The 70,390-nt window shown below is 50.6% G+C and overlaps 3 protein-coding genes across 4 annotated transcripts; 1 reads left to right on the top strand and 2 right to left on the bottom strand.

Moving 5' to 3' along the window:
• Positions 1–6,230: 6,230 nt before the first annotated feature.
• LOC131562405 (olfactory receptor 14J1-like) lies at positions 6,231–7,163 on the bottom strand. Its single transcript, XM_058812097.1, has one exon. It carries the CDS (start codon positions 7,161–7,163, stop codon positions 6,231–6,233), a length of 933 nt encoding a protein of 310 aa, XP_058668080.1.
• Positions 7,164–24,189: 17,026 nt separating this feature from the next.
• On the top strand, positions 24,190–25,051 carry LOC131562638 (zinc finger protein 391-like). The gene is made up of 3 exons (XM_058812466.1): positions 24,190–24,219; positions 24,348–24,695; positions 25,019–25,051. The coding sequence occupies exons 1-3, from the start codon at positions 24,190–24,192 to the stop codon at positions 25,049–25,051; spliced, it is 411 nt and encodes a 136-aa protein (XP_058668449.1).
• Positions 25,052–36,644: 11,593 nt separating this feature from the next.
• LOC131562400 (HAUS augmin-like complex subunit 5) lies at positions 36,645–53,151 on the bottom strand. Of its 2 annotated transcripts, XM_058812091.1 has the most exons (18): positions 53,054–53,151; positions 52,108–52,170; positions 51,595–51,627; positions 51,404–51,428; positions 49,970–50,090; positions 48,252–48,390; positions 47,344–47,407; positions 47,185–47,246; positions 47,057–47,114; positions 46,906–46,976; positions 45,179–45,242; positions 44,423–44,547; positions 44,239–44,325; positions 42,296–42,674; positions 39,080–39,160; positions 37,927–38,103; positions 36,997–37,223; positions 36,645–36,894 (listed from the first exon to the last, which is right to left on the bottom strand). In XM_058812091.1, exons 1-18 carry the CDS (start codon positions 53,137–53,139, stop codon positions 36,720–36,722), a joined length of 2,037 nt encoding a protein of 678 aa, XP_058668074.1. In that variant the 5' UTR covers positions 53,140–53,151; the 3' UTR covers positions 36,645–36,719. The 2 variants fall into 2 exon arrangements, with proteins under 2 accessions (XP_058668074.1, XP_058668075.1); XM_058812092.1 differs by lacking the exon at positions 44,239–44,325.
• Positions 53,152–70,390: the final 17,239 nt, after the last annotated feature.

The raw sequence follows: 70,390 nt of genomic DNA, 5'->3' as shown, positions 1-70,390 counted from the left end.
CTGCCTGGGCACTGTCCAGCCACACCGCCCCCAGCCTATAGCTCTGCAGGGGGTTATTGTGGCCAAAATGCAGGACTTGACACTTGGACTGATTAAACTTCATCTTATTGACTCTGCCTTTCCCGCCAACCGTTCCAGGCCTTTCTGCAGAGCCCTCCTATCTTCCAGCAGATGGACACACGGTCTCAGCTTAGTGTCATCTGCAGATTTACTAATGAAAGGCTCAATCCCCTCATCCATGTCATCAATAAAAATATTGAAGAGAGCTGGCCCCAGTACAGGGCCCTGAGGGACACCCCTGGCGCCTCGCTGCCAGCTGGATGCAGCACCGTTCACCACCACTCTCTGGGCCCATCCAGCCAGTTCTGAGCCCAGCACAGAGTGCTCCTGTCCCAGCCCTGGGCTGCAGCTTTTTCAGGAGTGTGCTGTGTGACAGAGTGCCAATGCCTTTGCTGGAGTCCAGGCACACAACATCCACAGCCTTTCCTGCATCCACCAGGAGGGTCACCTGGTCATAAAAGGAGACCAGGTTGATCAAACACGACCTTCCCCTCCTAAACCCCTGCTGGCTGGCTCTGATACCCTCGGCCATCCTGTAAGTGCTGTGTGATAGCCCTCAGTATAAACTGTTCAATTTCCTCGCTGGGTATTGATGTTAGACTGACTGGCCTATAATTACCAGGATCCTCCTTCCCACTCCTGTTGTGAATGGGTGTCACATTGGGCAGCTTCCAGTCATCTGGAACCTCACCAGTGAGCCAGGAATGCTGGTAAATGATGGAGAGCAACTTGGCAAGCTCATCTGCCAGCTCCCTCATCATTCTGGGGTGGATCACATCTGGTCACATGGATTTATGAACATCCAAGCGGCTCAGCAGTTCTCTGCCTCCTGCATAACAGGGGGCCCATTCTGCTCCTGACCCCATCTACCAGCCCAAGAGGACAGCTGTCCTGAGGACAAGCTGTCTTCTCACTAAAGACTGAGGCAAAGAAGGTGCTAAGCACCTCTGCCTTCTCCTCATTTGCAATTACTAAGTTTTCTCCCTCATTCAATAGAGAACAAAGTTTGATCTTACTCTTCTTTTTGCTCTTAATATATTTATAAAAACATTTTTTATTATCCTTTACAGAAGTTGCCAAATTAAGTTTGAACTGAGTTTTGGTATCCCTAATTTTTTTCTTATGCGCCCTAGCAACCCCCTTAAATATTTTCTGAGACCTCACCCTCCTTCCAACAATGATACATCCTCTTTTAATTCCTAAGTCTCTTCAAAACCTCCTTGCCCATCCTGGCTGGATGTTTGCCTTGTTGACTCATCTTTTGACACACAGGGTTGGTTGGACAGTTGGTTCCTGTGCCCTCAAGATCTCTGTTTTGAAGCACATCCAGCTTTCCTGGACTCCTTTCTTTTTAAAGACTATTTTCCAAGGAACTCTCTGAATAAGTCTCCTAAACAGGCCAAAGTCTTCCCTCAGGAAGCACAATGTGAAAGTCTTATTGATGCTTATCCTGATTTCACCAAATACTGAGAATTCTATAATTTCATGATCACTGTTCCCCAAGCGGCCTCCAACCACCTCATCTCCGCCCAGCCCATCTCTATTCTCAAAGAACAGGTCGAACATGGTCCCTCTCCTTCTGGGCTCATTTCTAGCTGTGACAAAAAGTTGTCCTCCACACACTCTAAAAGCTTAGAGGCTGCTGTTGAGTTTTACTGCTCCAGAGGCTTGTTCAGCCTTCAGCTCTTCAGTTCAGGAATTCAGTGTCCCAGGGCTCATTAACATCCTGAGCACCTTAACAAGCTAAGCCTCTAGGAATAATTTGATTTCAGTTTCCAAATAATCTGTGGTTAATTTGACAGATTCCGGAAGTGTATTCAAACTGAATGTATTCTATTTAAAAAGAGTGAGAAAATATTTTTTACGTCCTGTTTAGATTTCTTTTACCTGTTAATTCAATTATATATGCAATCTCCAATTGACACTGAATCCAAGTACCTCCTCATGCAGTTTGAATAGATGTGGAAATCAAGACCCTTCATGGCTGACAATCAATCAGACTCTGTCCCTACCCCACCCCACCATTTCCCCCACCCAAGCCCTGGCACTCAGAGCAGCCTTGTGCAAATCTGAGCTCCCTCCAGCCCAGGCTGCACCTGCAGCTTTCAGCTCCTTGGCTCCAACTCCCACTTGCTTTCCTTGGAGAAGGAGCTGCCCGAGACACAGAGGGATGTTCATTTCTTGTCAGCCAACAAAGCCAAGGGAAGGCACAGCTCCATCAAATGCAAAAGTCATTCTCCCTGGCTGTGCCCTGCCCCTGATCCCAAGAGCCTCTCCTGTTTCCTTCATCCCGGCATTGCCAGGGACTTTCTAGGACAAGGGAGCTCTGCTCTGGATGTGGAGGGAGATGCAAGTGCCACCACTACATTGGGAACAACAACTCACCAGGTTTGTCCTTTGGGGGTCAGGAACTGGTGAGACTCGGAGGCACAGAAAGTTTCTCTTCATGGCCAACAGACCACAGTTGAACAGGACACAATTTAATAACAATCACGCTCTTCCCTGAGCTATGTGCTATGTCTCAGCAGTGTCTGATGAGTCCACCATACACAAGTGATTTCCGTACTAAAATTACTTTCACACAAACATAGTTCTCTGATAGATACAAACACAATTAAGTTCTTGTATCAGGATTCTTGTCCTGGAGTGGGGGCAAAACAGCTCCAACAAATCCTGATTTGCAAAGCTGTCTGTGGTGGATGGAGAAGGGAGGTAAGGCTGCTCTTGGTGTTGAGGAAATGCTGAAACCCGCCTGAATCATTTCTTTACCTCCTGTCCTGGCTGATCTCCCCTCTTTCCCCTTCCACCCATTGGCTTTTGTCTCCCCCCAGCCCCTTGTGAAGAGCCTAGCTGTGTGTTCTCCATCCCCTCCTCGCTGGCACTGCCAGGCTGGCATGAGGAGCCCCTCAGCCTTCCCTGCTCTGGGCTAGACAAGCCCAGCTCCCTCAGCCTCTTCTCACAGCCCAAGGGCTCCAGCCCCACCTTGGAGGCCCTTCCCAGACCCTGCCCCAGCTGCCAGACATCTTTCCTGCCCTGGGCAACCCAAACCATGCCACAGTGACCTGGATAATCCCCGTCCTTGATGTCCTGGTCACACAGCCCTGGCCCCTTGTCCCCGTGTCAGGCTCTGGGGTGGATCCTGTGGAACATCCTTTGGTGGAGGCTGTGGCTCCAGGTGGGCTGAGGGGGATCCCAGGGGACAGGGATCCTGCTGGGCATGAACAGCATTGGACTTGTTGGGAGAAACTGTGAGGGTGAGCTAGGGCGGAATGACCAACCCAATGGCCTGACACAGCCCTGCTGGGATGTCACACAGCCCCTCTGGGATGTCACAGCCTGCTCTGTGAGGTCACAGCCCATTCTCCAATGTCACCGAGTTGGTCTCTGATGTCACAGCCAACTCTGTGATATCATAGTCTGCTCTGGGATGTCAGACCTCTTCCCTGTGATGTCACAGCTGGCTCTGTTATGTCACAGAGGCAGTCTATCTTGTCATAGCTCCTCAATGACTCCACATAACCCACTCTGTGATATCACACAGCCCACAGCCATCCTCATGTTACCAGATGATAAATTGTCTACACCAGCTGAGCTGACACAAGGACATTATTCTCCAAAACCCCAGGCCTATGGAAAGCACACAATGCCCATTGTGTGAGAAGGGGAACTGGAAGTTCAGTAGCCTCAGTGTCCTGCCAGCTCAGCCAGGCCCACGGGAACATTGGGGTCCACGAGCACCAGGGACCACCAGAGAGACCGCCAGGACAGAAGAACGCATGGGTAAAGGGGGGGGGGGGGGGGAATATGTTAATGATTTTGGGGAAATGATTATCATATGTATGTTTAGTCCAGGACAGTCAATGAATTTGTGAGCAAAATACAGAAAATAAACAGAAACTTTCCTGTACTCAGTACACACAGCTTTGGGAGGAGCTATCCCCTGTGCATCCCCCTGAATAAAGAATGCTGCTTCTTTATGCTACATTGGTGTTAAGGAGTTTTCTGTTTTACTGAATTTTTGGTAACACTCCCACTGCCAAGGAAAGCTCTGTCTCCCACTGTTCACAAACAGAGAAGGGCTGGTGGCAGATGTGGGGGTCATAGGCTGCCTGGGGTGCAGTGACCATGAAATAATAAAGTTTTCCATGTTCTGTGAGAGAAGGAGGGACAGCAACAAAATTTCTGCACTTTAATTAGGAAGGGCAGGTTTGGCCTATTAAGGATGCAGATTTGAGGAATACCAAATAAGGTACAGATTTTTTTTAAAAAAAGAAACAGCCCTTAAAAACAAAGGGGTACAGGAAGGATGGACACATTTCAAGGAAGTAATCTTAAGGGGGAAGGAGCAGCCTGTCCCAGTGTGGCAAAAGATGAGCTAGTGAGGAAAATGACTGGCCTGGCTGTCCATGGATCTTTGGTATGAACTTAAGGGAAAAAAAGAGGATGCATCATTTTGAAAAGACAGGCAACTAAAAAGTATTTAAGGATGTTGTTAGGTTATGCAGAAAGAAAAGGAAAGAGGTGAAAGCTCAAGTAGAGCTTAATCTGGCCACTTCTGTGGAAAATAATAGGAAATATTTCTATAAATAAATTAGTAGCAAAACACCAGATAAAGATAACCTCTACTCTTTATTTGGATGCAGTGGAGAATTAGTAACTAAAGAAAAGGCTGAACTGTTTAAAATCTTGTCTGTCTCAATGTTCAATATTAGAACAGGTTGTCCTCAGGACAAGTGTTCTCCTGAGCTGGTAGATGGGCACAGGGAACAGAACAGCCCCCTGGAATCCAGGAGGAAGCAGTTGGTGACCTGCTGAGCCACTCAGATGCCCACAGTTGTATGGGATCAGATGGGATCCATCCCAGGGGGATGAGGGAGCTGGTGGATGAGCTCCCCAAGCTGCTCTCCATCATTTACCATCAGTCCTGGCTCAGCAGGGAGGTCCCAGAGGACTGGAGGTGCCAGTGTGAGCCCATCCCCAAGAAGGTCTGGAAGGAGGAGATTGGGAACTCCAGGCCTGTCAGCCTGACCTGGGTGCCCAGCAAGGTTATGGAACAGATTACCTTGAATGCCATCACAAGGCACCCACAGGATGGCTGAGGGATCAGAGACGGCCAGCATGGATTTAGGGTAGGCAGGTCCTGCCTGACCAACCTGGTCTCCTTTTATTACCAGGTGACCCACCTGTGGGTGTGGGAAAGGCTGTGGATGTTGTGTACCTGGATTTCAGCAAATCCTTTGACACTGTCTCTGACAGCATTCCCCAGAAAAGCTGCAGCCCACAGCTTGGGCAGGTTCCCTCCTTGCTGGGAGATTTAAGAGCTGCCTGGAGGCTGGGCCCAGAGAGTGGTGGGGATGGTGCTGCACTCACCTGGTGTCCAGGCACTGGTGGTGTCCCCCAGGGATCTGTGTTGGGCCCAATCCTGTCTAATATCTTCACTGATGATCTGGGTGAGGGGATCGAGTCCACCATTCACAAATTGCAGATGGCACCAAGCTGGGTGTGAGTGTGGATTCTGTGGGAGCATAGGAGGGCTTTGCACAGTGACCTGGACAGGTGGATCCAGGGGATGAATCCAATACAATCAGGTTTAACAAGACCAAGTGCCGGGTCCTGCACTTTGGCCACAACAACCCCTGCAGTGCTACAGGCTGGGGACAGAGTGGCTGGACAGCAGCCAGGCAGAAAGGGACCTGCAGGGACTGATGGACAGCAGGTTGGACATGAGTCTGCCCAGGTGGCCAAGAAGGTCAATGGCTCCTGGCCTGGATCAGGGATGGTGTGGCAAGCAGGAGCAGAGTTGCTGTGCCAACACTGATCTGCCCCCCCAGCTCTGCACACAGACATTGCTGCTGCAACTCCAGAGTAGGGAACACAAGGGTATCTCTGGAAAAAACTTGGCTGGGAGATCCTTTAGTTCCTTTAAAGCCACCAAGAGTGCAGCCCCTCATTGACACAGTCTCTGGCCACAGGGTGGAGAGACACTCTCTCACTCTCCACTCTCTCAAGGTGGAGAGACACAAAATGAGAAATGGCAAAAACAATGACATTTCTTTGTGGACAATATGAAAAACTAATACAAAGGAAAAAAGAACAAACCACAACCAAAGCAACAAGAAGTATGAAAGATGTCTTTTAGTACAAGTGATTGGCAGAAATTGGCCAGCAGTTTAATGTCTCTGAAACCATCCAGTCATCAGTCTCCACACTGCAGCCTTGAGCTCCTGGTTCCTCAGGCTGTAGATGAGGGGGTTCAGGACTGGAGGCACCACCGAGTACAGAGCTGACAGGGCCAGATCCAGGGATGGGGAGGACATGGAGGGGGGCTTCAGGTAGGCAAACACTGCCGTGCTGACGAACAGAGAGACCACAGTCAGGTGAGGGAGGCAGGTGGAAAAGGCTTTGTGCCGTCCCTGCTCAGAGGGGATCCTCAGCACAGCCCTGAAGATCTGCACATAAGAGAAAACAATGAACACAAAACAACCAAATTCCAAACAGATTGAAAACCCAAGGAGCCCAAATTCCCTGAGGTTTGAGTGTGAACAGGTGAGCTTGAGGATCTGGGGTACCTCACAGAAGAATTGGCCCAGGGCATTGCCATGGCACAGGGGCAGGGAAAATATAGTGGCTGTGTGCATGACAGCAGTGAGAAAGGCACTGGCCCAGGCAGCTGCTGCCATGTGGGCACAAGCTCTGCTGCCCAGGAGGGTCTCGTAGTGCAGGGGTTTGCAGATGGATACGTAGCGGTCGTAGCACATAAAGGTCAGGAGGTAATATTCTGATCCAAGAAAGAAGAAAACCAGAAAGACCTGAGCAGCACATCCAGTGTAGGAGATGTTCCTGGTGTCCCAGAGGGAATTGTGCATGGCTTTGGGGACAGTGGTGCAGATGGAGCCCAGGTCACTGAGGGCCAGGTTGAGCAGGAAGAAGAACATGGGCATGTGCAAATGGTGGCCACAGGCTATGGCGCTGATGATGAGGCCGTTGCCCAGGAGGGCAGCCAGGGAGATGCCCAGCAAGAGGCAGAAGTGCAGGAGCTGCAGCTGCGGTGTGTCTGCCAATGCCAGCAGGAGGAAGTGGCTGATGGAGCTGCTGTTGGACATTTCCTGTGCCTTGGCTTGGGGATCTGTAAAAAAAGTATTCATGGAATAATTGGTTTGGAGAGGACTTTAAATATCCCAGCACAGCCTGGGAGCACTTTCCCCCCACTGCCTGTCCGGGGCTCTGCTGCCTGGAGCTGTCCCTGCCAGCCGCTGCTTCCCTGTTCCCAGGGCTGGGCCCTGCCAGTGCTGCCAGAGCCCAGCCCAGCCCTGGGGGCTCAGCTCTGCCCTGCAGACCTCTGCCAGATCAGGCACTGCCCAGGGGCAGCTCTGGCACTGCAGGCTCTGATGGCAACATCAGAGCAACCCTGAGGACACTGGATAAATGAGACTGATGCAGCTTCTAAGGGGCCCTGTGCTGATTTCTGTCACTGCCTCATTTAGCAACATCTGAGAAAAAATTTTTTTCTCATCCTGGACTGCCAGATGAATATCTACTTGCAATTTCCCATCAAGGCAACCCAGACCAGTAGTTTAAAAAAGCAGGATTTTCCCTTTAATGCAGCTCCTGCCTTGCTCCGCTCCCTGTATAATCTACTTGGAAATGTTCTGCAGTTCAATGCCATGCTGGGAGCAGTCCTGAACAATGCAGCATCCTCACCACACCATGACAGCCCTCCCAAGCCTTAGCAGCTGTCTCTGTTCCCGCAGATCTTGTCCCCCAGTGCTGGGAGCAGCTGCCAGGGCTGGCTGACAGATGTCCCTGGCAGGCAGCAGAGTCCCTGCCCCAGCACAGCGCCCTGGGCTGCAGGACCCTGCTCTGCAGGACAGCCCTGGGCACCCCTGGCTGCTCTGCACAAGAGACAATCAGAGAATGTACTCACAGGGTCTGTAGGCATTGGGATGGTCCAGCTTCAGGAGATCACTCCAGGAGCTGCAGCTGCATTGTCCTGCAGCCAGCGGTTCCTGTGCCAAGGGCTGGCAGTGATTCTGCCCCAGACACTTCTCAGCACCTTCCCAGCCCCTACTGTATGAAGCTCTCTGTGCTGTGCCCGGGGTGGCTGCAGGCAATGCCCCAGCCCTGCTGGGCTGGCAGAAGAGCTGCTCATCAAGAGAAATGTGCTTTTGAAGCTCTTCTTGGTTACCAGGACCTGCCTCTGTGCCAGGAGCCCAGCCCAGCTCAGCAGCACAGACACAGCACCATGACTTTAATGAGCCTCTGGGGCTTTGTGGTCAGGCTTTGAATGTCAGTCCCTGAGAGGGAGCTGAAGAAACCTCTCCAGAACTCCAAGGCAGAATCCAACTCCAAAGTTTCTTGGACTTTTAATGGGTCCCACTGAGGAACACAACTGAGAAAATGTCCCCAGGCCCCAGGCAGAGCAGAGAACTGGAGGCAGTGATGACAGGTGGGGACAAAGAGAAGCCAAGCCTTGGTGCCCTGGGGCACAGCAGCATGGTCTGTGCCACCAAGGGCTGGGAGAAGAAACCTTGTCCTGAGGCACTGGGGCCTCCTGGCACAGCCCCAGCCAGGCTGGGCACTGTCAGCCCCTTGTCCTGCCCTCAGCATCCCCCGTTAGCCCACATCCCAGTGGCCTTAAAGATCTGCTGGAAGGATTCCCTGGGGAGCCTGGCTCACGAATGGCCCTGTGGGGACTCCTTAATGCTCCCTGCAGGGACTGCAGTTTTTCAAAGGACTTTGTGTTTGGCTTTTGCCTTGGAGTCTCTGAGAGGTCTGTGCAACCATGGCCTCCAATTATCTGCTTTAATTAGTCCCTGGAGAGGATTTGTGAGTAGCAACACTCAGTGGGGCTCATTAATGCTTCAAGGTACTTCAGTTATTTCAAGGTACTTGGTATTTCCCTTCTGATACAGCCTCTGTGAGAGGTTTGTGCAGTCATGGCCCCAGTTATCTGCTTTAACGTGTCCCTTGAGAGCTTTGTACTTACACTCGGTGAGGCTCATTAATGCCTTGAGATACTGAAGGTTTTTAAGGTACTTTATGGATTTAAGAAGAGTTTTAAGTACTTTTAAGAATTTTCCTTCCCACATCGAGTCTCTGAGAAGTTTTTGTGCCATCCTGGCCTCCAATTCTCTCTTTCAAGAAGTCCATGAGGAGCCTGTGTTGGGTATCTTCCCCCTTTCTCTTTTACAACAAAGATGGAACTGAAAGAATTTTGTAAGACTTTCTGAAAGCATCCAAACAAACATGGGACAATTAACAATACAACAACAACCACTAAGAGAATTAATAATCCTGTTTTAGCTAGACATCATCCAACCCTTCAGTTCCTTGTATTGGAAGAGTTTTTTGAACTAGTCTTTGTTTTCCACTTGAAGCTTCTTGAACTCTTCATTCAGTACTTGAATGCTCTTGTGGATTGACTCACTGTGGCTGCAGAGGTTCATGCAACACACGCCCTCAGAGTCTACTCGGCCATGCCCATGTGCCCAGAGTAAAAACTCTATCACTGTTCTGCAAGGTGGCATGTCTGATGGTCTCTATGTCTGAGAGCACGCCACTCAATGTGTGAGAGGTAGCATTGTTTTGCTTACTTAACAGGCACCCAAGATGGTCTAATTGTCCTAAAGCTTTAGCTGCAGCCACCCAAGGTAGTCCAAATTGAGGGTGCTATCATCTGATACCTGGATTGCAGCTTTCAAAGCCATCTCTTTGATATCATCCAATACTTCTCTGGGGATGCCTGCTGCCTGATCATCTGGTAGGCTGTGTTGTCTTTCTCCAGCTATATGGTTGATTGTCAATTCCACCCTTGCATCATTATTAGCATAGTCTGCTATTAATTCATTAAGTAAACACTTCCATCCCCCTTCCCACAGGGTGTATTCTGTAGGTGATAACAAAATGGTCATAATATATTTTAAATCAGGGAGTTAGGGCATGTGCTGTAAACATGGCTGTCATTAGCCCATTAAAACAAAGTAAGTCCTTCCTATGCTCTTTAGCTGCCTTTTAAGATCCTTGATTTCCCCATAAACCAGTGGCTGAGACCTGGGATTCTGCCCCCTTCCTTCATAACATATGGGTGCAACAAGGAGTTTCCTAACTGTTTCCCAGTCTCCTTCCATAATTAGATGGTGGACTTCTAGGGTGGAGTTCTGGAGGCATGGCCCAGGGTGAAGGTGGAATAATTGGCAGTGGGGGCATGACCCACAGTCAAGGCGGTAGAGTCTGGAGGTTCGTTCTGGGTGGAAGAGAATGTTGTGATAGCAGGAAGTGGAGGAGCCAAGATGGCAGGAGGATGGTCAGGCCACATTCAGGCTCCTTCCATCTCGAGTCTCCAGGTCACAGTGCTCCAAGAGGGTGTGTTCATCACCATCTTGGAGCATCGTGGAAGGTCCAAGAAATGCAGGTTTGAGAGGAGGTCCTGAGTTAGGAGTTACCAATCGATTGAGTTTTCGACACACTGCTTGCTGGTGAAGGGTCTCAAGAATGGTGTGGGAGATGGGGAGTATGTGGGGTACAATGGGGTCCCTTTAGATTGAAAGGTTGTATAATTTAACTCCCACTGAGTCCCAAAATTTGGTAGTATAGATTTTTTCAGCAGGGGCATCTGGAAAAATTTTAATGATCCACCTCACAATTGATTTTAATTTGCTCTTTGTAAATATTTTGGCATGATCAGTGAGAATTAACAAAGCATCCATATATGCTCCTTTCTACTTTGGACATCTGGCTGCCCATTTTTCTTTTTATCCACCTTAGGGGGAACAGCCACTGAACACTCCAATTTAATAATGGGATGTGAGCTCATACGATAAAAACACAGCAGCAAAATGGGCAATGAATGTCTTGCATTTTCCCAAACCCACCTGCAATCCTTCACCGGTGAAACCATCATTGTCCCTGCAGATCCTGGCCAAGGTCCCTCGAAGCAATGATGAATCTGCCAGGCTGGCACAATCCAAAATCACAGGGGACACTGGCCTATCCACCAGTTCACCCCAGCTGACATGATTCAACGTCAGGGTCCCTGTTTGGGCGCCAAAAGTCACAATGAGGGTGACTGTGACAAACCTTTCTAGTTCCTCAACTTCAGGGCAATGGTGGTGAAAATGAAAAGGACCAGATGCTGGGGAAGATGAAACAGGAAAGCCTTATAAATATGATCGCCTGGCAAAAGATTTTGAGAATATGGAAACTATAAGTGAGATTGAAATGAAAGCAAGCTTTGAGACACCAAGCCTTAGTTACTGAACAAATGGAAAACAATGGTATGGCTGGCTGAAAGTAATCTTCTTTTGATGAAACAATACCCTCTGCTTGCAGACAGGTCCAAGGGTCAGAGCAGACCCTACTAGCTTGGCAGAAGGGGTCCAAAGAGTAGTTTTTAGGATTTAAAATGTAACACAGTATGGTAATGTAATGATTCTTATAGGCTGTATGTAAATGCTTAAAGATTTGTATCTTGTACTAGATTGGTTAGTGAAAATTAGAATATGCAGCACAAAAGAAGATTTATTGTATTGTAATGGGAACTCCCCTCCTCTTTTGGGTATCCATTTTGGGCACCTCTTTCAAGCCCCTCTTATGGGCCTGCTCCGAGCTGTGGCTGGCAGCTCCAAACAAGGCCCCTGCACTCACACCCATTGCAATAAACCACAAGTTCCAAGACCTGACTTCAGAGATCTCTCGCCTCTGTCCGTCCCAACTGTCCTACCCCCTGATGCTTCTACAAGCAGGATCAATGGAGTTGCCAAAAAAAACCTTTAATAACAGGGTGAAAAACAATAAACATGGAGAAGTCAAGCACAGTACAAGGGGTGGGATCCAAAGATCTGAGATAAAGGCGAAGTAACAATATATACACTTGGGGGTAGAACACTCTAGAACAAAAATCATAGAGGGAAAACAAGTAACCAGTAGGGGAGGAGAACTTGGACAACTTAGCATAACAACACTAAAGGCATATGAGGGAACACTCAAACTCACCTTAAGTTAAACGAATGATTCCCAGGGCTTGAAACTTGCGCCCAGGTCTTCTGGGGTATAATCTGTCTGACTCTGAGTTACAGCTGGGCTAACTCCCACACCGCTGCTTTGCTCTGGCCCCTTGGCACCATGTGGCCCAACAGAGCCACAGTGATGTCCTTGGTTCCACGAGGCCCCACAGTGTCACAATGGTCCCTTGGATCCATGGTGCTCTGCAGTGTCACAATGGCCCCTTCATTTCACAAGGCTTACAAATGTCACATTGGTCTCCATAGGAAGGATACCATGGAGCTCTCATGTTTCAGGAGCTGATGAACAGCAACCACCAGAGATCAAGGCAAGCCTGATCTGTCTGTCCTGGCAGGTGTGCTTGGAGCAACCCTTGGATATTCGGAATTATGAAAGTGGAGCTTTAATTTCAGACATTTGTGGCAGGAGAAGGATGATTTTTTCTATATAAAGCAAAACACAGAATCTTTTCCAATTGATAGTGGAGTCCTGGAAAAAGTTAAAGATAGAATCTAAAATGTTAAGCTTTGTGTTTTCCCAGATCAACTGCACCTGTGTAAGCAGTATGATAAATTACATCATTGTTAGATGGGATGATTGTTTTGTAATTAAATATAAATATTATATAACCATAAGAAGAATAATGAGAAACTATGTTGGAAATTCAGAAGGGGGCTGAGCTTAGCTGAAATCTATGTATACAATAGAACAATATAAGTTTAACAATTAACATGAAAGTTATATAATGATAGAGTATAACACATGATCATTTTGGATGTATGGTCGGAATCAGATTTGGGTAATACCCCAATTCCCAGAGCTCTTAAATAAAAAGCACCGCATATAATCCCTACGTGATTATGTGTTTTTGAATGCTAACACAGGGCTTGGTGCATAGGTGAGTTCTGGCACTCAGGAGTTAAAGAACAGCCAGACCTGTCTGTCCTGGCAGCTTTTGTCCGGCAGCAATCCTTGGATACACAGAAATTTGGAAGTGGAATCCAAATTTTGGCCATGGATACCTGGAAAAAATGGACAGTCCTTTCCCATACAAAGGAAAGCCCAGAGCCTCAGTGTTTCAGGGGCAGATGGGAGTGGCCTTCCACATTCCAAGGTCAGCCAGACCGTTCAGGTGACCCCTGGGAGACCAAGGCAGCCACATCTGTTTCATGTTCCCTTGCTTCCGCAGGGCCCTGCAGTGTAACAATGGCTCTTTGTTTCCATGAGGCCTTGCAGTTCCACAATGGTTCTCTGCTTCCATGATGCTCTCAGGTGTCATAACGGCCCCTTGATTACAAAAATCCTTAAACATCTTAATGGTCTCCAGGTTTCCACAAGGCCCCACAGTGCCACAAGTTTCCATAGTGTTACAACGGCCCCGTTCAGGTGACCCCTGGGAGACCAAGGCAGCCACACCTGTTTCATGTTCCCTTGCTTCCGCAGGGCCCTGCAGTGTAACAATGGCTTGGTTCCACAAGTTTCCATAGTGTTACAACGGCCCCTTCCTTCCATGAGGCCCTGCAGGGTCACAATGTTCCTTTGGTTCCATGGGGCCCCACAGTGTCACAATGGTCTCTGTGATTCTATGGGGCCTTGCAATATCACAGTGCTCTCCATGGATCCACAGTGCCCTGCAGGATCACAATGGCCCTTTGGCTCCACGAGACCCTGAAATGCAGCAATGGCCTCTTGGTTCCACAAAGCCCCGCTGCTTCACACTGGCCCGTTGGGACCGTGTGGCCCAACTGGGCCACACGTTCTTGGTTCCAAGAGAACAGAAAGATGTTCTTGGTTCCACCAGGCCCCACAGTGTTACCTTGGATCCAAGGTATCCTGCATGCTCTCACTGTTCCCCTTGGTTCCACAAGTTCCTACAGTGGAACAGGTTCCACAAGAGCCTGCAGTGTCACCATGGCCTATTGGTTCCACAATGCTCCGCATTTTCACAATGGTCTCCATAGGAAGGAAACAAGTGAGCCCCAGTGGTGCAGGATCAGATGAGAGGCAGTCACCAGAGGTCAAGTCTAGCCAGACTTGACTGTATGGGCAGATTTTGTCTGGGAGTAACCCTTGGATATAGAGAATTTTAGACACAGAATCCCAATTTTGGCCATGGGCATCTAGACAAGAAAGACAGTTCTTTTCCATAGGAATAAAAGCACAGAGCCCCAGTGCTTCACGGTCAGATGGGAAGTAACCCTTGACATGTCAAATTCAGTGGGACCTGTCAGACAGATACCAGGAGTCCAAACCAGGCAGACTTGCTCCATGTTCCATTGACTTCATTGGTGCCCACACTGTCACAGTGTAATCCTTGATTCCATGAGGTCTTGCAATGTCACAATGGCTTCTTGGTTTCATGAGACCCAACAGAGTCACAGGGGTCCCTGGGCTCCAAGTGGCCTTGCTGTGTCACAATGGCTCCTTGTTTCTATGGGCCCCACTTTTGATCATTGACCCCTGCTTCTATAGAGGCCCATGATTTGCACAATGGTCTCCTTGATTCCAGGAGGTTCCGTAGTCTCACCATCGTTTCCATGGATCTCCATGGTCACAACTGACCCATGGTTCCATGAGGTTCCGTAGCGTCACCATGGTCGCTGTCAGAGGCTGGATGAGATCAATATCCCGAGACACCTTGGGATGCTCGGAATGCCTGTGTGGAGCCAGGGCTGGGTCAGGCCTTGGTTTGTGGTGGATCAGAGCCCCGCCCCCAGCAGGGGCCTGGCAGAGCTGTCAATCACATAGCAAACGCTGTGCTAACCCTGCTCTGATTGGCTGAGCTGTCAATCAATCACACACTAGCAGCTGGTGCTACCCTGGGTCTGACTGGACAAGCAACTGGCAGTCCCACCCCAGGGGTGGGCCCATGAAGGTCCAGGGAGTTAAAAGCCAGAGCATGAGGCCAGGCCATGGCCTGGATCCTGTCTTCTCTTGGGGTTTCTGTGTTCGAGATGCTGGAACCCAAGTAGCTGGTACGTATGTGTGTGTTGTTCTATAGACTTCTGTCTTTCTGTTGTTCTCTATTTTTTCTCCTTCTAATCCTACTTACCTGGAACATTTTTGGTAACTTCATGTTAAGGGTTAAAGGTTTTTAGGTTAAATGTATGGGAATCCAGGGCACAGGGAATATTTCTCTGTCTGCTCTGAGGCATCCTGACCCCCAGAGAAACACTGCCTTTAACCTTCCCCCATGGAGAGCACTTCCAGGACTTTGAGACAGATTAGAATTTACCAAAGTCTGAAATAGATTAGAGGGTAGTATAGTATGTCACTTGGGTGAGAAATTTAGGTTTTGGGATTTTTAATATGATGTAGATAGGAAGCAAGATGGAGGGATTTGGATGTAGTCCCTGTCTTCTTCTTCATCATCTATTCCATTTTCTTCAGTGTAGGTGGCACAGGGTGATTGATCAAGGAAAGCACAGTGTAGAGGTTATGTGGACAGTCAAGGGATTAATTATGTGTAGATAAGTAGAAATAATGTATGTTTTAAGAGTTAATTGGTTGAGAAAACTTTAAAAGACCTTGAAACCGTACATTTTTGAGCCATTTTGAGGTATTTGTCCTGTGTGCTGAGCCTGGTGTGCACAGCATGCAAAACTTTAGAGAAGTTAACATTAAACAAGAAGCTGAAGACCAAAAAAGTCTGTTGCATCTCCTTTTACCTGGCACAGAACTGCTACAGGAGGGTTTCCCACATCCAGAGAGCCCCCAGAAAGGCCCAGGATAAAACAAATATCAATAAATGGCACCTTGACAATATTTATAATAGAATGTTTTTTTCCATAAAATTGTTTAATGAAGAGTGTTGTCTTATTAATAGCCAATCATGTGAAATGTGTTGATTAAATGAACAATGAAGTCCACCTCTAGCAAACTAAGGTATAAAAGAAGAGGATTGAAAAAAGGGTGGCTTTTAGACCTTAGACTTGTGATCTGAGTCTGTGTCATCTCTGATTGAATGGTGATATTTTGGGATCTGTGGGGTCTGTTGGGGCTCCCTTCTGAAGCTCGAGACCCATCAGGAGCTTATCTAATAAATTTTGCCTGAAGCTCCCACTGTGTCCATGACAGGAAGCCCTGTGAGTGTCTGGGACATCCCAGCTCTTTGGCAGCCTCGGGACTCCTGGGATGTCACCGTGGAGCCTCCGTGAGTGCCTGTGACAGATTGGTGCCTTTGCAGGCCAAGGTCCCCTGGGATGACACCATGGAATGGCTGTGACTGCCTCTGACCACAGGGCTCTTTACCATCCCCAGAAAGCCCTGGGAGGTGTCCATGGAGCCCCTGTCTCTGCCTCTGATATTCCAGCTCTGGAACAGCCTGGAGACTCTTGGAAAGTCCCCATGGAACCCCTCTGAGGGCCTGTGACAAATCTGATCCTTAGCAGGCAACCATCACCAGGCCCCTATTGCTATGGTCAGTTTCCATGGCAACGATCACCAGCCCCTGTTGCTATGGTCAGTCCCTGTGCAGCTCCATGGAGAACCCATGCCAGGGGAGGTTGCCATGGACACCAGCTCAGGCCTGCAGCCAGAGCCCGTTGCCATGGCAACCATTGGCAGCCCCATCCCCCGGCTCATGGGATCCCAGAACCACAGAATTGGCTGAGCTGGGAGGGACCCATCAGGATCCTCAAGTCCAACTGCTGGCCCTGCACAGGACACCCCAACAATGCCAGCCTGGGCCTGGCAGTGCTGTCCAAACGCTGCTGGAGCTCAGAGAGCCCTGGAGCTGGGACCCTTCCCTGGGGAGCCTGGGCAGGGCCCCAGCAGCCTCTGGGCAAAAACCTTTTCCTGACATCCAACCTGAGCCTGCCCCGACTCAGCTGCAGCCGTTCCCTCCACTCCTGTCCCTGGGCACCAGAGGGAAGAGGTTCCCACAGCCCCAGCCAGGGACCTGCTCCCAAGGCTGTTGCCATGGCCACCAGGGCTGGGACCAGCTGGGATGCTCGGTTTCCATGGGCCGGGGTTCAGGAATGGGATTCCCCAATTTCCTCCTCCCGCTTAAACTGCGCTGCCCTCACTGCCCTCCCACCTCCCATGGAAAGCACAAAAGGCAAAGATCCCAGGCTGGGATAAGAACGATTTATTGGGAACAGCAATGAGATCAGGAACAAATGGAACAGAAACAATATTGATAACAGAAGGGATAAATAAAACTGTTTACAGGAAAAATGAAAACAGAACTCACTGGGTCTTCCTGGCCACAATTTCCCCTTCCTGGAAAGGACACCCTTCTTCTCAGGGAGAGAGAGAGTCCCTTTCCTGCCCCTGGCAGTGACCTGAGGTGGGAGTGAATGTAATGACATGGCCATGGCCAGACCCTCATGTTTTTCATTGCCACATCATGTCACTGGGAGGGGCAGGACAAGGGACAGGTGTCTTCCCCACATAGATCACAGGGAAAGTGGATCACCAGGGGTCTTCACAACATGGATCCTCTAATGATGGATGAAGTTGGGGCAGTGCACAAAAATCCTCCTGCACTTGGCACACCAGCAGGCCTTCCCTTACCGGTGCCTCCATTGGTGACTGGTCAAGGCAGAGTTCTGGGTAACACTCTTCATACACTGGGGACACTCCTAGGGCCTCTCCCCAGTGTGGATGTGCCGGTGGGTGACGAGGTTGGAGTTGTGCTTGAAGCCCTTCCCGCATTCAGGGCAGTGGAAGGGCCTCTCCCCAGTGTGAATCTGCTGGGGGCAGAGATCGGAGCTGATCCGAAACCTCTTCTGACACTCAAGACACTCATAAGGCTTCTCCCCAGTGTGTATACGTTGGTGGGTGAGGAGGTGGGACCTGCAGCTGAAGCCCTTCCCACATTCCCCACACTTGTAGGGCCATTCCCCAGTGTGGCTCATCTAGTGGTTGATCAGGGTGCTTCTCTGCCTGAAGCTCTTCCCACACTCCAAGCACTTGTAGGACTTCTCCCCATGACGAAGCTGCTCATGGAGCACCAGCTCTGAGCTCTGGCTGAAGCTCTGTCCACCTTCCTGGCACAGGGTGGGTCTTTCCTCCTCAGAGTAACCTGGGCTGGGTTTGCAGCCCCTCCTCCTTCAGTATCTTTGGAGATTTTCCTCCCCAGTGGGGAGGAATTCTGCACTGTGGAGTCACTCAAAATGGCCTCTTCCACAAGGTTTTTCCATGGAGATTTTTCCTCCCTTGTCTCCATCATCAGCTCCTTGTCTGGGGGAGGAAGGACAAGGACACGATGGGATTTGCCTCCGTGCCAGAGGGAAGGTGAAGAAGATTCCCCCAGTGCATCCCTGGCAGGATGGGGTTGGCAGCAGGGCTGTCCTGCAGCCAGGGGCTGTGCTGGGCTGGGAGATGGAGCAGGAGAGAGGGGGAAAGGGGCACTGAATTCCTCCTCACTGCCTGGGTGTCCTGAGGCATCTTCCTTTTCCTCGCAGCGTCTTCCATCTGATCAAGATTTGGGAATGGAAAATCCTGTTTTGGGAGAAAAACAAGGGATGAGAACATTGATTTTTATACTGGTTTGAAGGCAAACCTGGGGGAGAGTCTAAACCAGAATTACAATTTAAAAAGAAAATAAAGATCAAGGCAATGATACAGAAACACTGCCTTAAACTGACAGAGTCAGAATATAACCTGACACCCTCTTGGTCGGGGTGGTGGCAGCAGTCCCATTCAATGGTGGCTGCAGTCCTGTTGGAGTGATGAACATGATTCTGTCAGAGCAGTGATCCTGTAGAAGGGTCTGGTCTTCCTCTGAAGGTCCAGTGCTGGTTATGAACCTCTTGTCCTCTGGCAATCCAGTAGGCAAGCTGCTCCTGGTGTTGAAAGCCTCAGCTTATATCCAGGTAGGAATGCTTGGATCCTCCCCCTGGGCGGAGAATCCCACAATGGGATGATGGAATTTTATCAGTCCTGCAGTGACACACAATGGCCTATTCACAGAAGATATCTCCCCTGGAGGGCGTTATCAGGGGTGAATCATGGAAGGGATAAAGAACACTGCCTTGCCTGTTCATAGCAGTTGATGAAGATGGGGATTGAAAACATGCATTTGGTTACATCTTACATTGCAACCTGAAACAGTGGGGTAATCCCTGCTCAGGGGGTGAACACCACCCCCCTTACCCAAACTGGATCAGATGTTAAAACCCCCACCCTGGGAAGGCCACACACACAGAGGACAATGTCACACTTGCCCTGCTCCAGGGGACATCTCTGTCCCTGTCTCTCCCTTGCCCGCCCCTCTTTTCTCTTTCACAGACTGGGGGGCTTTGCCAAATGTCAGAATAATTTGTCTCTTTGTCCCTGTCACCTTTGTAAACACCTACATAGAGCTTTACCTTCCTTTTCATTATCTGAATTCGGCCAAATTTCCACATTTCTTTTATCAGAATGTGCCAGCAGCTGAGCTGGAGCTGTGCAGGACTAATGGAACTTGGAATTGCCACATATTTGCTTCATTTGTCAGTTTATTAAAGTTTGGGGTTTTTTTGCATTTCCAGAAAAAGTGTCCTGTGGTAAAAGCAAATTCAAGGCGTTTTTTTAGGGTTAAATTTGATTTCTGACCAGAAACAACTTTAAATTGTCCAGTGCCCAGAGGATGCTCAAGGGGTCTCTGAGCCTCTCACACAGGGAGAGGCTTGGGAGGGGCGGGAGGGAGTTTTCCCTGTCCCTGTCACCCCAGGCCATTCCCCAGGCATTTGTCCCTGTCCCTGCCACCCCAGGCCATTCCCCAGGAGATCTCTGTCATTCTCACCCCAGGGAATGCCTAGGGGGTCTCCCTCCCTCTCACCCCTGTGCCAGGGGGTGCTCAGGGCAGTCTCTGTCCCTCTCAGCCCAGGGGATGCTCAGGGGTCCCTGTCCCCTCACCCTGGGGGATGCTCAGGGGGTCTCCATCCCTCTGGCCTCAGGCAATGCCTGTGCAGGGCTGGGGACCAGGGGTTCTGTGTCCCTCTCACTGCTGTGGGTGCTCAGGGCTGGGGGGGCTCTCCAACCTTCTCACACCTGTGGAGGCCAGGGGGGTCTCTGTCCCTCTCAGCCCTGCTGTGACCCCACCCAAATATCATCGGGGTCAGAGGGAAAGAGACACCCCTAAACCCCCAGAGGGGCTGAACCTGGGATTTGGTTTGGGGCTGAGGATTTAGGAAGGGGCTGGAACTGAGGCTGTGTTGAAGTTGGGGCTGAGATTTGGATTAGAGCTGGGATTGGGGTTAAGGCTAGACATGGGATTGGCTTTAGGGCTCAGATTGGGATTGTGTCTGGGGCTAGACGAGTCTGGGACGGGGCTGAGAATAAATACAGAACTGTGAGTGTGTCTAAACATGGAGTGAGATTGAGACCAGGATCAGGGTCAGGTTTGGGACTGAGCTCACCCACAGTGGGACAGGGGGGATGTCACGGTGGAATGGTTTGGGGAAAATTCTGGTTTGGGGGAAAAAATGGTGTGAATGCCTTGTGTTGGGGATTCCTCTTGCCCAAATCCATTTCTAAAAGTCACCTGATGCCCAAAAATCAAGAATGAATTAAAAAAAGACACCAGGAGTTTCCCATTTCCAGTCTCATCCCTCTCAGGTTCTGGTGGTCCCCCATCTCAGGGCTCGTGGGGATCCCATGGGTCCTGGGTAATGAGCCTTAATTGGTTTTATCCTAGGCAAGCTATTACAGCTCCAGAGCTCAGCTCCAAGGGGACCGAGTGCCAGAGGCCAGCTTGCTCAGACCAAGGCCATGGGTCAGCCCCTAGCAAGCAGGGGGATATTCAGCTCTTATAGTGATTAGCCAGCTCTTATGATTTCAGCTTTGCTTGCTAGTTAGCTTGCCCTTGGCTTGAGGCTCCAGCAGACGGCAGAGAGAGGAGAAGGAGAAGACGCCGGATGTTCCACGAGTATGGCTTTATTGGAGGGGTTCGTGAAGGGTCTCAGCTCTTCTTCTTCCGAGTTAGTAGAGGTACAGTATGCTACTTTTATACCCTTGGCCCGGTTCCAATCTTGACCAAAGGCAAAAGGTTAGAGGGACCATAAGTGACCAATAGTAGGGTTAATAAGATATTGCCTTACATGGTTATAGGGATAGGTTATAGAGCGGATGTCCCTGGAGTCAGGAAGCTTCTGTACTGCTGTATCAGCATTTCTATTATTCAGATTCTCCACGGGGCCCTGGCTAAACTTGTAGGCTTCACTACACTGGGGATCCTCCCTCTCCAGGGTACTGCTTATGGATTCTGGGAGGTTTTGGCATCCCAGGGTTCCCCTCTCCAGCCTTCCCTCAATCCAGCCAGTTGGGGTTCCCCCTTCTTTCCACTACTCTGTACTGGTTTAGGGCAAATTGGTTGAAAACCTCCACAAGGAGTTACCTCTAGAAAGCAGATTCCAGTAGTCCAACCCCCAGCCAGTTTGGGAAAATATTTCCTTGGGGAAAAGTTCAAAAACCCTGTTTATTTTACAGGCAAAACATTCACCAGCAAAGCAAATGAACAATATTAAGCAATAAGATCTCGTGCCACTCCAAAAGAGATGAAAAACCCAGCAAGTCCTTCTGTGGGCGGTAGCTCAGCTCACTCAGACTCTTACCAGTCTCTTATCAGTCCCTCCAGCACTGGAAATGCCGTGGCCCAGGCTTGGCCATGTGGGCCACAGGTGCGAGGTGCCAGTGGTGTTCTGGGTGTTCAGTCCAGAGCAGATTTAAACAGCTCCAAAGAAAAAGAAAAATCACAGTCCAGGGAACTTCTCTGCCTCAGCAAGTTAAAAACTAACTAAAAGCAAAGGAGAGCTCCATCCCGCTGTCTGTCCATCCTGTCCGTCCAGGAGCCGAAATGTGGAGGAGTGAGTGCAGTGTATGAAAACAAACTGCAGATTCTTCCTCCTCCCCTTTGCTTTCAGAACCAGCCTTAAAGGTGCAGAACTCATTGCTGGGCTAAACAGGCCGATGGAGGTATGACCATCATAAAGTCGCCCCAGGACATGCCCCTGCCAGGGTCAGGGGGTCCCGTCCCCGCCTCATCTCCGGGCTGCCGGGGGTCCCCCAGCTGAGGTATTGCCCCTTCTGCTCTCCCTGCCCCAAGGGTACCCCCGTTCCACAGTCCTGGCTCTCACGGGGATCCCCAAAACCAATGTCCTGCCCCATCAGTACCGGGCCATCCCCACGTGGACTCCTGTGGACCCTCTGAGGGGCGACTGCGGCTCCTCTCCCCCCAAAATAGCTCCTCTTAGGGAGCCTGGAGATATCTGGGGCTCGAGTCCGGGATCTGCCGGCTCTGAACACTCCAAAAAATCCTTCCGGAGACCCCTGACTGGAGTTATTTGGGAATGTAGCTACTTGAGCTGAGCTTCTTGCAGGACGTACAGGAGCCTTGTGTTCCTCACCATGGGGTGAATGAACTTTGTCAGTCTCGCTGGTAACATTTGCTTCCTTTCCTCCAGTGATTTTAACAAACTTTTCAAGGAAGGAAAACAAGATATTTTCTCTATACTCTGGACCCACAACAGCAATTTTCCTCATCAGTTCTCCCATAAGTTCCCCAGGAGGAAGGAGGGACTGTATCAAAGTTTCCAAGAATTCTTCCAGAAAGAAACACAAACTTCTCAGTGGAGGGAACCATGAAGCAATCAAAGGCACTTGGAGTTGGAGAACAGTGCCCTGAACTCATTGTGCCAAAAAAATGTTGCAATATGGTTAAGAAAATTGTTAGAAAGATGCCTCTGCCCCAATTAAGGTGCAAACGAGACCAAATCCAAAGTGGATTTTATTGAACAATAAATGTGAGGTAGAGAGAAAGATGGAAAGAAAGAGAAAAGGGGGGACAGCAAGGGAGAGACAGGGACAGAGATGTCCCCTGGAGCAGGGCAAGTGTGACATTGTCCTCTGTGTGTGTGGCCTTCCCAGGGTGGGGGTTTTAACATCTGATCCAGTTTGGGTAAGGGGGGTGGTGTTCACCCCCTGAGCAGGGATTACCCCACTGTTTCAGGTTGCAATGTAAGATGTAACCAAATGCATGTTTTCAATCCCCATCTTCATCAACTGCTATGAACAGGCAAGGCAGTGTTCTTTATCCCTTCCATGATTCACCCCTGATAACGCCCTCCAGGGGAGATATCTTCTGTGAATAGGCCATTGTGTGTCACTGCAGGACTGATAAAATTCCATCATCCCATTGTGGGATTCTCCGCCCAGGGGGAGGATCCAAGCATTCCTACCTGGATATAAGCTGAGGCTTTCAACACCAGGAGCAGCTTGCCTACTGGATTGCCAGAGGACAAGAGGTTCATAACCAGCACTGGACCTTCAGAGGAAGACCAGACCCTTCTACAGGATCACTGCTCTGACAGTGCAGTGATCCCAACAGGACTGCAGCCACCATTGAATGGGACTGCTGCCACCACCCCGACCAAGAGGGTGTCAGGTTATGTCCTGACTCTGCCGTTTAAGGCAGTGTTTCTGTATCATTGCCTTGATCTTTATTTTCTTTTTAAATTGTAATTCTGGTTTAGACTCTCCCCCAGGTTTGCCTTCAAACCAGTACAAAAGACAATGTACTCACCGCTTGTCTTCTTCCCAAACCAGTATTTCCCATACCCAAGTCTTGATTGGATGGAGGAGGAGGCTGTGAAGAAGAGAAAGGAGCCCTGGGATACCCGAGCAGGTGAGGAGGAAGTCAGTGCCCCTTTTCCTTTCTCTCCTGCTCCACCTCCTAGCCCAGCATGGCCTTTGGCTGCAGGACAGCCCTGCTGGCAACGTTGTCCTGCCGGAGATGTACTGGGGGGATCTCCTTCCTCTTCCCTCTGGCATGGAGGCAAATCCCATCGTGTCCTTGTCCTTCCTTCCCCAGAAAAGAAGCTGATGATGGAGACAAGGGAGGAAAAATCTCCATGGCAGAATGCCGTGGAAGAGGCCGTTTTGAGCAACTCTAGTGCACAGGAATCCAATGGGGAGGAAAGGTCCCAGAGATCCCACAGGAGGAGGGCTGGCTCTAAACCCAGCGCAGATTGCTCTGAGGAAGAAAGACCCACTCTGAGCCAGGAAAGTGGACAGAGCTTCAGCCAGAGTACGGAACAGGTGGTGCATGAGCAGCTTCATGATGGGGAGAAGCCCTACAAGTGCTTGGAGTGCGGGAAGAGCTAAGACGGAGCACCACCCTGATCAGCCACCAGATGATACACAATGGGAAATGGTGCTACAAGTGTGGGGAGTGTGGGAAGGGCTTCAGCTTTAACTCCCAGCTCATCACCCACCAACACATCGACTTTGGGGAGAGGCCCTACGAGTGTCCCAAGTGTCAGAAGAGGTTTCAGACCAGCTCAAATTACCTCTGCCACCAGCATATTCACACCGAGGAGAGGCCCTTCTGCTGCCCTGAGTATGGGAAGGGCTTTAACTGCAACTCCCACCTCATCATCCACCAATGCATCCACACCGGGGAGAAGCCCTATGAGTGCCCCACCCGTGGGAAGAGGTTCCAGACCAGCACAAATCTCCACCTGCATGAGCAGAGTCACATCCAGGAGAGGCCCTTCTGCTGCCCTGACTGCTGGAAGGGCTTCAAGAAAAAATCCACCGTCATTACCCACTGGCATATCCACACTAGGGAGAGGCCCTACGAGTTCTCCACATCATGGGAAGAGCTTCTCCATGAGCTTGGACTTGACCAGACACCAGTGGAGTCAGCAGTAAGGGAAGTTCTGCGAGTGCCCCAACTGCAGGAAGAGCTTCATGCCCAGCCCCAGCTTCTTTCGCCATTGGAGGTTCCACGTCAGGAAGAGCCCTGGGGATCCATTTTCCCTGTGATCCATGCTGGGAAGATAGCTGTCCCTTTTCCTGCCCCTCCCAATGACATGTGGCATAGAAAAACATGAGGGTCTGGCCATGGACGTGTCATTACATTCACTCCCACCTCAGGTCACTGCCAGGGGCAGGAAAGGGACTCTCTCTCTCTCTCTCTCTCTCTCTCTCTCTCTCTCTCTCTCCCTGAGGAGAAGGTTGTCCTTTCCAGGAAGTGGAAATTGTGGCCAGGAAGACCCAGTGAGTTGTGTTTTAGTTTTCCCTGTAAACAGTTTTATTTATCCCTTCTGTTATCAATATTGTTTCTGTTCTTGTTTGTTCCTGATCTCATTGCTGTTCCCAATAAATCGTTCTTATCCCAGCCTGGGATCTTTGCCTTTTGTGCTTTCCATGGGAGGTGGGAGGGCAGTGAGGGCAGCGCAGTTTAAGCGGGAGGAGGAAATTGGGGACTCTCATTCCTGAACCCCGGCCCATGGAAACCGAGCATCCCAGCTGGTCCCAGCCCTGGTGGCCATGGCAACAGCCTTGGGAGCAGGTTCCTGGCTGGGGCTGTGGGAACCTCTTCCCTCTGGTGCCCAGGGACAGGAGTGGAGGGAACGGCTGCAGCTGAGTCGGGGCAGGCTCAGGTTGGATGTCAGGAAAAGGTTTTTGCCCAGAGGCTGCTGGGGCCCTGCCCAGGCTCCCCAGGGAAGGGTCCCAGCTCCAGGGCTCTCTGAGCTCCAGCAGCGTTTGGACAGTGCTGCCAGGCCCAGGCTGGCATTGTTGGGGTGTCCTGTGCAGGGCCAGCAGTTGGACTTGAGGATCCTGATGGGTCCCTCCCAGCTCAGCCAATTCTGTGGTTCTGGGATCCCATGAGCCGGGGGATGGGGCTGCCAATGGTTGCCATGGCAACGGGCTCTGGCTGCAGGCCTGAGCTGGTGTCCATGGCAACCTCCCCTGGCATGGGGTCTCCATGGAGCTGCACAGGGACTGAGCATAGCAATAGGGAGCTGGTGATAGTTGCCCTGGAAACTGACCATAGTGACAGGGGCCTGGTGATGGTTGCCTGCTAAGGATCAGATTTGTCACAGGCCCTCAGAGGGGTTCCATGGGGACTTTCCAAGATTCTTCAGGCTGTTCCAGAGCTGGAATATCAGAGGCAGAGACAGGGGCTCCATGGACACCTCCCAGGGCTTTCTGGGGATGGTAAAGAGCCCTGTGGTCAGAGACAGTCACAGCCATGGTGACATCCCAGGGGACCTTAGGCTGCAAAGGCACTGATCTGTCACAGGCACTCACGGAGGCTCCACGGTGACATCCCAGGAGTCCCGAGGCTGCCAAAGAGCCGGGATGTCCCAGACACTCACAGGGCTTCCTGTCATGGACACAGTGGGAGCTTCAGGCAAAATTTATTAGAGAAGGTCCTGTTGGGTCTCGAGGTGCAGAAAGGATCCCCAATAGCCCCCACAGATGCCCAAACGTCACCGTTGAATAAGAGATGACACAGACTCAGATCAGAAGGCTAAGGGCTGAAAGCCACCTGTTTTTTTAATCCTATTGTTATACCTTGCTTTTCTATGGGTGGACCTCACTGGTCCTTTGATCAACACATTTCACATGATTGGCAATTAAGACAACACCCTTCAGTAAACAATTTTATGGAAAAAAGCTAACTTATAACAAACATAGTCAGCCAAGTGTTTCCTCAAAAATCCACTCCAATAACATCAGTTATTGATGTTTGGTTTATGTTGCGCCCTTCTGGGGGCTCCCTGGATGGGGAAAACCCTCCACTAGCAGTTCTGTGCCAGGTAAAAGGAGAAGCACAGGACCTTTTCATTCTTCAGATTCTTGTTTATTGTTATCTTATCTAAAGTTTGGATGGTGTGCATACCAGGCTTAGCACGCTGGACAGACAACTCAAGATGGCCCCAAAATGTACAGTTTCAAGCTCTTTTAACATTGTCTCATCCAATTAACTCTTAAAACCTATGTTATTTCTACTTATCGACCAATAATTCATCCCTTGACTGTCCACATAACATCTGCACTGTGCTTTCCTTGACCAATCACCCTCTGCTATCAACAGTGTAGAAAATGGAGTAGATGAAGAAGACAGGGACTACACCCCAATTCCTCCCTCTTGCTTCCTATCTACAACATACTAAAAATCCCAAAACCTAAATTTCTCACCCAAGTGACATACTATACTAACCTCTAATCTATTTCACACTTTGGTAAATTCTAATCTGTCTCAAAGTCTTGAGAGTCCTCTCCATGGGTGAAGGTGAAAGGCAGTGTTTCTCTGGGGGCCGGGATCCTTCACAGCAGACAGAGAAATATACCCTGTACCCTGGATTCCCACACATTTAACCTAAAAACCTTTAACTTAAAATCTTTAAAGTTACCCAGAAATGTTCCAGGTAAATAGGATTAGAAGGAGAAGAAATAGAGAACAACAGAAAGACAGAAGATCCATAGAAAGATACACTCAGGGGTACCAACTGCTCAGGTTCCAGCATCGCTAACAGAGGAACTCCAGAAGACGGCAGGATGCAGACCGTGGGCTGGCCTCATGCTCTGACTTTTAACCACCTGGGCCTTCATGGGCTGCCCCTGGTGTGGGACTGCCCGTTGCTTGTCCAATCAGACCCAGGGTAGCACCAGCTGCTACTCTGTCGACAGCTGGGCCCATCAGAGCTGGGATAGTACTGCCTGGGTTGTGATTTCTTGACAGCTGGGCAATCAGAGCTATGTTACCACCCCTGCTCTGTGATTGATAACTGTCCAAGACCAGGGCTGGGGCAGGGCTCTGTCCCACCACAAACCAAGGCCTGACCCACCCTGGCCCCACACAGGCATTCCAAGCATCCCAAGGTGTCTCGGGACAACGATATCATCCAGCCTCTGACAGCGACCGCAGTGACACTGTGGAACCTCATGGAACCATGGGTCATTTCTGACAATGGAGATCCAAGTAAACTATGGTGAGACTGTGGAATCCAGGAATCATGGAATCAAGGAATCAAGGAGACCATTGTGCAAATCATGGGCCCTATAGAAGCAAGGGTCAATGATCAAAAGTGGGGCCCATAGAAACAAGGAGCCATTGTGGCACAGCAGGGCCACATGGAGCCAAGGGACCACTGTGATGTTTTTGGGCCTCATGAAACCAAGAAGCCATTGTGACGTTGCAAGACCTCATGGAATCAAGGAGATCATTGTGACAGTATGGGACTCCATGAAATCAGGGGAACATGGAACAGGTCTGCCTAGTTTGCCTCCTGGGGGCTGTCGGACAGGTCCCACTGAATTTGGTATGTCAACAGCCACTTCCCATCTGACCATGAAGGACTGGAACTCTGTGCTTTTCTTCCTGTGGGAAAGAACTATCTTTCTTGTCTAGGCTCACATGGCTGAAATGAGGATTCTACCTCTAAATGTGCCTATATCCAAGGGTTACTCCCACATAAAATCTGCTAATACAGTCAAATCTAGCTAGATATGGCCTCTGGAGACTGCCTCCCATCTGCCCCTGCACCACTGGGGCTCGCTTGTTTCCTTACTATGGAGGCCCTTGTGAAACTGCAGAGCATTGTGGAACCAATGGGCCATGGTGACACTGCAGGCCCTTGTGGAACCTATTACACTGTAGGAACTTGTGGAACCAAGGGGGTCATTGTGCCATTGTGGGTACCAAGGATCCATAGGGCCACTGTGGCACCGTGGGGCCTCATAGACCCAAGGACATCTTCGTGGCTCTGTTGGACCACATGGTCCCAAGGAGCCAGTGTGAAGCAGCGGGGCTTTGTTGAACCAAGAGGCCATTGCTGCATTTCAGGGCCTTGTAGAGCCAAAGGGCCATTGTGATCCTGCAGGGCACCGTGGATCCGTGGAGAGCACTGTGACATTGCAAGGCCCCATGGAATCACAGAGAGTATTGTGACACTGTGGCGCCCCACAGAAACAAGGGGCCACTGTGACCCTGCAGGGTCTCATGGAAGGAAGGGGCCATTGTGACACTGTGGGAAGTTGTGGAAACAAGGGGATCATTGTTGCATTACTGGGCCCCAATGGAACCAAGGAACCATGATGACACAGAGGGGGTTCATGGAACAAATAGAGCATTATGACGCTGTGAAGCCTTGTGGAACCATGGAGACCACTAAGATCCTTAAGGACTTGTCTAACCAAGGGGCCATTATGACACCTGAGGACATCATGGAAGCAAGAGAACCATTGTGGCACTGCAGGGCCCTGTGGAAGGAAGGGAACATGAAATAGGTGTGGCTGTCTTGGCCTTCTAGGGGTCATCTGGCAAGTCTGGTTGACCTTGGAATGTGGAAGGCCACTCCCATCTGCCCCTGAAACATCAGGGCTCTGGGCTTTCCTTTGTATGGAAAAGAACTGTCCATCTTTTCCAGGTATCCTTGGCCAAAATTACCATTCCACCTCCAAATTTCTGTGTATCGAAGGATCACTGCCAGAAAAAAGCTGCCAGGACAGACAAGTCTGGCTGGTCTTTGACTCCTGAGGGGCAGCACTCACCTGTTTTCCAAACACTGGAAAGGGCTCTCTGCTTTTATTTTTATGGAAGAAAAATAACCCTCTTCTCCAGGCACAAATGTCTGAAATTAAGACTCCACATTCATAATTTCAAATATCCAAGGGTTGCTCCAAGCAAACCTGCCAGGACAGACAGGTGAGGCTTGCCTTGGCCTCTGGTTGTTGCTGTTCATCAGCTCCTGAAACATGGGGCCTCCATAGTTTCCTTCCTATGGAGACCAATGTGACATTGGGAGCCTTGTGAAATGAAGGGGCCATTGTGACACTGCAGAGCACCATGGATCCAAGGGACCAATGTGACACTGTGGGGCCTCATGGAAGCAAGGATATCATTGTGGCTCTGTTGCACCACATGGTGCCAAGGGGCCCAGTGCAAATCAGCAATGTGAGAGTAAGCCCAGCTGTAACTCAGAGTCAGCCAGATTTTACCCCGGAAGAACTGGGTGTGAGTTTTAAGTCATAGAAATCATTCATTTAACTTAGGGTGAGCTTGAGAGTTCCCCCATAAGCCTTTAGTGTTGTTATGCTAAGTTGTCCAAGTTCTACTCCCCTATTGGTTTATTGGTTACTTGTTTCTTATTGTTCTAGTTTCTAGCCCCAAGTGTCTATGTTGTTGCTTCCCCTTTGTCTCAGGTTTTAGGATCCTGCCCCTCATACTGTGATGGACTTCTCCATGCCTATTGTTTTTCACTCTGTTATTAAAGTTCCCTTTAAACAACACCATTGATTCTGCTCCTTTTCATTTTTGCCACCCTCACCCTGAAGTCAGGAGAACCAGAGAAGTTTGTCGCAGCCACCATCACTGTGACTTTTGGTGCCCAAACAGGGACCATGACACTTAGGGCTCCCTGTGTCAGCTGGGGTTAGCTGATGGATAGGCCAGTGCTCCCGGGATTTTGGATTGTGCCAGGCCCAGCAGATTCATTGTTGCTTCGAGGGACCTTGCCCAGGATCTGCAGGGACAACAATGGTTTCACCTGCATAGGATTACAGGTGGGTTTGGGGAAATGCAAGACATTTAATGCCCATTTTGCCACTGTGTATTTACAATATGCACCCATGTCCCAGAATTGATTTGGGGTGTTCTGGTGGCTCTTCCCCATAAGGCAGAGAAAGAGAAAAATGGGCAGCCAGATGTCCAGAGTAGAAAGGAGCATATATGGATGCTTTAATTCTCACTCATCATTGCATAATATTTTCAAAGAATGAATTAAAATCAATCACGAGGTGGATCATTAAAAATTTTCCAGATTCCTCAGCTGACAAAATCAATACCACTGAATTTTGGGACTCAGTGGGATTAACATTGTACAACCTTTCGATCAAAAGGGACCCCGTTGCACCCTGCATGCTCCCCGTCTTCCGCACCATCCTTGAGACCCTTCGCCAGCAAGAAGTGTGTGGAAAACTCAATCTGTTGGTCACTCCTAACTTGGGACCTGCCCTCAAACCTGCCTTTCTCAGACCTTCCACAATGGTACAAGATGGAAATAGTCATGCGGTCTTGGAGCAACATGCCCTGGAGACTCAGGATGGAAGGAGCCCTAATGTGGCTTGGGAGCTAGACAATCCTCCCTCCATCTTGGCTCCCCCACTTCTTGCTACCACAACCTTCTCTTCCGCTCTGAACAAACCTCCAGACTCCAACCCCATAATGGCGGGTCATGCCCCCACTGTCAATCATCCTCTCCACTCCGGGCCATGCCTCCAGTTAAGGAAGAAGACTGGCAAATAGTCTCGAAACTCCTCGTTGCGCCCATATGAAAGAAGGGGGCAGAATCCCAGCTATCAGCCATTGGTTTACAAGAAAATCAAGGATATGTGTAGGGCAGCTAAAGACCATAGGAAGGACTTACCTTGTTTTAATGGCCTAATGAGGGCCATGTTTACAGCACGTCTTAAGATCTTTAAATCCTAAGATTTAAAATGTATTATGACCATGTTGCTGTCACCTACAGAAGACACCCTGTGGGAAGGTGGATGGAAGTGTACATGTTGGAGGATTTTGTTCAGACATGGCTTGAGGGAAAAAAGGCTATGAACATATACAGCTGGTTGAAAAGTAAAAGGCAGCTGTAAGCAGCAAGTTCTCAGGCTTGTTCCTTAACAACAGTAAACACCTTGTCCTTGAGTAGTGATGAGAAAGCATGGTGACAAACATGGAGGCCTTGAGAATGATAAATAAGTCAAAAACAGGATGAGAGAAACAAATGTTAGTCTCAACAAGAAACCACAGGTATTGACAACAAAAGGAGGGGTTGGTGTGTAATCTGTAGCCAATAATGAGCTCGGGTATTGCAATATGTGTGAATTAATTAACACTACTATAAAAGTGTGTAAGCTAGATCAATAAATCAGAGTTCGATGCTGATCAATAAGGATGAGGTCGACTCCCTTTACTTCCTCAAATGGTGACACCTGATCATGATTTTACGACGCACCACGGAGGGGTGAAGACACGGCTCGGTTTCTGAAGCAGCCAGAACAGCAGATAAGCGCAGAGAGAGAAAAAAGCAGATAAAAAAGAGGCTGAGACGCGCCATGCTCTGGGTGTTGTATAGACGAGCCTGGCTGATACGTGCTGCACGGACCTTGAAGAGCTGCAATCAGCGCTGACGATTTTGGTATGGAAAGGCAAGCAGCATATGATTTATTTACTGCCTTTTTACAAAAAAGGCAGGTTAAGGGGATAGATTTGCAAAAGGATTTACCAGGGCTTTTGACTTACGGCTACGATAGGGGAGTTTTTATTAACCCCCATACGGTTCATGAGTTAACGGAGTGGCGTAAATTCGGTGATTTATTGTGGGAGGCTACTTTAGAGGGTGATAAAACTGCCAAGAAGTTAGGTAAATTATGGAGGGTGGTTCACAATGAGATGTTAAAGTTTCAGGCTGAGAAAAAGGCTGCCCAGCATGGGCGTAATAAAGATTACGATCAGGACAGGAGATATGATCAAGATAGGGGATTACCATTAGCCCCTGCAATGAGGACGGTCTTATTACCTGCTTCGCCGCCCTCTTCTGCTTCAAGGCAGGCTACACAGAGCACTTCTGAGGCTTCCACACCCCCTGAACAACACGAACTATGGCCAAGACCATACGATAATCTCCCGAAAATCAATGAGCCGATCCCTGGGGCGGAAAACGACCTAGCGGGGGCTATTGCAAGGGAGTGGAGGTTGGCTTGGGCTAACCTCTCCAGAGATGGTATGAAAAAGGGGGATAAGGAAGTTATCAGGGCTGCTACTGAGCTGGCTTGTCCTGTTGTATTCCATCCGCAGGGGGGAGGGGGCATGCAGGCTACTATTACAGCCCTTGATTGGAAATTGCTGTCTCAACTGAGGTCTACTGTTAGTCACTTTGGAGTGAAAAGTGAGCCAGCCAAACACATATTAGATTATATTTTTGATACTAGCCTCCTTCTGGTGAATGATTGTTGTGGGATAGCTAAATTGATTTTTACTCAACATCAGCAGTTGTTATTCAATGCTCATTGGCAAGGGCTTGTGAACAAGTGTGTGGCGGTCCAGAGGCAGCCGGGGGACCCTCTCCATGGCATAACTGTTAATGAGCTTATGGGCCTGGGACCTTTTCCTCGTACTGAGGCACAAGCTCTATTGGGCCAGGAGAAGTGCCGGGAGGCTGTGAGATTGGTCAGGCTTGCTATAGAGAGGGTAAAAGAGCCAGGAGGGATACCCATGTATATGGGAATTAAGCAAGGGGCAGAAGAGTCATTTGGGTCATTTATTGATAAGGCTGCTGCTGCAATCAAAAGGGCTGGGGTGCCAGAATATCTTAGGGAGGCATTACTCAAGGAGTGTGCTCTCCAAAATTGTAATTCTGCTACTAGGAGAGTGCTTAATACTCTGGGTGCCAATTGCACTATAGAGGAGGCATTAGAGAGAATGGCTTTGGTGCCAACAGGAGCAGAAGCCTTTGTAGTAGATGCGATCAAACAATTAGGGCTAAGCTTACAAGAACAGGCAAAGACCTCTCAAAATCAGGTGTTATCTGCTCTTGCACCACTTCAAATGTCAGCAGCACTTCCTCTGACGGCTAATTGGGGCCAAAAATGCCATTCCCACACCCACAATATGAGTGCCTGCAAGAAGAGACCGGGAAGCACGAACCGCAGTGACCACGCACCGGCTCAAGTTGTCGCTGCAGCATCAGCACCCTCTCCTGTCTCCAACCCGCCACCACAGGGAGCCTCGCCTTGGAACTGGCAGCCGCCGTAGGAATTACGCTGATGACCCCGCACCCACGGAAAATCCTGACAGGGATTCATGGACCTATGTTATACAGGGTCAAGCTGAGTGCTTTGCTGTTTGGAACATCATCTGTGTTGGGATTATTTGTTTTGCTTGGCGTCATTGGTGTGGACTATATGGTTGTAGTGCATACCCCTTTCCCACCACTCCAAATTAACAAAGGACTGAGAATTGCTTAGTTGGTGCCACTTGAGCCAAATGACTAAGGGATTACAGACTGTAAAAAGACAAGAGAGGGGGGAAGATGGTTTTGAATCCACCGGAGGACTTACCTTACTGACTTTGAACCTTTCTGAGAGACCCAAGAAAAGGGTGGAAGTGGAATTTCAAGGACAGAAAGGATCATTTTCAGGCTTGCTCGATACTAGAGCAGATTCCAGCATTATTAGCCCTAGCCGTTCGCCTCCTCTCCGGGTTCGCATGAATGAAAAACAGCTAACAGCTTTCTTACCACCTACTGTGCAATGCCTGATAAGGCAGGACATTATGGCTCAGTTGGGGTTGGTTTTAACCCTTTGGGGTAAAAGCCATTGCTTGGACCGTGGCTGGGGAACCTTATAGAGATACTAAGTGTGCTTTTAAATGCTTTTGCTTATTTTACCTTGTATTTTTAATTGTATTCAAGATATGGTTAGTAGAATGATAGAAAAAAACTGGCAGACTAACCTCCTTGTGCAAAAAGGAAAACAGGGAATTTGTTGGAGGACTTTGTTCAGACATGGCTTGAGGGAAAAAAGGCTATGAACATATACAGCTGGTTGAAAAGTAAAAGGCAGCTGTAAGCAGCAAGTTCTCAGGCTTGTTCCTTAACAACAGTAAACACCTTGTCCTTGAGTAGTGATGAGAAAGCATGGTGACAAACATGGAGGCCTTGAGAATGATAAACAAGTCAACAACAGGATGAGAAAAACAAGTCTTGGTCTCAATAACAAACCACAGGTATTGATAACAAAGGAGGTGTTTGTGTGTAATCTGTAACCAATGATGAGCTCAGGTTTTGCAATATGTATGAGCTTAATTACCACTACTATAAAAGTGTGTAAGCTGGATCAATAAATCAGTTCGATGCTCATCAATCAGGATGTGTGCTCGTCTCCCTTCACTTTCCTCAGCTCTGTACTGGGAGGGACTGGGACAGAGCGGCTTTGTACTGGGATATACTGGGAGGGACTGGGATTAACTGGGACAAACTGGGACCGACTGGGATGTACTGGGAGCACTGGGATCAACTGGGAGCACTGGCATGAACTGGGATGCACTGCAATGGAACTGGGATTGAACTGGGATGCACTGGGATGGACAGGGATTGAACTGGGATGCACTGGGATGGACAGGGTTTGAACTGGGAGCACTGGGATTGAACTGAGATGCACTGGGATGGACAGGGATTGAACTGGGATGCACTGGGATGGACAGGGTTTAAACTGGGAGCACTGGGATTGAACTGGGATGCACTGGGATGGACAGGGATTGAACTGGGAGCACTGGGATGCACTGGTTTGAATTAGGATGCACTGGGAGCACCGGGACACCCCCTGCTGGTGTCTCCTGACGTGGATGAGGCGGGGCCACCCTGGGGACACCTCAGGGACACCTTGGGGACACTTTGGGGTGACCCTGGGGCCACCTTGGGGACACCTCAGGAACTCCTGGGATCATTTCAGGGACACCTCGGGGACACCCTGAGAGCACCCTGGGGATATTGGGGAGTGACCCAGGGGACACCTTGGGGACACCTTGGGGACATCCTGGGGACACTTTGGGGACACCTTGGGGACATCTTGGGGTGACCCTGGGGACATCCCTGAGACACCTCGGGGACACTTTGGAGACATCCTGGGGACACTTTGGGGACATTGTGGGGTCACTTTGGGGAGACTTGAGAGACACCTTAGGGACATTTTGAGGACACCCTGAGAGCACTTTGGGGACATTTTAGGAACCCCCAGCTCAGGAACACCTTGGGGACACTTTGGGGACACTCTGGGGTCATTTCAGGGACACTTTAGGGACATCCTGGGGACACCCAGAGAGCACTTTGGGGACACTTTGGAGCCACTTCAGGGACACTTTTGGGTGACCCTGGGGACATCCCTGAGACACCTTGGGGACACCTCAGGAACTCCCTGGGGTCATTTCAGGGACACTTTGGAGACATTGTGGGGACATTCTGGGAAACCCAGACTCTGGGGTCACTTTGGGAGCTGTCGTGGGGACACCAAGGGGACACTTCAGGAGGCCCCTGGGGACACTTCAGAGCCACTACTCTGGGGACACTTTGGGGACACCTTGAGGAGACCTTGGGAACGTTCTGAGAACCCCAGGGGGACACTGTCAGAACGCCCCTGGGGACACTTTGTGGACACCTCAGGATGCCCCGTGGGGACTTCTGGGGGACACCTTAGGGACACTTCAGGGTCACCATCATGGGGACACCCTGGGGAAACTTTGGGGACATTTGAGGGAGATATAGGAGTGACACTGGGGACACTTTGGGGACATCTCAGGGGCACTTTAGGACCCCCAGGGGACACCTTGGGGACACTTTGGGAACACTTTGGGACACCTGAGGGACACCTTGGGGACAGTTTAGGGGGACATCTTGGGGACAACTTGAGGACACTTTGGGGAGACATCTCAAAGCCACCCCGGGGACACCTTGGGGACATCTCAGGGTCACTTCAGGGACCCTTGAGAACACCTGAAGAACTCTTGGGGACACTTTGGGGACATCTCAATAGCCATCGCAGGGACACCTTGGGGACAGCTGAAGGACACTGTGGGGACACCCTGAGAGCACTTTGGGGACACCTTGGGGACATTTTGGGGACCTCAATAGAGCATCGTGGAGACACCTTGGGGATACCTCAGGACCCCCCTGGGGACCCTTTGTGGCCATTTGGGGACATTTTGGGGCCATTTGGGGGTGATTTTTGGGCCATTTGAGACATTTTGGGGCGATTTGGGAACATTTGGGGACATTTTGGGTCCCTCCAATGAGCACAGACTCAGGCCATGCCCCTTTCCCCACACCACTTTATTCCCAACCAATCAGAACCTCCAGAGTGCTTCAAATGGGCGGAGCCTCCTCTGCTTACTCCTCCCCCTTCCCAACGGTGGGCAGGGCCTCCTCGGGGGTGGGTGGGGCCTCCTCGGGGATGGGCGTGGCCTGCAGGGCGTAGGCGGCGGCTCTCCAGCGCTGCAGCCAATGGGAGAAGGGGGCGCAGCCAGGGGGCATGGCCAGGACCCACTGAGCTGGCTGGGCCCACCTGGGGAGAGGGGCGAGGTTAGGAAAAGGGGTGGGGCTTGGGGTGGGAGGAGCCACGCCCCATTCCAGACCTCTCCCCCTCCAAGCCCCGCCCCTCCCTCACCATTGGCTGACGAGCTCCTGGAGGCGGGGCCAGACCCTGATTCGCTGCTCACAGCCTTCTCTGACCAATCGCAGCCGGGCCAGCAGCTCGGCCACATCCACGGTGAGCGGGGGCGGGGCCAGCGGCTCTGGCTCCACCCCCAGGGCAGGCCCCGCCCCCCAGCGCAGGCGCAGCGCCCCCTGGCGGAGCTGCTGACGCAAGATTGCCACCTGGGACAGCAGCGAGCCCTGACGGACACAAGGGTGGGGGGCGGGCTTAGCCATGCCCCCCAAACCCCGCAGGACACGCCCACAATTGGCGGCACCCTCCCCCACCTTTTCAGCCCCATTTAAGCCCCACCCCAAATCCCTCCCACTCTCTTCAAGCCCCTCCTCCACTCTTTAAGCTCCTCCCCTTTCCCTCCAGCCCCTCCCTGACATTTCAAGCTCCTCCCCCAATCCTGCTCCCAAGCCCCTCCCCCTAAATTTAAGTCCCTCCCCCATCTTTTGGCTCCTCCCCCATTCCCCTCCCCCATCCCTTGGCTCTCTAAACCCCTCCCTCCTCGAGGCCCCTCCCCTACTCAAGATGCTCCCCCACCCTTTAAGCCCCTCCCCATCTTTAAGTCCCTTCCTCTCTTTAGATGCCATCTGTTTTAGGCCCTCCCCCTTTGAGCCCCTCCCCACTCTTAAATCTCCTTCCTCCCCCTCAAGCCCCTCCCCCTTTTTAAGTCCCACCCCTCAAGCCTTTGCCCTACCCTTTAGGCCCCTCCCACTTTAAGACCCTCCCCCACTTTATCCAAACCCCTGGTTTAAGCCCCTCCCCCATTTAAGCCCTCTGGGTTAGGCCCCTCCTCCTGGTATAGGCCCCTCCTCCTGGTATAGACCACTCCCTCATTTAAGCCCCTCCCATCCCTCTTTAAGCCCTGCCCCACCCTCTTAGCCTCTCCCCCACCTGAGCCACGCCCATCTCCTGTGCCAGCCCCCGCAGAGGGGGCCTGGCCTGTGCCGGGGGGCGGGGCTCCTCTCCCAGTGCTCCCAGTGCTCCCAGTGCCAGCTGCCGGCGCCGCAGCCTCTCCCCCTCCAGAGGGGGAAGGGCCGAGCCCGGCCCCGCCTGTGCCATGCCCACAACCTGCGGCCAATCAGAGACATCAGGAACTGGGATCCAACTGGGAGGGACTGGTAGGGACTGGGAGGGAACTGGGTTATACTGGGAGGGCACTGGAAGGAATTGGGAGATACTGGTTTATACTGGGAGGGATTGGGAGAGAACTGGGTTATACTGGGAGGGCACTGGGATCAAACTGGGAATTACTGGGATCTCAGCTGGAGTCAAACTGGGAGCACTGGGAGGAAGTGGGAGTTACTGGGGGCACTGGGATCAGAGCTGGAGTCAAACTGGGATGAACTGAGAGTCAAACTGGGAGGGACTGGGGGATACTGGGTTATACTGGGAGGGGACTGGGATGGAACTGGGGAGAACTGGGAAGGTCTGGGAGAGAACTGGGAGGGAAGTGCAGGATACTGGGATGGACTGGGTTATACTAGGATATACTGGGATGGAACTGGGAGGGTGCTGGGAGGGACTGGGTTATACTGGGAGGGACTGGGATCAAACTGGAGTTACTGGGAGCACAGTTGGAGTCAAAATGGGAGCACTGGGAGGGACTGGGGGATACTGGGACAGACTGGGAGGGAACTGGGATCTCAACTGGATTCAAACTGGGGGCATTGGGATGAACTGAGATTGAACAGGGATGGACTGGGAGGGAACTGGGAGTTACTGGGAGCACTGGGAGGGACTGGGAGGGAAATGAGGGATACTGGGATATACTGGGAGGGAACTGGGATCGTACTGGGAGTTACTGGAAGCACTGGGATCAGAGCTGGACTCAAACTGGGAGCACTGGGATGAACTGGGATGGAACTGGGGGATGCTGATTTATACTGGGAGGGACTGGGAGGGAACTGGGATGTACTGGGATGGACTGGGGAGGAACTGGGGGATACTGGGATGGACAGGAGGATACTGGGATATACCGGGAGGGGACTGGGGGGCTTAGTGGTCTATACTGGTCCATACTGGTTCATACTGGGGCGCTCCCCACCTGCTCCTGCAGCGGTTTCAGCGCCGCTCGGCGCCCCCTGGTGGCGGCGCTCAGGAACCGCAGGTGCTGCTGCAAATGGAGCTGGGGAGGGAAATGGCAAAAATCAACAGAATTCACCCCAAATTCACCCAAAATAAACCAAAAATTAACAAAATGAACCCAAAATTCCCCCGAAACCATCCAAATGTACCCAAAAATCAACACAATTCACCCAAAAATAAACCCAAAATTCACCCAAAATGAACCTAAAATACACCAAAATGAAACCAAAATTAACCCAAAATTAATTCAAAATCACCTAAATTACCCAAAAATCATCAGAATTCACCCAAAATTCATCCAAAATCCCCCGAAACCATTCAAATTAACACAAAAATCAACTAAATTCACCCAAAATTAACAGAAAATGCATAAAAATTCACCCCAAAATCCCCCCGAAGCCAGCCAAATTAACAAAAAAAACTCCCTGAAATCACCAAAATTAACCCAAAAATCACCAAAATTCACCAAAATTAACCCTGAAATCCCCCCAAATTAGCCCAAAAATCACCAAAATTTACCGCAAAATACTCCCGAAATTATCCAGATTAACACAAAAAATCACCAAACATCACACCAAAATCAGCCAAATTAACCCCAAAATACACCCAAAATTACTGAAATTAACCCAAAAATCACCAAGATTAACCCAGAAATTCCCAAAAATCACCGAAATTAACCCAGAATCACCCAAATATCCCCCTGAAATCACCTAAATTTACCCCAAAATCAGCAAAATTCATCCAAAAATCCCCCTCAAACCACCCAAATTAACCCCAGAATAACCAAAATTAACTCAAAAAACCACCTGAGATCACCCAAATTAACCCAAAATACACTAAAATTAACCCCAAAATCCCACAAATCATCCCACAATCACCCAAATTAACCCCAAATCACCAAAATTTACCTAAAAATACCTCAAACTAACACACAATTAGCTCACAATTTACCCCAAGTCACGAAAATTAACCCAAAAATCTCCCTGAAATCACCCAAATTGACCCCAAATCAACCAAAATTAACCCTGAATTCCCACCCAATTAACCCAAAATTAAACCAAAAAGCACCAAAATTAACCCAAAAGTCAACCAAATTAACCCCAAATACATCAGTTCACCCCAAAATCCCCCCACAATCAAGCAAATTAACCTCAAATCACCAATTTACCTAAAAATCCCCCAAATTAACCCAAAATTAACCCAAAAATCCACCAAAGTTAACCCAAAATCACCAAAATTAACCCAAAATCCCCCCAAATCACCAAAATTAACCCAAAAAACCAGTCAACCAAAATACCCCAAAAATCTCTCCCAAATCACCCAAAATACCCCAAAATCACCAAAATTACCCAAAGTTCCCCATTTCCCCCAAAATTCCCCTTTCCCCCAAATTACAAAAAAAAAGCCCAAAACCCCAAATCACCCCCAAATCCCGAATTCCCAAAATCCCAAATCCCCCAAAATCCCCCAAACCACCCAAAATCCCCCAAACCCCCAAATTTCCCCCAATTCCCAAAGCCCCAAAATGCCCCAATCCCCCAAACCCCCAAAACCCCCAAATTCACCAAATCCCCCAAAATGCCCAAACCCCAAAAATCCCAAAAACCCCCAAACTCCCCCCAAGCCCTAAACATTCCAAAAAGTGCAAAACATCAAAGTCCCTCAAAACCCCCCAAAATCTCAAAAATTTCCCATTTTACCCCCTCAAAAACCCCAAATCCCACAACCCCAAAAAACTTCAAAAACCTCAAAATTCCCCTAATCCCCCAAAGTGCCCCAACTCCCAAATCCCCCTATCCCAAAAAAACCCCAAATGCCAAATTCCCCAATTTCAGCCCAAAATTCCCCATTTTACCCCCCAAAAATCCCAAAGTCCCCAAAACTCCAAAATGTCCCCAAATCCCCCCAAACTCCCAAATCCTCCAAGTCCCCTGAAATCCTCAAACTCCAAATCCCCCCAAAAACCTCCAAATCCCCCATAATTCTCCCCCCAAATCTCCCAAAAACCCAAATCCCAAATACCCCAAAAACCCAAACCCCCAAATCCCCCCCAAAACCTCCAAATCCCCCAAAATTCTCCCCCCAAATCTCCCCAAAACCCAAATCCCAAATACCCCAAAAACCCAAACCCCCAAAACCTCAAATCCCCCAAAATCCCCAAAATTCCCCCAGATCTCTCCCAAAATCACAAACCCCAAAATCTCCAAAACCCCCAAATCTTAAATCCCTAAGAACGCCAAAAGATAAATCCCCAAAACTGCCAAAACTCCCCAAAAACCCCCAAAACCCCAAAATGTCCCAAATCCCCAAACCTCCCAAATCCCAAAATCCCCTCAAATACTTCCCCAAAACCTCCAAATTACCCATTTTATGCCCCAAAAACCCCAAATCCCAAACATCCCAAAATCTCAAATCCCAAAATCCCCCAAAAAAACCCCAAAATCCCAAACCCCAAAATCCCCAAATCCTAAATCCCCAAAACCTCAAACTCCCCCAAATCCCCCAAACCCCCCAAATCTGAAACCCCAAAAAAACCCAAACCCCAAAATCCTCCAAAACCCCAAAATCCCCAAATTTCCCATTTTATCCCCCCAAAACCCCAAATCCCCAAAACCCCCCCCAAAAAACCCAAAATCCCAAATCCAAAATGTCCAAAATCTCGAATCCTCAAAATCCCAAATCCCAAAACCCCAAAATCCCCCAAAACTCCCCAAAAAACTCCAAGGCCCAAAACCGCCAAAAAAACCCCCAAAACCTCAAACCCCAAATTCCCCAAATTCCCAAACCCCAAATCCCTCAAAATCCCAAATCCCCCCAATACCCCCACTCCAAATCTCCAACCCCCAAAATTGCCCCCAATCCCCCAAAATTTCCCATTTTATCCCCCAAAAACCCCAAATCCCCAAAAACCCCAAAAAAACCCCAAAACACCCCAAAAATCTCAAATCCCAAACTCCAAAATTCCCCATTTTACCCCCAAAAATCCAATAAACCCCAAAAATTCCATAAAGCCCAAAACCTCCAAATCCCCAAAACCCAAATCCGAAACTCCAAAAAACCCCAAAACCCCCAAAATTCTCAAATCCCAAACCCCCCAAATTTCCCCATTTTACCCCCCAAAAGCCCATAAAAACCCCAAAAAACCCCATAAAATCCCAAAATTCCCCGCACTTACCACTCGGCCCCTCCCCTTCCACAGCTGCTGCCGGAGCTGCTCCGGGGCCGAGTTTGGGGTCAAATCCGCGGAATTTGGGACCAGATTTGGGGATTTAGGATCCAAATTTTGGGATTTTGGGTCCAATTTCGGGGATTTAGGATCTAAATTTTGGGGTTTTAGAGCAGATTTTGGAGCTGATTTTGAGGCCAAATCTGAGGATTTTGGGTCCAAATTTTGGGATTTTGGGGCTGAATTTTGTGGATTTTGAGGTTTTGAGGCCGAATTTTGGGGTTTTTGGGGTTCCTGGGGTGGATTTTGGAGCTCCTGCTGCAGCTGGGTCAGCGCCCGGCCCAGGGAGGCCCGGTAGGCCAAGAGCCCCTCCTGGAGCAGGAACAGCCTGGGGAGGAAATTGGGGGGAGAAATGGGGAAATTGGGAAAAAGGGGAGAAATGGGGAAAAATGGGGGGGGGGAGGAAATAGGGGGAGAAATGGGGGAAAAAATAGGAATTTTGAGAGAAAAATAGGGGGAGAAATGGGGGAAAATGGGAATAAAAATTGGGATTTTGGGGTCAAATTTGGTGATGTTGGAGCCAATTTTGGGTCCAATGATGGGGATTTCAGAACAGGTTTTGGGGCTGAATTTGGGAATTTTGGGGCAGAATTTGGAGATTTAGAGCCAAATTAGGAGTTTTGGGGCTGAACTTTGTGGTTTTGGGACCCAATTTGAGGCCAATTTTGGAAATTTTGGGGTGATTTGGGGCTGAATTTTGGGATTTTAGAGCTGAGTTTGGGGCCAAATGGGAGTTTTTGAGGCCAAATTTGGGGATTTTGGGGCCGATTTTGGGGATTTTGGGGCTGAATTTGAGGATTTTGGGGCTGAATTTGAGGATTTTAGAGCAAATTTTTGGGATTTTATGGACAATTATGGGGCCAAATTTGGAAGTTTCGGGTGAATTTGGAGCGGAATTTTGGTGGTTTCAGACAAAATTTTGGGTTTTTTTTCTGGGAGTTTGACGCCAAACTTGGGGATTTGGGGGCTAAATTTGGAGCCAGATTTTGGGGATTTTGGGGCCGGTTGTGGGGATTTTAGAGCCAATTTTGGGGCTGGTTTTGGGGCTGGATTTTGGGATTTTGGGGTGGAATACTGGGAGATTCGTACTGATTCTGAGACTGATTTTAGGGCAAATCTGGAGGATTTGGGGCCAAATTTTGGGGCCAAACTTGAGACCAAATCTGGGAATATTGGGGCTGATCTTAGGGCTGAATTGTGGGGATTTTGGGGTTGAATTTGGAGGTTTTAGGGCTGAGTTTTGGGATCTTAGACCCAAATTTTGGGGCTGATTTTAGGGCTAAACCCAGAGGATTTGTGGCCAAATTTTGGCGATTTTGGACAGGATTTTGGGGCCAAATTTGGGGATTTGAGAGCCCATTTTGGGGTCAAATTTGGGGCCAAATTTTGGGGGATTTTGGGGCCCAGGGAGCCCCAGAAGGCCGAGAGCCCCACCCAGAGCAGGAACAGCCTTGGGGGGGGGGAGTGCAGGGAAATCTGGGGTGACAAATGGGGAAACTGAGAAAATGGGGAAAAAATGGGGGAAAATGGCAGGGGGGGGGAAGGGGGATTTTGGGAGGAAAATAGGAATAAAAATGGGAATTTGGAAGGAAAAATGGGAATAGAAATGGGGGTTTTGGGGAATAAAATTCAGGAAACAGGAGAAGAAATATTGAGGTTTTGAGGTGAAAAATGGGGATTTTGGGGAAAAGGCAATAAAAACTGGGAATTCTGGGTACATTAGGACAAATTTGGGATAATTTTGCTTTTAGGAAAAATTTCAGGGAGTTGGGGGTGATTTGGGAATTTTTTTGGTACATTTTGGGCTGGATTTCAGACATTTGAGGATAATATGAAGTATTTTAGGATGGATTTGGGATATTTTAGGATATTTCAGGGGATTTTGGTCTCACCTGGTGACTCCATCGTTGCCCATCCCCCGCTCCAGGTGTGTCCCAGGGAATTTTTGGGACCATTTGGGATTTTTGGGGTATTTTGGGCTGGATTTCAGGGATTTTGGGATATTTGAGAGTAATTTAGAATATTTTAGGATAATTAAGGATGTTTTAGGGATAATTCAGGACATTTTGGTGTTACCTGAGGACTTCATTGTTGCCCATCCCCCGCTCCAGGTGCGTCCCCAGCTGCCCCTTCAGGTGGGACAGGTGGGACAGGAGGGGGGGCAGCGCCCCCCACACCTCCCCCACGGACCCCCAGCACTCCTGGGGACCCCAAAAGCACATCAGGGACCCCAAAATGGCCTGGGGATCCCAAAATCCCAAAAATCCACCCCAAAATGAGCTCAGAAACCCCCAAAAGCCCCAAGTCCACCCCAAAAACGACCCTGGGATCCTGAAAATGGACTCGGAAACCCCAAAACCCCAAAACCACCCCAAAAACCCCAAACTACCCCAAAACCAGCTAAGGAACCCCAAAAATGGACTCGGGGAGCCCAAAAATCCCAAAATCTGTCCCAAAACCCCCCAATACCTCAAAATCCACCCCAAAAATCCCAAATCCACCCCAAAAACGCCTCAGGGACACAAAAAATGGATTCAGGGACCCCAAAAACCCCAAATTCACCCCAAAACCCCAAATCCTGACCCCAAAATTGCCAAAATCCCCCCAAAAATCCCAAATCCCAACCCTAGAAATTCCCCATATCCCTCAAGTCCCCAAAAAATTCCCCAAAATGCAAATTTCTGACCCAAGAAATCCCCAAATCCCTCCCAAAATCCCCCTAATTCAAAATCTTGACCTCTAAAAGCCAGAAATCTCCCATCTGAAATTATGACCCCAAGAAGCCCCAAAATCCTCAATTTTGACCCCAGCCCCGTTCCCCTCCCCCTTCACCTGCAGGAGGCTCTTCAGGGTGGGCGGGGCCTCGGCTGAGGGGGTGGGGCAAGCCAGAAGATCTCTGTGATTGACAGGTGTGAGGCCACGCCCCAAACGGCACCAGAAATCCCTCAGGGACCCCAAAATGTCCTAAAAACCCCCAAAATTCCCTCCCATCCCATTAAGCCCCACCCACCTACTTAGGCCACACCCATTCCTTTTGGCCACACCCACTCCTTTAAGCCTCACCCATTCGTTTGGCCACACCCACCCCATTAATCCCCACCCATTTTAACCCTGCCCAATCCCTTTCAGCCCAACACACCCCTTTAGGCCACACCCACCCCCTTAAGCCTTGCCCATCCCTTTAAGCCCCACCCACTGTTAAAGCCCCACCCACTGTTAAATCCCCACCCATCCCCTGTTTAGGGCCTGCCCGTCCCTTTAACCCCCACCCCTCCCTTTAAGCCCCACACACTTCTTTAAGCTCCACTCACCCACTTAGGCCCAACCCACCCTTTTAAGCTCCCCCCATCCCTTTAAGGCCCACCCACCAATTTAGGCCACACCCACCCCTTTAGGCCACACCCACTCATTCAGGCCACACCCCTCTGTTTAGGCCCCACCCAACATTTAACCCACCCAATCCCTTCAAGCCCAAACCCACATCTTAAAACCCCGCCCACATCTTTAGGCAACACCCATGCAATGAGGCCCAACCAACCTTTTAAAGCTCCACCCACCTCTTTAAAATCCACCCACTGCATTAAGCCCCACCCACCGCTTTAAGCCCATCCCACCCCTCTAAGCCCCACCCATTTTAGCCCTACCCAGTCATTTTGGCCACACCCACCTCTTCAGCCCCACACACTCCTTTTAAGCCCAGCCTACTCATTTAAGCCCCCCCACTCATTTAAGCCCCACCAATTCCTTTAATCCCTGCCTGCTCCTTTAAGCTCCACCCATGTCTGTAAGCCCCATCCACCTCTTAAGCCTCACCCACCTACGTTTATGCCCCACCCATCCCTTTAAGCCACACCTACCCATTTAAGCCACACCCCTCTGTTTAAGCGCGACCGAAAATTTTACGCACCTAATCCCTTTAACCCACACCTGCCTCTAAGCCCCACCCACATCTTTAAGCCACGCCCATTTATTTTGGCCCCACCTACCCCTTTAAGCACTGACTATCCCTTTAAGCCCCACCCACCCCTTTAAACCCCACCCACCCTTTTAAACCCCACCCACCCCTTTAAGCCACACCTATTCCTGTAACCCCCACCCACCTTTTAAAGCCCCCACCCACCTCTTCAGGACCCACCCATTCCTTTAAGCCCCACCCACCACCCTAAGCTCCACCCATTCTTTTAAGCCTTACCAACTCCTTAAAGCCACACCTATTCCCTTTAAGCCACATCTACCTATTTTAGCCCCACCTGTGTTTTTGGCCCCAGCCACCCACCCCTTTAAGCCCCACCCACCCCTTTAAGCCCCACCCACCCCTTTTAAGCCCACTCCATCCATTTAAGCTCCACTCACAATTTAAGTCCCACCCACATATTTGAGCCCCACCCACCCTTTTAAGCCCCACCCACCTTTTGAGCCCCCCCTCACATATTAAAGCCCCACCCACCCTCTTAGGCCACACCCACACTTTAAGCCCCACCCACCCCTTTAAGACCCTCCCATTCTTTTGGCCATTTCCTCCCCTTTAAGCCCCACCCACTCCTTCAGGCCCCACCCACCTTGTGCTCTGATTGGCCAGGACCTCCAGCGCCCAAAGCACCACCTCTGGGCTGTGGCCAATCAGTACAGCCTGTAGGGGACGCCATGTGTCAGAGCAGAGGGCGTGGCCTGAGCAGAGCCACGACCCCTCCCCTAGCCAGCCACGCCCACCTCAGCCTGTTCCGAACAATCTCGAGCCTCCTGAGCCTTCCCGGGGTGATTGGCAGCTCTGGGGTTCATTAATTAGTTGATTAATTGAGGGGTTAATTAGGGGTTAAGGAGGAAGGGGTGTGACTTACCTGTGTGGGCGTGGTCTCTGGAACTCCACCTCCCTGGCCTTGCACAGGGCCTTGATTGACACCTGCAGAGGGGGAGGGGTTGGGGGAATTTGGGGATTTTTGGGGGGTCCTGGGCTGATTTTGGGGTCCCTGAATGGTCTCCAGGCCCCGCCCACTCACCAGCACTTCCGGCTCCGCCCCTGCGGCCAAGATGGCCGACAGCTCCTCCCGGGATTGGCCCGGCCTGAGGGGACCCAAAAGTCTTTTAAAATACCCAAAATCTCCTCAAAATCCCCAAAATCCCCCAAATTTACCCATAATCCACTCAGGAACTCCAAAAATCCCATCAAGAACCCCAAAGTCTCCTCAAAATCAACCAAAACCCCTCAAAATTTCGTCAAAATCCCCCCAGATCCCCTTAGGAATACAAAATCCCCCCAAAATCCCGCAGGGACCCCAAAATCTCCCCAAATTCCAAAAAAATCCCCTCAGAAACCCCAAAATCCACTCAGGAACCCCAAGAATCCCCCCAGAAAACAAAAATTGCCTCACAATTCCCCAAAATCACCTCAGAGACCCAAAAATCTGATCAAAATTTCTTCATAATCCTCAAAAATCTGAAAATTCCCACCAGGGACCCCAAAATCCCCTCAGGACACACAAAATTCTTCAAAAATCACCTAATGGACTCCAAAACCTCCTCAAAACCCTTCAAAATTTCCCAAAATCCCATTAGGAACACAAAATCCCCTCAAAATCCTTCAAATTGTCTCAAAATCCCTTCAAGACCCCAAAATCCTCAAAAAACGCTTCAGGGACCCCAAATTCTCCTCAAAATGTCCCAAAATCTCCTCACAATCCCCGAGAGACACAAAAAAATCTCTTGAAAAGCCTTCAAAATCTTCCCAAGTCCCAGAGAATCCTCCAAAATCCCCTCAAAAATCACCCAAAATCCCCTGAAGGGCCCCAAAATTCAGTCAGGGACCAAAAAATCTAAAAATCCCCCAAATTCCCCCTTTGCCCATATAAGGAAACACTGCAAGGCCCCACCCCTTCCACCCTGCCCCTTCAGGCCCCGCCCCTTTTACCTTTTATGGATTGCCCTCAGCGCCCTCTCGTGGCCATCCTGCAGCCCAGCGGGGCCCGGCTCCGCCCCCAGCAGCCGAAGCTCCGCCCCTCGCTGAAGCTCCGCCCACCGCCAGCTCTGCGCCTCCTCCAGCGAGGCGTCTGGGGGGGAAAGGGGGACCCCAAAGGTTTGGGGTGAGAACCCCCAAATTTGGGGTTTGGGGGGTCTGGGACCCCTTAATTGAGGGAGGGGACCCCGAAATTGGGATTTAGGGGGATCAGAGATCGCAAAATTGAGGAAGGGGACCCCAGAGTTGGGGTCTAGGAGGACATGGAACCCCAAAATTGGGGTTTGGCCTCGATCAGAGACCCTAAAAATGAGGAAGGGACCCCAAAATTTGCGTTTTGGGGGTTCAAGGATCCCATATTTGGGGTTTAGGGGGATCCTGGGACCCCAAATATTGGGGAAGGGGACCCCAAAATTGGGGTTTGGGGGGTTCAGAGACCCCAAATTTGGGATTTGGGGGGATCAGCGGACCCCAAAATTGGGGAACTCAAAATTTGGGGGTGAGAATCTCAAAATTGGGGTTTAGGGGGGCTCAGGGATCCTAAAAATGTGGATGGGGACCCCAAATTGGGGTTTGGGGGTTCAGGGACCCCAAATTTGGGGTTTAGGGGGAGTCTGGATCCATAAAAATGGGGAAGGGACCCTGAAATTGGAGTTTTGGGGGGTCTGGGACCCTAAAATTGGGGTAGGGGACCCCAAAATTGGGATTTAGGGGGATCAGGGACCCCAAAATTGAGGAAGGGGACCCCAGAATTGGGGTCTAGGAGGACATGGAACCCCAAAATTGGGGTTTGGCCTCGATCAGAGACCCTAAAAATGGGGAAGGGACCCCAAAATTTGGGTTTTGGGGGTTCAGGGACCCCAAATTTGGGGTTTTGGTGGTCCTGGGAGCTCAAAAAGGGGGAAGGGGACCTCAAATTTAGGGCTTGGAGAAAAACTGGGGTTTGGGGGTTTCTGGGACCCCAAAATTGGGGATGGGGACTTGAAAACTGGGGTCTGGGGAGATCAGGAACCCCAAAATCAGGATTATGGTAGTTCTGGGACACTAGAAATCAGGGGGACCCCAAAATTTGGGGGTAGAGACCCCAAAATACAGTAAGGAGCCAAAAATTGGGGTTGGGGGGGGTCCAGGGACTCCAAAATTGGGAAAGGGGACCCCAAAATTTGGGGTGAAGATGCCAAACTGGGGCTTTAGTGGCTCAGGAACCTCGAAATTGGGGTCTAGGGGGACATGGGACCACAAAGTTGGGGTTTTGGGGGTGCTGGGACCCTAAAATTGGGGAAAGGGACCCCAAATTTGGGGCTGGGGTGTTCAGGGACCCCAAATTTGGGGTTCAGAGGTTCTGGGACCATAAAAATTGGGGGAATCCCAAAATTTAGGGGTGGGGACCCCAAATTTGGTGTCTGGGGTGTTCAGGGACCCCAAAATTGGGGTTTGGGAGCATCAGGGACCCCAAACTTGGGGTTAGGGGTGGGTCAGGGACAGCAAAATTGGGGTTTTGAGTGCGCAAGGAATTCCAAATTTGTGGTGAGGACCCCAAAATTGGGACTTAGGGGCATCGTGAGACCCCAAAAATGGGGCGGACCCCAAAATTTGGGGGTGGGGAGCCCCCAAAATGGAGGTTTTGAGGGTAGGAACCTTTGTGCGGGGCCCGCGTTTCTGGCTGGACTCACCGAGGCGCTGCGCCGTTTCCTGTGCGTCCGCAACGGCGTCCCCCAGGTCCCGCACCTCGTTCTGGAGCCGCTGCAGGGCCGCGCGCAGCGCCCCCTGCTGGCCCGGCGGAGCCGGAGCGGCCTGCGCCAAAACGGCCCAAAAGTGCCAGAATTCAGCCAAAATTCACCCAAATGTACCTGGGAGTGTGCCCAGGGTTCTCACGATACCCAAAACTCTCAAAATATTGAGAAAATCCCACAAAAAACCCCCAAAATTCCACAAAAACGAGGGTTAAAATTGGCCCATATCTGCCCGAATTCACCTCAAAACTCACCCCAATATCCCTGAGATTGTGTCCAGCGTCCTCACGATACCCAAAACTCCCAAAAAAATGAGAAAATCCCCAAAAACGAGGCTCAAAATTGACCCAACTCCACCCAAATTCACCTCAAAATTCACCCCAATATCCCTGACATTGTGCCCAGGGTTCTCACAACACTCAAAACTCAAAAAAAACCGAGAAAAATCCCACAAAAATACCCCAAAATCCTACAAAAATGAGCCTCAAAATTGACCCCAAAATTCCCTGAAAAAAATCCCCCAAAACTCTCCAAAATTCCCCCCAAAAACCCACACAAATTTTATAAAAACAAGCCTCAAAAAAATTTCCTAAATTCCCCCCAAAAGTCCCAAGATTTTATAAAAATGAGGCTTAAAATGGACCCAAATCCACCCGAATTCAGTCCAAAATGCACCCAAAATTCACCCCAATATCCCTGAGATTGTGCCCAGCATCCTCCTGATACCCAAAACTCCCAAACGGGAAAACTCCACAAAAGAACCCCAAAATTCTACAAGAATGAGGGTTAACATGGCCCCAAATCCTCCAAAAAATCCCCAAAATTGCCCCCCCAAAAAATCCACCAAATTCCCCAAAAACCCCAGAAATGAGGCTCAAAATGGACCCGAAATCCGCTTGAATTCACCCAAATATCTCTGAGATTGTCAAAAAATCCCAACAACTCCCCAAAGTCTTTTCCAAAATTCCCCAAAAACCCTGAAAAATCCCAAAAATCCTGCAAAAAATCCTCAAAATTCCCCAAAACAATCCCCCGAAAAATCACTTTTAAATGCCCCAAACCCCCCAAATCCCTCCCAAAATTCCCACAAAACAAAAAAAAAATTCTCCAAAAATTTTGCACTTCGCCCACAAAAACAATCCCATTTCAAGCTGCAAAACTCCCCTGGACCCCCCAAAATTCCCTCAAATTCCCTCCAAAAATCCTAAAAAATCCCCCAAAATCCAAAAAAAACCCTTAAAATTCCTGAAAATTCCCCAAAAATCCTCAAATTTCCCCAAAATGTCCCCAAATCTGAGGGAACCCCCCCAAATTTTGAATTTCCCACCCCAAATCTGACCCCAATTGCCCCTCAGGTTTTGGGGTCCCGCTCACCTCCAGCTCCTGCAGGTGCCCGTACCTGAACCCCGATTTAAGGAACAATTTGGGGATCCCCCAAAAATCTCCCCTTCAATTTAAGGTTCAACCCCCAAATTTGGGCACCCCCACCCCAAATTTTGGGGTTTCTAGAATTTTCTATCCCAAGAACCCCCAAATTTTTGAGGATCCCCCGAAATTTCGGATACAAGCGCAGATTTCCTCGGATCTTCTTCGCGTTCCTGTGGGGACCCCCCAAAAATTCTGTGAGGGGAGAACCGGGAAAAGGAGCGGGAAAAGCAGCGCGGGGCATGATGGGAGCTGTAGTTCGGGGGGGTGGGGCCTGCAATGATGTTCTATGGGCGGCGCGGGGCGTGATGGGAGCTCTAGGCCGGCTAGAATAAAAATTAATGGAGCGTGGGGCATGATGGGAGCTGTGGGCTTGGCTATAATGGAACTCAGTGGGGCGCGGGGGATGATGGGAGCTGTAGGCTTGGATATAATGGAACTCAGTGGGGCGCGGGGGATGATGGGAGCTGTAGGCTTGGATATAATGGAACTCAGTGGGGCGCGGGGGATGATGGGAGCTGTAGGCTTGGATATAATGGAACGCAGTAGGGCGCGGGGGATGATGGGAGCTGTAGGCCCGGAAAGCATCTCTCCCTCCTTCCCCTTAAATTTTGGGGTTTTTCACCCTCCCCAATGTTGGGGTCCCCCCTCACCGCTGGTTCCGGACGTGGCGGGTGACGTAATCCCAAATGGGGGCTGCGGGGCCGGAGCAGAGCCTGCAGGGGAGGGAATTGGGGCACCCCAACATTTGGGGGTGACCATAAAATTCACCCAGGAGCCCAAATTTCACCCAGGAACCCGAAAATCACCCCCAGGAACCCCCAAATCCACTCAGGATGCTCTAAAAGGGACTCCAAAAAGACCCCTCCGGACCCCCAAAACCACCCCAGGACCCTCCAAATGGACCCCAAAAATCCCCACAGGACCCCCCAAAACCTCCCAGGGACCCTTCAAGGGGACCCCAAATTCTCCAGGACCTCCTAAAGGACCCCAAAAGCATCCCCAGGACCCTCCAAAGGGACCCCAAAACCCCCCAGAACTCTCCAAAAGATCCCAAAATCTCCTCAGGACCCCCCCAGACCTCCCCATTACCCTCCAAGGGGACCCCAAAAGCATCCCCAGGACCCCCCAAAACTTCTCAGGACCCTCCAAAGAGACCTCAAAACCACCTCAGGACCCCCCAAACCCACCCAGGACCCTCTAAAGGGACCCCAAAATCCCCCCAGGACCACCCAAAAGGACCCCAAAATCCCCCCAGCACTTAAACCCCCTCAGGACCCTCCAAGAGGACCCAAAATTCACTCAGGACCCTTTAAAAGGACCCCAAAACTCTGTCAGAACCCCCCAAAACCCAGCCAGTACCCTCCAAGGGGACCCCAAAACGCCCCAGGATGTTTCAAAGGGACTCCAAAATCCCTTCAGGACCCCCCAAAACCTCTCGGGACCCTCCAAGGGGACCCTAAACCTCCACAGCTCCCACCACATTCCCGCTCTCCCCTCACGGAGCCCTCTGGGAGTTCCCATGCCCGCCCCCCGAAGCCCCCCGGCCCCTCCCCGCCTCAGGGGGGGTCCCCATAGGGGTCCCCGGCTGGTCCCGACCTGCGGAGCGCGGCCGGGGAGGGGATGGCGGAGGCCGGCAGCTCCATCTCCTCCCGAAGCCAGCGCTCCAGCGCCTCCGCCATCATTGCCGGGGGGCGCTGAGGGGAGCGAAAAACCGCGGGAAAAGCGCCGCGGGGCAGCACGGGAGTTGTAGTGCGGGAGGGGCGGGGCATGCAATGATGGGCAATGGGAGGCGCGGGGCTTTACGGGAGTTGTAAGTGAGTAACTGGCGCGCTGTGGTGCGCGAGGGATGATGGGAGTTGTATGCGTGTTTGTAGTGGGGCTCTATGGGTTATAATAATTCTCTATGGGGCGCGGGGGGTGGTGGGAGTTGTATGCGCGTTTGTAATGGAGCTCTATAGGTGATAATGATTCTCTTTGGGACTCTATGGGTTATAACGATTCTTTATGGGGCGCGGGGAATGATGGGAGTTGTATGCACGCCTGTAATGGGGCTCTATGCGTTATAATGATTCTCTACGGGACTCTGTGCGTTTTAATGATTCTCTATGGGGCGCGGGGGCTGATGGGAGTTGTATGCGTGTTTGTAATGGGGATCTATGGGTTATAATGATTCTCTATGTGTTATAATGATTCTCTGTAAGACTCTATGGGTTGTAATGATTCTGTATGGGGTGCAGGGCCTGATGGGAGTTGTATGCGTGTTTGTAATGGAACTCAACGGGCGTCGCGGGGCATGATGGGAGCTGTAGGTCAGGAAGTTAGTCGATGGGGAAACCTGGGGGTCCTAAGGGCCACTTATGGGTCAGAGAAGCCATTTAAGGGACACTCAAAAGGCACCTGAGGGGAACTTTGGGTCTGAGGACACTCAGGGTCACTTGGTGAGCTGGATCCTGGCTTTACCTGGCCTCTGTGATGCGCGGGGGATGATGGGAGTTGTAGGCTCTGGGCAGCATGGGAATTGTAGGCGCAGACTGAGGGTCTGTGGGGCGGGGGGAGGTTTAGAGGGGCACCTGGGAGTCCGTGAGGGCAGTCGGAGGTCCTGAGTGGGGGCTGAGAGATCACTTAGGAATCCTGGGAGGCACTTGGGGGTCCGGGGGGGCAACTGAGGAGCAACTTTGTGTTTGGGGGGACATTTGGGGGCATGTACCGGGCACTCTGTGTGGCTGCGCGGCATGACGGGAGGTGTAGGCCCGGCTTCCATTAGACTCTATGGGGCCGCGGAGCATGAAGGGAATTGTAGGCCAGCCATCAATACTTACGTGTGGTGCCGCAGGGCACGACGGGAGTTGTAGGCCCCGCTTCCATGGCGCTCTAAGAGGCCACGAGGCATGCTGGGAGCTGTAGTCCAGCCTTTAATAGCTCTCTATGCCGCCGCAGGGCATGACGGGAGTTGTAGTCAAAAAAAGCCAAATGGCGCGGCCTTTAGATACCGCCTTCAAGGCCGCTGATTGGTTGCAAGCTGTGATTGACAAGCAGGTCGACCAGTGGGAGGTGGCGCCGGCGGAAGGCGGGAAGCGGCAGCTCCTGAGGGTGGCGGTGGGGGGGGGGGGGGGGGGGGGGGGGCGCGGATTTTGGGGGGATTTGAGGCGATTTTGGGGAATTTTGGGGGATTTTTGGGATCCCTCACGAGCCTCTCACCCCTGCCAGGCCCCAGGGACGCGTCCGGAGCTGTGATGGCCGCCAAGGCGAAGGTGGAGAAACCAGGTGAACTCGGCCGGGAGCCCAAAAACCCCAAAAATCGCCCAAAAACCCCCAAAAGTCCACAAAAATCCTACTCGGGACCCTCCAAAACTCCTCAAATCCCCTCAGAAACCGCCGAAATCCCAAAGGATTTCCCGAATATAGCCCAAGACAACACAAATCCTCCCCATAATGCCCAAAATATTCTCAAAATTCCACCCAGAATTCCCCAAATTCCTCCCAGATTCCTCCAGAACCCCCAAATTCCCCACAATTCTCAAATTTTTCTGCCAAATTTCTTAAAAACACCTCACAGGACCCTGAAAATTCACCAAATTCCCAGAGCTGGACCCAAAAATGCCCAAAAATTCCCCAAAACTCCGAATTTTTTTCCAGTGCTGAACACCAAAATTCCTTAAAATTCCCGCAAATCCCAATTAAAGCCCAAAATACCCTCAAAGTTCTCATTTGAATCCCCCAAAATCCCAACAAAAACCCAAAAATTCCATTTAAACCCCAAAAATCCTTTTAAGACCCCAATATTGCCCCAAAAATTCGCTATGTCCCCTCAAAATTCCCATTTCAATCCCTCAACATTCATTTTAAACCCTAAAATTTCTTCTTTAAGCCCCCAAATCCCCTCCAGGATCCCCCAAATTGAAAAGAATCCCTTAAAAATCCCAAATTTCCCTGAACTTGTTCCCCAAATTCCCCTCAAATTCAAAAAAAACCCCAAAATTCTCCCAAAAATTCTCTAAAACTTGCCCAAATGCCCTCCAGAATCCCCCAAGTTTAAAAATAATTCTCTAAAATCCTCAAAATTTCTGAATTTCCCAGAACTGGACCCCCAAATTCTTCCCAAATTCCCAAAAATTCTCCCCAAAATTCCCAGTTATTCCCCAGATTTCCCCAAAACTGCCCCAAATCCATTCCAGGACCCCCTAATTCCCAAAAATTCCCCCAAAATTCCAAAAGTCTCCAATATTCCCAGAGCTGGACACCCCAAAGCCCCAAGACTCCACAAAATCCCCCAAAACTCCCCCCAAATGCCTTCCAATATTCCTAAAAATTCCCAAAAAAATCCCAAATTTCCACCAATTTCCCCAATATTCTCCAAAAAATGCCCAATTTCCCATTTCAGTCCCTCAAAATTCCCATTTTAACCCCAAAATTCCCCCAAATCCCCTCCAGGACCCCCAAATATCCCCTCAAATTCCCCAAAATCTCTTCCACCATTCCCAAAACATCAAACAAAATCCCCAAAAATTTCCCATTTCAACCCCAGAAAATCTCCCAGAAACCCCAAAATTCCCAAAAAGTCCCAAAAATTCCCCCAAATTCCCATTTCAACCCCCATAAATTCCCAAAATTCCTGGTGCTGGAGCCCAAATTCCCAAAAATTCCCCCAAAACTCCCCCAAATTTTTTTCCTCATTCCCAAAAATCCTGCAAAATTCCCAAAAATCACCTGAATTCCCCCGAAATTTCTTCTAAAAATCCCCTAAATCCCTTCCAACATTCCCAAAACATCCCCAAAATTCCCATTACAATCCCAAAATCCCCCTAAAAATTCCCAGAATCCCCCAAATTCCCCCAAAAATTTCCATTTCAACCCCAAAAAATTCCCATTTCAACTCCCAACCCCCCCATTCCCCCAAAATTCCCAAAAATTCCCCTCAAAACCCCCAAACCCCCTCAGCATTTCCCCAAATCCCCTCCAAGTCCCACAAAATTCCCAAAAATTCCCATTACAACCCCAAAAATGCCCCAAAAGTTCCTAAAATTTCCCAGAATTTCCCCAAAATTCTTCAAACTTTCCACAAATCTCCCTGAAATGCCTTCCAATATTTTAAAAAATCCCCAAAATTCCCCAAGAAATCCCAAAATTTCCTCAAAAATCCCCTTGTTCCCTGAGCTGGGGCCGCTTGGAGGCCCCAAAATCCCCCAAAACTGTCCCAAAATTCCTTCCAAAATGTGCAAAAACCCCACAAAATTTCCCCAAAGTCCATTAAGAATTGCAATTTAAACCTCCAAAGTTCCCATTTCAACACCATAAAACCCCCTTAAAATCCCAAAACCTCCCCTAAAACTTCCCCAAATCCCAAAAAATCCCCAAATTTCCTAAAAAAAAATTGAATTTCCCAGAGCTGTGCCCTGGAGCTGCTCAGCACCACCTGGAGCCCCCAATTCTCCTCAAAATTCCTCAAAATTCCCTCAAATCCCACCCAACATTCCCAGAAAATCCCGAAATCCCTATAAAATGTCTTCCAAAATTTAAAACAAAAACCAAAACATCCCAAATTTTCGCCCCAAATATCCCATGTCAAGCCACAAAATTTTCAAAATCTCCCCAAAATTTCCCCCAAAAATACCATTTCAAAGCCCAAAACTCCCCCTAAAAATCACCCAAAACCCGAAAGGCCCCCAAAACTGTCCAAAATCTCAAACAAAATTCCCAAAAATCCCCCAAAATCCCAGAAATTCCTCAAATTTTCCCCAAAGTTCCCCAAGTTTCCCCAATTTCCTAGAGCTGTCCCCCGGTGCCGCCCAGCGCCGCCTGGAGCCCCCAAAAGTCCTAAAAACTACCCCAATTTTCCCAAAATACCCTAAATGCCCCCAAAATCCCCCCAAAATTTCTTCCAAAAGTTCCCCAATTCCTTCCAATATTCCCCAAAATTCCCGTTTCAAACCCCAAAATCCCGAAAAACTCGGTGGAGAGTCAGGGCTGTGTGTGCAGCAGGAATGGGGCTGTACGGTCAGTCAGGGCTGTGTGTGCAGCAGGAATGGGGCTGTACGCTCAGTCAGGGATCTGAGTGTGCCCCAGGAATGGGGCTGTAGGGTCAGTCAGGGATCTGTGTGTGCGGCAGGAATGGGGCTGTAGGGTCAGTCAGGGATCTGTGTGTGCCCCAGGAATGGGGCTGTAGGGTCAGTCAGGGATCTGTGTGTGCGGCAGGAATGGGGCTGTACAGTCAGTCAGGGGTGTGTGTGTGCAGCAGGAATGGGGCTGTACGGTCAGTCAGGGATCTGTGTGTGCGGCAGGAATGGGGCTGTATTGTCAGTCAGGGCTGTGTGCAGCAGGAATGGGGCTGTACGGTCAGTCAGGGATCTGTCTGTGCCCCAGGAATGGGGCTTTATGGTCTGTCAGGGATCTGTGTGTGCGGCAGGAATGGAGCTGTACGGTCAGTCAGGGATCTGTGTGTGCAGCAGGAATGGGGCTGTATGGTCAGTCAGGGCTGTGTGTGCGGCAGGAATGGGGCTGTACAGTCAGTCAGGGATCTGTGTGTGCAGCAGGAATGGGGCTGTACGGTCAGTCAGGGATCTGTGTGTGCGGCAGGAATAGGGCTGTACAGTCAGTCATGGATCTGTGTGTGCAGCAGGAATGGGGCTGTATGGTCAGTCAGGTCTGTCTGTGCAGCAGGAATGGGGCTGTACGGTCCGTTAGGGTTGTGTGTGCGGCAGGAATGGGGCTGTATTGTCAGTCAGGGCTGTGTGCAGCAGGAATGGGGCTATAGGGTCAGTCAGTGATCTGTCTGTGCGGCAGGAATGGGGCTGTACGGTCAGTCAGGGCTGTGTGTGCAGCAGGAATGGGGCTTTAGTGTCAGTCAGGGCTCTGTGTGCGGCAGGAATGGGGCTGTACGCTCAGTCAGGGATCTGTGTGTGCGGCAGGAATGGGGCTGTACGGTCAGTCAGGGATCTGTGTGTGCAGCAGGAATGGGGCTGTACGGTCAGTCAGGGATCTGTGTGTGCGGCAGGAATGGGGCTGTAGGGTCAGTCAGGGATCTGTGTGTGCGGCAGGAATGGGGCTGTAGGGTCAGTCAGGGATCTGTGTGTGCAGCAGGAATGGGGCTGTAGGGTCAGTCAGGGATCTGTGTGTGCGGCAGGAATGGGGCTGTATGGTCAGTCAGGGCTGTGTGTGCAGCAGGAATGGGGCTGTACGGTTAGTCAGGGCTGTGTGTGCGGCAGGAATGGGGCTGTACGGTCAGTCAGGGGTGTGTGTGTGCAGCAGGAATGGGGCTGTACGGTCAGTCAGGGATCTGTGTGTGCGGCAGGAATGGGGCTGTACGGTCAGTCAGGGATCTCTGTGTGCGGCAGGAATGGGGCTGTATGGTCAGTCAGGACATCCCCCCCCCGCAGTCCGACCTTTGCTCTGTACCTGGCCGCAGCCAGCCGGACGTGAGCAGAAGGAAATGACACTGACTGCCCAAGGTAGACAAACCCCTGTGACCCCTCAATAAACACCATTTGCTGTCCACCACATTGGTGTCACGAGCATATGGACCGAGTGACCCTGGGCTTTGGGCCACCGTGCCGGACTGAGAACCAGGTCAGCACGCCTTGAGAAGGCAACAGTCATGCATAATACACAATGAGAAAAAAAGGCATATATTATTAGAAGAGCATCTGAGTTTTTCAGAGGAGGAGAGATTCATTGATGTCTCAGCAGTCAAACCTGTTCAAATACTTTCTTCAGGGCTTCCTTGAGATGAGAGGTGCCCACCAGAGGCCAAGGCCAGCCAGAGCTCTCTGTCCTGGCAGCTTTTGTCTGGGAGAACCCTTGCATACAGGGAATTTTCCAGGGGGAGTATCAATTCTGGCTGTGGGCACCTGGAAAGAGCGATGGCTCTTTCCATAGGAAGGAAAGCACGGGGCCCCAGTTCTCCAGGGGCTGATGAGAGGCAGCCCTCAGTATTCCAAGATAAGCTGGTCCAGTGGCCCCTGGGAGGCCAAACCAGCCAGACCTGTTCCATGTTCCCTTGGTTCCACAAGGCCCTGCAGTGTCACAATGTTCTCCTTGCTTCTGCAGTGTCATAGTGGCCTCATGGAAGCATGAGGGTCACAGTGGCCCTTTGGTTCCATGGGGTGCCACAGTGTCACAATGGTCTCCATGATTCCATGGGCCCTTGCAATTCCACAATGCTCTCCATGGATCCAAGGTGCCCTGCAGGATCACAGCGGCCCTTTGGCTCTACGGGGCCCTGAAATGCAGCAATGGCCTCTTGGTTCCACAAAGCCCCGCTGCTTCACACTGGGCCCTTAGGACCATGCGGCCCAACAGAGCCACAGTGATGGTTGGTGCCACGGCGTCCTCCCAGTGTCACAAGGATTTCTTCATTTCAGAAGGCCCCACAGGGTCACAATGATCCCCACAGGAAGGAAAGCACGGAGCCTCAGTGTTTCAGGGACTGATGACCTGCAGTCACCAGAGGCCAAGGCCAGGCCTGTCTCTCTGTATTGGCAGATTTGTCTGGGAGCAACTCTTGGATATTGGAAATTTTGAATGTTGAATCTCATTTTCAGTCAATTTTGGCCTGGAGGAGAAGGCTAATTCTTCTCCACAGAAAGGAAAGCACTGAGTCCCAGTGTTTGGAAGGCAGGTGAGAGCTGGCCCTCAGGAGGCCAAGGTCAGCCAGACCTGTCTGTAATGGCAGCTTTTCTGCAGGAGAAATCTTTGGATATAGAACTTTTGGAGGTGGAGTCCCAATTTCAACCATGAGCACCTGGAGAAGAAAGATGGTTACATTCCATAGGAAGGAAGGGGTGCAGCCCCAGGGTTTCAGGGCAGAATAGAGGCAACCACCAGAGTCCAAGGTCAGCCAGAGCTGTCTGTCCTGGGAGCTTTTGTCTGGGAGGAAAACCCCTTGAACATAGGAATTTTGGAGGAAAAATACCAAATTCAGATATAGCCATCTGGGCAGGAGAGACAGTTCTTTTCCATAGGAAGGAAAGCACTGAGCCCCAGTGTTTGAAGGCAGGTGAGAGCCAGCTCTCAGGAAGACAAGGGCAGCCAGACCTGTCTGTAATGGCAGCTTTTGTCTGGCAGCAATCCCTGGATATTGGGAATTTTGGAGAGGGAATCCCATTTTGGCCATGGATGCTTGAATGAGAAGGGCATTTCTTTTCCATTTGAAGGAAAGCCCAGAGTCCCAGGGTTTCAGGGGTACATGAGAAGAGACCCTCAACATGCCAAGGGCAGTTGGACCAGTCAGGCCAAGCCAACCAGACCTGTTCCCTGTTCCCTGCAGGGTCACAGTGGTGGTGTCATATTGGATCCTTGGATCCATCAGGCCCAGATGTGTCACACTGGCCTCTTGTTTCCATGGGGCTCCAGAGTGTCACAATGGTCCCTTGCTTCCATGAGGCCTGGCAGTGTCACAGGGGTCTCCTTGGTGCCACAGTGTCACACTGGACCCTTGGTTCCATGGAGACTCACAATGTCAGAAGGGTCTCCTTGGTTCCATGAGGCCCTGCAAAGCCCCTTGATTCAACGAGGCCTCCAAGTGTCATCATGGCCCCCAGGATTCCATGAGGCCCCACAATGTCACAATGCACCTTTGGTTCCATGGGGTCCTGCACTGTTCCATGGATCCTTAGTTCCATGGGGCCCTGCAATGTCCCATGGCTTCCTTGGTTCCATGGTGCCACACAATGTGACAACTGTTACTTGACTTGCCAAGCCCACACAATGTCACAATGGTTCTTTGCTTCCATGAGGCCTTGGATTGTCATAATGGCCCTTTGGTTCAGTGAGGCCTGTAGTGTCACAATGGTCTCCATGATCCCATAAGGCCTTGCAGTGTCACAACAGACCATTGGTTTCATGAAGCTCCACAGTGTCACTATGGTCCCCATGGCTCCACAAGGCTCTGAAGTGCCACAATGGCCCTTTGGTTCCACAAGGCCTCCAAGTGTAAAAATGGCCTCCATGGTTCCATGAGACCCTGCTATGTCACAATGGACCTTTGGTTCCATGATGCCCCAGAGTGTCACAATGGTACCCTTGGTTCCACAGTGTCAGAATGGACTCTTCATCCCATGGACACCCACAGTGCTCACTGCAGTCCCCTTGATTCCACCAGGTCCTGCCATGCTCTAATGGCACCTTGGTTCCAGTGGGTCCCAAAGGGTCAGAACAGTCTCCATTGTTCCATGAGGCCCCACAATGTGCCTGTGCTCCCCTTGGTTCCACAGGGCCCCACAGTGGAACAATGGACTCTTGGTTTCATGAGGTTCCTCAGTCACAATGGTCTTCTTGGATCCACAGGGTCACACTGGCCCCTTGGCTCCATGTGGCCACGCTGTGTCACAATGGCTCATGGTTCCAAGAGGTTTCTCAGGGTCACCATGGTCTCTTTGGATCCGCACTATCACAATGGACCATTGGTTCAACGAGGCCCCAATGTGTCAAAATGGATTTTGGTTCCATGGGGTTCTGCTGGGTCACCATGGACCCTTTGTTCCATGAGTTTGCACAGTGTCAAAGCTGCCTTCTTGGTTCTGTGAGACCCCGCTGTCACCAAATCTCTGAAATATCAGAATAAGGCTCCTCAACACTCATTTGCTATTTCAGAGGGGATCATTTATTCAGGCCTGAGGCCCAACATGGCATAACTCCTAATCCTTTGTGGACATGGAATTCTACCAGTGTGTTACTTACATACAGTCCCTAAATGTGAATTACAATTTACCCACTTCCATAAAACCCACCCCAAGTTCCCAGATTCACTCCTTGTTTTCTCTATCCCTGCACCCTTGAGCCAGATGTCTTCTTTTCCTCTTCCAACCATCCTTGCTGGGAAAGCAGCCCCTGAATGCCTTGTTCCTGTGCTGGAAGTTCACAGGCAGGGTACAAATGGAATGCACCCTTTTGGTATCAGCCCCAGGCTTTGTGTGGGCAGGCAGAGGCAGGCAGGAGGCAGAGCTGTCAGCAAAGGAAGGGCCCAGCCAGGTGGGGCAGCCGGGGGATGCCAACAGCCTGCAGGGACAGAGGTGCAGGGCAGGGACACCGTGGGACAGCCTGGGCTGCACAGGGCACAGGGATGGGCAGCAGCTGCAAGACAGCCCTGCCAGAGCCAACCTGGGCAGCACTTTGGCCATGGCTGCTGGCCCTGGGCCTGAGGCCACGAGGGGACAAGTGACCCTTGCAGGCCTGGGGCCTCATGGCCTCCTTGTCCCTGCTCAGCAGCCTGGCAGGGGCCGCCCCATGCTCCTGCCCTTGGCACTGCACATCCCCACATGCCAGTGCCCATCCTGGGAAGAGCCCTGAGCAAGGAGGGAGGGACAGGATCTGCCTGGCCAGGGGCTGGGGCTCAGGCATGGGCCCTTTGCATTCCTAAAATACATCCAGCTTTGCTCAGCACCAGAGACACCTTTGCCTTGTTTGTCTCCAGCTGTCATCACTGCCTCCAGTGTTCTGCTCTAACTGGAACCTATGGACACTTTCCCAGTCATCTCCCTCAGTAGGACCCATTGAAACTTCAAGAAAGTTGAGAGTTTCAATTTAATTTTGAGTTCTTGAGATGTTTTTTGAGCACTATCTCAGTTACTGGGTCTCATGTAAACGACATCAAACCCTGAGAAGGTCATTAAAATTTTTCCTAGTCCAGTTTTGGAGAAAGATTTCAAAGAGCAGTAATAAAATACACATTCCTATTTTAAAGGATGTCTTTTATTAAATTTCTCTTTAGAGCAGAGATGATTGCAGCATTCTGTGATTGATATTGACCCAGGGTCTCTCCTCAGCAGCTCTGGCCTGCTCACAGAAGCTGTGCCTGGAGCTCTGACCTGGTGTGGACAACCTTGCTCCACATTGCCCAGCCCCATCCTGTCTGTCCTCACTGCCCTGGGCCCTGCTGTGCTTGCAGAGCTGGCTGCACTCAGCCTAAGAGGGGTTTTCACTTTGTGGGGTTATTTGAAGGAATTTGAAACTCCTGAGTTTCCCCAGTGCAAACAGACACACTGCTCAGGTGTGTGCCAGCCCCAGGTGCCACCAAAGCCACTGCAGAGCTGCCCTGGGCCAGCTGTGATGGTGGATCATCAGGCCAAGCTGCACTGGGCCCTGCAAGGGGCTGTGGCCATGGGCACTGCACTGACCCCACTGCTGGGTTTGGCTGCCACAGTCACCGTGAGAAATGAAACTGTCCTTGGAAAGACTGGGGAGGACTGGGACGTACTGGGGAACACTGGGAACGCTGTGGGAGACACTGGGACATACTGGGGGTGACAATGGGGGATACTGGGGACACTGGGGCCATTGTGGGGAAGACTGTGAGACACTGGGGGATCCAGTGGATGACATTGGGATGAACTGGGAGGGACTGGGAATCAACTCAGGTGTACTGGGAGGGACTGGGCTGTACTGGGAGGGACTGGAGGGGCACTGGGGTTGTACTGTGTTCTACTTGAGATGTAGAACAAGTAGAACATTTGGGCTGTACTGGGGTTGTACTGGTCTGTACTGGGCATGAACTGGGCTGTACTGGGAGGGACTGGAGAAGCTGAATGGGCTGTTCCCGCCTCCACCGTATCCCATTTGCCGAGACTCCCGCCCATCACCACCTGAAGCCAATCAGCGCCAGAGATCGGAGACTCGGGGACGGTGCCTACGGTAGCCACAACTCCCGTCATGCCCCGCGGCCTGATTGAGCCCCATTGAGCCCGGACTAGAAAGCCCGTCATGCCCCGCGCTCCACAGAACCCCGGGATCCACCACCCCTTTGTGCCTGAAGTGTCCCCCAGACCCTCCAGGATCCCTCAGTGTCCCCTCAGCGCCCATTCGGGACCCCCCAAAAGCGTCCCCGGACGCCCTGAGTGCTCCCGACCCCACAGATGCTGGGTACAGCCACTTCTGGGAATTCATCTCCTCTCCTCCCTCGCGGCCCCAGAGCCCCTCAGAACACAGTCCCGTGCCTAAAACTCCTGCCGTGCCCTCCGCCCTAAAGAGCCCGGTTAGAGCTCCCCGAGCTCCCCCGCAAGTTCTCCCGAACCGTTTACGTTCCCCTGAGGATCTCAAGTCGCAGCTTGGACACAGAAGTGTCCCCCAAGAGCCTTCCCGGACCCCCAAACTACACGTTGGAGCCACTTCTGGGACTACGGCTCCCATCATGCTCCGTGGCGCACATCCAGTGGTTTTCCAGCCGGGACTTCATCTCCCATCGTTCCCCGCGCCCCACCGAGAGCCATTGCAGCTGCGCCTCGAACTCCCGTGATGCTCCACGGCCACGTTAAACTGCATTAGACCCGCGCCTACAACTCCCATCACACCCCACGCCCTAGAGAGCCCTTCTGAGCCCCCCCAAGTACCCGCCTGGACCCTGAAGGGCCCCAAATTCCCCTCCCTGACCTCCAAGGGCCCCGTGGACCCCCAAGTGCTGTCCCGGACCCCGAACTGTCCCTTAGAATCCCTGAGTGCCCCTCCAAGTGCCCACCTGGCTCCCCCAAGTGTCCTCCAGACCCTCAAGTTCTCTCTGAATTCCCTCCCCAGACCCAAAACTGCCCCAAATGTGCCCCAGAGATGTCACCAGGGATCCCAAAGTGCCCCCCTTGACCCTTTCTGAGAAAAAGATGATAAAAAAGGTGACAAAAAGACTTAAATATTACTAGTTACCATAAAGAGAAATAAATAAATAGCCAATGGAGATTAATGAATGAATGAAGGGTATTGCATTACTTAGAACCAACGACCAATAATTTTTTTAGTTCCTGAAAATGTATTGGTTTTTTAATATAAATGAAATAATAGGGCAGGAGATCTTTCTCCTTTTTAATGTTTTTATTAAAAATCAGCTCAGGTGGGGGGATCCGATGGGTTGTACACCGCTGCTGCCCCCAGAAGTGGCATAGAGGAGGAGAAAGAGGAATACTCCAGTTTGTCCACTGGTCTGCAGGCAGAGCTGGGGATTCCTTCCTCACCAGAGCACCAGGTGATTCCCAGCATTTTGTTTTGACATTTGAGGTCCTCTTTCCAGCCAACATGATTTTAGGTTAGGGTGAGGGGTAAAAAGGGTCTTAGCCGACACTGGATTCTGTTCTTCACGTCTAGACACCACTTTGATCCCTCAATTCCATGTTGGTTTGTTGTTTTTAGACGTTTTTGGCTAGGTTTGGTGAAGGGCTTCCTCATTTGCTTGCCAACCCCGATGTCATGTGCATGCCAATCAAATGATTATCCCATCCTTGGTTGTCCCCTCCTCTTCACCATCCCGGGTGCCATCCTCCAGGAAGCAGCAGGGTGCTGCTCGACAAAAAGGGGAATTCCCAACCATCAACAACAGGTAGTTAACGAAAAACTATTAACAACAGGTGATTAGAACAACAAACAGTTAGAACTCCACCCTGGCAGCAACTGGCCCAATCTGTGAACTAGGCAACATTTTAATAAAATGGGCAACTTCTCTACTCATAACAGTATGACATCACAGAGAGGTTTTTGTGACATCACTGAGGGAGTTGTGACATCATACAGCTTCTGTGACATCATAGAGTAGGGTGTGTGGCCATAGAGGAGATCCTGCCATCATAGAGGGTGGGTCTGTGACATGAGAGAATGGGTTGTGACATCACTGGCTGGCTGTGTAACATCATAGAGCAGGTTGTGACATCACAGAACAGATTCTGACGTCACATTGTGGCTTTCTGACATCACAGAGTGTTTTGTGGTATCACAGTGCAACTGCCTGACATTCCAGGCTGACATCCCAGAGTTGGCTCTGTAACATCACAAGGATGCTGTGTGACATGCTAGAGTGGGCTGTTACATCACAGGTGGCTATGTGACATCGCAGTGGCTGTGTGACATCACAGGAAGATGTGTGACATCACATGTGACTGTGTGACATCACAGGTGCTGTGTGAGTCACTGGGGAGGTCACTCTGCCTCAGCCCCCTCACAGATCCCCCCAGAGCAGTCCAACCCTGCTCGTGCACAGCGAGGTCCCCTGTCCCCCCGGGTCCCCCCACTCCCGGCCCCGCAGCCTCCCCCAGAGGATGTTCCACGAGATCGACCCCAGAGCCTGACACGGGGACGGGGGGCCGGGGCCCTGGGGGTGGCACAGGGGGACAGGGACCCCCCAGCAGCATCCCCGTGTCCCCCAGGGCCAGAGCCTCGGCCAGGGCTCCTTCACCCTGCTACCAACGAGGGCTTGAGAGCACTGAAAAAATCCCTGGCAAGGGATCAGCAAAAACCAGATTTAATATTAAGGGACAGCAGTACAGAGTTCCTTGGCAAGAATTACTTTGCCCCTGACTGGACACTTCAGGCACAGAAAGGAAACCAACAACAACACCAAATCCAGGCAATCAAACCAGAAATGAACTGAGAACTGTCCCTGTGTGTGTGTATGACACATGCACAGTGAGGGCAAGGATAAAAGGAATATAGCCTAAAGCTTAACAGGCCTCACATTTAACAGGACTTAACTTACACCTCAAATGTAACCAATACCTTAAACATCAAAGTTTAGCAAAACAACAGAACTTAAGAGTATTTATCTTTACTCATAACGTATGACTTAGCAATTTAACAGAGGAATTACACTTAACAATCCTTAACTTAGATAATAAATTAAACTTAAGAATTTAGCAAAAGAAAAACTCTTAGGAGAATTGAACTCAGCTTAGACCTCATGACTTAAACTTACTTACAGCTATCTGGATATCTGACTGACTCAGCTATCCAAGGCACTCAAACCCCTCAGAGAGCAGCATTTCTGCCACATTTCCCCAGCACAGGCACTCCTGTGTGCACACAGACACAAAGAGTCAGTGCAAGGCACCAGTGAGAAATTCCCCTGAGGGCAGGAAATGCTCCCTGTGGATCCTTTGACATCTCCCCAGGGGGCAAAGGGTTGAGCCTGGAGGAGTGGGGGGATTGTCGTTGTTCAGGATCCCCCAGTGCAGTAAACGGGAGAGTTCCTGGCTGGGAGAGGCCCCGCTCAGAGGGAGTCGCTGGCCCAGGAGAGCTCCAAGGGCTCCTTTTGGAGCGCTGTTTGCAGGGCCCCGCGAGAGGGGCTTCAGTCCCAGCAATGGCTCATCCTGGCCGCACTTGGCATCAGCAGCTTACTTTGGCAGTGTGAGAACAGGGATGTTGTGCCACTGAGGGAACAAAAACAGTTCCCAGGGCTGCTCCTCCAGAAACCAGGAGCTGGTTGGGCAGCAGCAGTGCAAGGCCTCATGGAGCCATGGAACCATAGAAAGACCATTAAGACTCTTCTCAGCTTTATGGAACCAAGGGGCTGTTGTGACACTGAGGGGACTCATGGAATCATGGAGACCATTGTGACACTATGAGGCCCCATGGAATAAGCAAAGTATTGTGACACTGTGGGGCACCATGGAACCAAGGAGACCATTGTGACACTGGGGGGCCTCATGGAACCAAGAGGCCTTTGTGACACTGCAGGGCTGCATGGAACCAAGAGGCCATTGTGAAATTGTGAGGCCTTCTGTCATCAGTGGTCCATTGTGACACTGAGAAACCAAGGGGGACCATTGTGACACTGCAGGGCTGCATGGAACCAAAGCTCCAGGGTGACACACAGTGGCCTCCTGTCATCAATAGTCCATTGTGACACTGTGGAGCCAAAGGAGACCATTGTGGCACCACAAACCCCCAGGGCCCAAAAGTCCTTTGTGACATTGCAGATCTCATGGAAGAGAGGAGTCCCATGACATTGTGGGGCCTGTGGAACCATAGAGACCATTGGGACATTGCAAGGCCTCATAGAATCCTTGGGACCATTGTGACACTGTGGGACCCCATGGAACCAAGACACCCTTGTGGGCTTCGGGGCCCCATAAAACCAAGGGAACACGGAAGAGGTCTGGCTGGTTTGGCCTCCCTTGGGCCACCTGACTGGTCCAGCTGACCTTGGCATGTTGAGGGTCTCTTCTCATCTGCTGCTGAAACACTGGGGCTCTGTGCTTTCCTTCCAATGGAAAAGAACTGTCCCTCTGCTCATGCACCCATGGCCAGAACCACCAAATTTCTTTATATCCAGGCATTGCTCCCACAGCAATATTGCCAGGACAAGTCTGTCTGGCAGTGGTTTCACAGGGGTCACCTCTTATCTGTCACCAAAACCCTGGCAAAGGCTTTGTGTTTTCCTTCCTATGGAAAGGAACTCCCCCGCTTCTCCAGGTGCCCATGTCCAAATTTGGGTTCCACCTCCAACATTGCCTATTGTGACAAACTGGAGGAGATCATTGGCTCAAAATATTTTGTGTGGGGTAAGAAGGGGCAGGTCCAGCCTTGTCCTACCCTGGAACCCCAGCCCTGCCCTGCCCTGGAACCCCAATCCCCCCAGAGCCTCTATCCCAGCCCAGCAGAGGCTGCCAGTCCCTGGCACAGCACAGGCAATGCTCCACAGCCACCTCTGCAGCCCCAGCCCAGCTCCTGAGGGACCAAATGAGCCCAAGGCCCACCTGGGGGAAGAGCCCAGGAAGACCAAGAGGTATTTAAGACTGACCACAAGGCAAGCACACATCTTGACCCTCCTCTTGGAATTTCAGATGGACCTCCTCTTGGAATTTCCATCTGATCAGTGCTGGAATGCAGGAGTTGGTAGCTCTGTGTGTGCTTCTCTAAACCTTATTTTTATTTTTCTCTTTCTAAATCCCTCTTATTGCAAATTTTGAGTAACTTAAAATGGAACAGGCTTAGAGTTTGTGAAGTTAAATGGGCCAAGTTAATGTTATGAGAAGTGTTTCTTGTTGATTGAATGTTGTATTAAACCATTTTCCAAAATTTCTTTGATTTTCTAAAGTTCCCAGTAAAGGCTGTTTTCTTCTTTTGAGCTCCTGAGAATCTCTTGTTGGTATTTCTCCAGTGAGTCCAAATCAGAAGACACAGACAATTGTGATTTCTTTTAAATGTCTCCTTGAGAGAGTTGTTTTGGGAGATGGCAGTCAGGGCTTGTGTGTCCTGCTTGGCACAGCCCAGGCAGGGCTTTCCCAGCCACATTCCACACTCTATTTCCCAGCTGGAGCCGCTGGTGCCTCTGAGTTGTGCTGCCCCAGCCTCAGGGATGCTCTCCTTGTCTGCCCATTCCCCCACGGTCTCTGGGCAGGGATGGCCTCGGTGGGGGCTGCTGACATCCTCAGCACCTTGGAGGCTGCTGCTGAATTTTCCTGCTCCAGAGGCTTGTTCAGCCTTCAGCTCTTCAGAGCAGGAATTCAGTGTCCCTGGGCTCATTAACATTCAGAACACCTTAAGAACCCAAGCCCCTGGGAATAATTTTATTTAAGTGTTCAAATCTTTTGTGGTTGATTAGTCAGATTTCAGAAGCCTATTCAATGTGAATACCCTGAGATAAAAAAGACAGCAAGAAATTTTTTTTTTTGGGTCCTGTAATTTCTTTTTTCACTAGTAATTCATTGACATGTGCAAACTCCAATTGACACTGAATCCAAGTACCTCCTCATGCAGTTTGAATGGATATGAAAATCAAGACCCTTCATGGCTGACAATCAATCAGACTCTGTCCCTACCCCCATCCCACCATTTCCCCCATCCAAGCCCTGGCACTCAGAGTAGCCTTGTGCAAATCTGAGCTCCTCCCAGCCCACACTGGACCTAGCCAACAGACCACAGTTGAACAGGATACAATTTAATAACAATCACTCAATTAAAATAACAATCACACAATTACAAACTCTTCCCTGAGGCTATGTGCAACGTCACAGCAGTGTCTGATGAGTCCACCATTCAAAGTGATTTCCATACTAAAATTTATTTCACACAAACGTGGTTCTGCGACAGATATAAACACAATTAAGTTCTTGTATCAGGATTCTTGTCCTGGAGTGAGGACAGAACAGCTCAAACAATTCCTGATTTGCAAAGCTGTCAGTGGTGGATGGAGAAAGGACGTCAGGCTGCTGGTGGTGTTGAGGAAATGCTGAAACCAGCCTGACTCAT

This window comes from Ammospiza caudacuta, chromosome 11 (genome assembly GCF_027887145.1).
Source record: "Ammospiza caudacuta isolate bAmmCau1 chromosome 11, bAmmCau1.pri, whole genome shotgun sequence".
NCBI classification, from domain to species: Eukaryota; Metazoa; Chordata; class Aves; order Passeriformes; family Passerellidae; genus Ammospiza; species Ammospiza caudacuta.
This window is presented reverse-complemented; position numbering and strand designations above follow the sequence as displayed.

Bases quoted from the DNA above. Each gene is read 5' to 3' on its own strand.
- LOC131562405 (XM_058812097.1), bottom strand. From the start codon at position 7,163: ATGTCCAACAGCAGCTCCATCAGCCACTTCCTCCTGCTGGCATTGGCA.
- LOC131562400 (XM_058812091.1), bottom strand. From the start codon at position 53,139: ATGATGGCGGAGGCGCTGGAGCGCTGGCTTCGGGAGGAGATGGAGCTG. The intron at 47,408-48,251 runs GTAAAAGGGGCG...GGGTCCCCTCAG, and splicing joins CTGAGGGCAATCCATAAAAG to GCCGGGCCAATCCCGGGAGG. The intron at 42,675-44,238 runs GTGAGACCAAAA...TTTCCTCCCCAG, and splicing joins GGCAACGATGGAGTCACCAG to GCTGTTCCTGCTCCAGGAGG.
- LOC131562638 (XM_058812466.1), top strand. From the start codon at position 24,190: ATGGGAAATGGTGCTACAAGTGTGGGGAGT. The intron at 24,220-24,347 runs GTGGGAAGGGCT...CTCTGCCACCAG, and splicing joins GTGCTACAAGTGTGGGGAGT to CATATTCACACCGAGGAGAG. The intron at 24,696-25,018 runs GTAAGGGAAGTT...TGTCCTTTCCAG, and splicing joins AGACACCAGTGGAGTCAGCA to GAAGTGGAAATTGTGGCCAG.